Source organism: Saimiri boliviensis, chromosome 18 (assembly GCF_048565385.1).
Source record: "Saimiri boliviensis isolate mSaiBol1 chromosome 18, mSaiBol1.pri, whole genome shotgun sequence".
In the NCBI taxonomy this organism is placed as follows: Eukaryota; Metazoa; Chordata; class Mammalia; order Primates; family Cebidae; genus Saimiri; species Saimiri boliviensis.
The window spans coordinates 20456401-20528489 of NC_133466.1; the positions used below are offsets into that span (position 1 = coordinate 20456401).

General features: G+C 34.1%; 1 pseudogene; it reads left to right on the forward strand.

Moving 5' to 3' along the window:
* The first annotated feature begins 32728 nt into the window (after positions 1-32728).
* Positions 32729-34093, forward strand: LOC101028532 (tubulin alpha-1B chain pseudogene; annotated as a pseudogene).
* The last annotated feature ends 37996 nt before the right edge of the window (positions 34094-72089 follow it).

The window sequence follows — 72089 nt, forward strand, 5'->3', positions numbered from 1 at the left end:
CATATTAACCTTTCTGTGGACTCTGATTTCTTAATTTATAAATCTGGCTTATTTCTGATCTGGTAATTGTATGGAATTGCTGCCAGATTCATTCTGGGATGAGTAGACAAAAATAATACGATCTTGACTATTCCCCTTTAGCAAGATTTAAAGCCTTTGCTTAACCATAATCACTATCACATACATGAAATAATAATTTAGGAATGTAGACATATGGGATTGTTAATAAATTTGACCCTTTCTCTTGGCAAGGGCAATGATATTCTCCTGTACAAACAGTTAGATTGGCCAATGTGATTAGAAACCAGGCATAGTAAAAATATCCCTGAGTAATTCTTCTGAGGTACAGAATGTCCTCAGGGATTTGCTAATTGAATTGTTACAGGCATGATTGAGCAAGTTAACTGCTGTGGTTTCACATGTTCAGGGATTAACTGTATTCCATTATGTCAGCCAAAACTGATTGCCAGAAGAGGAGTATGTGTCAGAGTGTAAAACATTCAGTCTCTCTTGGGGTTGTTCCAATGTTGGTGTACTGATAATTGAAGTTTACAGGCAAGGCCACTATGTTCTTGTCTTATTAGATAAATTTTACAATGATTGGGCAGCAAGAATGCTGCCATTTGTTTATCTGATTATTTGATTAATTTTCCAAACAAAACCAATTTATCACGAACAATATGTAATAATTTTGGTCCATATTAATAAAGCAAACCCAGTACCTGAGGACGTAATATTAGAGAATAATCTTCTTGATGAAACATAGACCATTTTTGGTGAGAGTGTATAATATACAAGGAGTTTGAAAGTCACTAATTAAGTACCACTGGGTACTTGGATTTAAGCAAGCTGCTGTACAATCAGAGCAAATATTTCTGTAAGAGACAATAGCAATTAGCAAAACTACCATTCTTTAGATCACACAACTGTTTTTATAATACTACACTTTTCAAGTAATCTAGGATTGAGTTCTTGTATATGATACTGTCTTCCAGTAATAATACATTTTTAGTTGGTTTTATGTTACATTAAATTACATTTCTAAAATGAGTCAAGAGTGTTTGGATGTTAATATATATCTATATACTTGTGTACATATAATAGTTGAGGTTTTATGTGCCATTTAGTTAAGATTCTTTATTGCTTGTTGTTTATCGATAGTCTTTTTCCTTTTTGCTATTCATCAAATAGCAATGTACTTGGTCCCCCTCAATAATAATGTGTGCAACAAGATTAAGTCATTTTTAAAATCAACTTCAATTATTACATTTTTATAAGATAGAATAAGTGGGTAGAAACTTTATTTAGGAACAACTTTTATACACAAAAGTGAGTGGGTGTGAACGACTACTCTTCCAGTATAAAAACAGAATATGCTCCTAGCCTAGATGAAATATCTCAGTGTAAGACTTAAAACTATAAAACTACAAGACAAGAACACATAAAATATGTTCTAGGTATTAGCCTTAACAATGATTTTTTTTTAATATCACACCAAAAGGTAAGACTTAAAAACTTATTCACACCAAAGGAAACTATCATCAAAATGAAACTTCAGCCTATGGGTTGAGAAAAAATACTTGCAAATCGTATATATGCTAAGGGGTTAACATACGAAATATATAGCAACTCATACATTTCAATAGTAGAAAAGCAAATTATGCAATTAAAAAAATAGATAAAAGACTGCAATAAACATTTCTCCAAAGAAACATTAAAAGAATCCACCAGTATGTGAAAAGTTACTCAACATCATTAATCACTAGAGAAATGCAAATAAAATTAGGATGCAGGATGTGCACATGTACCCCAGAGCCCAAAGTACAATAAAACAACAAAAAAAAATATATATATGCAATGTGGCAGATATGCCCTAACATAAAATAAATATTGTGTCTACTCAGTTTTTATTTTCCTAGCAACAATATGATGTAGAATTTATATGTGTATTAACACGTAAGCCTAATTGTTTAGTTTCAGAAACCCGGCAAGCTGCTTATCTACTGGGAGATCTTAGAAAATTCTTAGTTATTATTTACTCTGTATTTTTTTCCTGGTTACGTTATCTTTACCTACCAATCTTTTTTTTTTCTTAATATTGTCCAGAGGACAATATTAATGAAAGAAGCAAAGCACCAAGGAACCAAAATTTTGTGTATGTTGAAATATAATGAAAACAGGAAAAAAAAGTTAATATGAATTAACAGACATGCTATGTGAAAATGTCAATAACAATCTACATTTTCATGTGAAAATAAAATTATGCAAAAACATAGATACAAACGCTAATTCATATGTTAGAAAGATTAAAGGAGATCCCGTGTGTAAAGTAATTACTTTTCTCTAAAAATTCTTGCTTGTTCAACCATTAAAATCATTTCATTGTTCTCAATAAAATTGTAGGTAGCATAATTACTGCCATTTGTTAAACTGAAAATGCCAAATGAGAACCTACCTTTCCCCACACATACACACCCTGGAAGGAACTTGTAGAAAGAATAAATGATTTGTTATCTAGTCACTTAAAATAGCAAGTTTTCATGTATTAAGATGTTTTGGAGAGGTTTCATGTTGAAGACTGACTGCTTATATACCTCAAATTTGGATTGATCACCTCTGGGAATGACCACACTGCATTCTAGAATAAATTTCTCCATTCTACATTTATGATATTTTTCATGTATGCAAGAAGCAAGACACATATGACACAGCCACATCTTCCAGCAAGAATCAGCAGAAAAATGATACGTACATGCTGATAGGTGCATTGTGCACCTAGAGTAAGCATAGCTGCCGTCATCTGGGAGCATGCTTGATTAGAAACCTCTTAGACATCTCTTAAATCTTTGAGGCTTAAATATTTTTAAAAAATTTAGTTTACTTGGAGAACTAACTTTCTTTTTAAACTCTTTTTCGGAGTAAACATGTTTACTACAGACTCTGAAAGGAAATAAAAATGGGATTTGAGAGCTCTTCAGTATACCAAGGTAGTCTGTGGTTGCCATAGAGAATGCCGGTAATTGTCAACCTTGTACAAAGCTCCTAGGTGAGAAAACATAGGCAGTACAATATTTGAAGATTGATCAGTACAAAGATATCTTTGTCATTTTACTCCTAGTCTAATGGCCTCTAGGAAAGCATAGATGAGTTATGAAGTTGATGAGTCAGTCAACACCTAAAATTCCATTGCTGAAATTATTCTTGTCATTTGGATAAGCATGCTCCGTCAGAAATATCTCTAACTATCTATGTGGCTTTTTTTCTCCCTGTTTCCTGATTATCAGTCTCTGTCTCTTTCTGTCCTTCGTCTTTATTTTTTCAGCATTTAATTAAATTACTTCCAATTTAAATCAGAAATATAAAAGTATCCGTTTCAGTGGAGCAAAGCACTGATGAAATAAACTTTTATTTATATGAAAGTATTTTACATGAAGGGTAATTTCTTAGTTTTAAAGTCTTGTTTATGAACATTAGTAAAAATAACACAGTTATTATTTTCTTAAGTAAAATAATAGCTTTTATAGGAACTTATTTTTAAAAAGAACATATCTATAAAACAAAACTTGCAGTACTTTCTTTCAAATAAACAGCTTCATCTGGACTATTTTTATTTCAGCAATTTATATTTTTCTGAATAGGATTTATGAAAATGAAATGCAAATACTTTCGGTATCTGCTCATAAATATGCATATTGAGTGCTTTTATTTATTTATTTACTGGTAGGGCTGTATAATCAGACTTAAAAACAGAAAAACAATGCTATATTTGATTGAACTGGATACAAGAAACACACAAAGGAATCATTGAAGTTTACTGTTTTTGTTTTTGAAACTACCTGACTTTAATTTCTACCCTTTCTCAAATACAACTGTGATGAGGTCCCTATTAGTAAGTTATTATATGACCAGGAAAGATGTACTGTTTGAAAAACAATTTATTGATACAAAAGTAATATTATATTTGTATGTGCTTTTTGAAAACATGTTTATTTTACTTTGAAACAAAGAATGCTGATGTTTGTTCGTTAGAATTACAACTTAGTGGCTGGGCGCAGTGGCTCACGCCTATAATCCTAGCACTTTGGGAGGCTGAGGCAGGTGGATCACGAAGTCAAGAGACCGAGACCATCCTGGTCAACGTGGTGAAACCCCGTTTCTACTAAAAATATAAAAATAAGCTGGTCATAGTGGCGTGTGCCTGTAGTCCCAGCTACTCGGGAGGCTGAGGAAGGAGAATTGCTTGAACCCAGGAGGCGGAGGTTGTGGTGAGCTGAGATCGTGCCACTGCATTCCAGCCTGGATAACAAGAGTGAAACTGTGTCTCAAAAAAAAAAAAAAAAAAAAAAAAAAAAAAAAGAATTGCAACTTAGTTATTTTCACCATTCACTTTATGCATCTTTCTTGTGAATCTCCATGTCAGCTAATACCACCACTGTGTGCTACACAATGATTAAAAACACAAGAAACACACACATAGACATGCACAAAAAAGCAAAGAAATGTAAAGAATGAATAAAAAAGTCTCAATTAGTTAATTTTTTGCTCTAATTGTATTTTGGTTAATTAAAACATTTTTGTTGGTCCTAGTTGGGCTTAATTCCTTTTATGAACCTAGAAAGCTTAATGCACATTTATTTATTTATTTATTTATTTATTTATTTATTTATTAGTTCATTATTTACTTATTCAGCTTATTCACACCATGATAAAAATGTGGAGAGAATAAAAATGACCCTTTAGCATGTCTAAAGAAAGTGAAATTTGTCTAAGAAACAAATAATTATCACATAATAAAGGTGGGAAGAGCCACTGGGAAGATATGAGCGTATTATCACTGCTATTCATTCTTAAAATATGTTTTCACAGTTGAAGTTCAAAAACGTGAACTTCATTATGTAAATGGTCAATGTCAGGGTTAATCAGATTTCTTCATGACAGAAAGGGAAAATGAAACATGACTGAATAATAATAATTAAAAAAACAGGTCCTGCTAGTCTTTGGAAAACATCTCAGGTAAACATATATGCCTGTGTGTATATGTGCGCCTGTGTGTTATGTATTTAATTTAACGTAATTTTATTCACATTTTACACATCAAAATCCACATGGATATGATTGAAAATGTGAATATGGAAACATCAACAATGAAATTCTAGGAAAGGGAAATTGCAACCGATATCCTATAGCCTTATGATGAGATGTCTGTTTTTGCTTTTAGAGGGGGAAAAAAAAAAGCTGCTCTTGAATCAAAAAAAAAATGCTAAGGAAGCCCTAGGCAACACCCTGGTACATGCTTTCTTTGTGAAAGAGTTATGTCATTATGCCTCATTCCAATGTCAGATCAGCCTCTTTCTAGCTGATCTTGGGGTGTAGTAATTTTTACAGATTCTTACAGTTTTTATCTGCCAAGCACTTATAAACATGGCTTTCTTCTCAAAAAACTTATAGAAACAGATTAATGATAATGTTCATTTGTTTGTTTTTTATTATTATACTTTAAGTTCTGGGGTACATGTGCAGAACATGCAGGTTTCTTACATAGTATATACATGGTATATCTGTGTATACCATGTATACACATGTATACCTTACATAGGTATACATGTGCCATGGTGGTTTACTACATCCATTACCCCATCATCTACATTAGATATTTCTCCTAATGCTACCCCTCCCCTATTCCCCCACCCTATCCCTCCTCTAGCCCTCCACACCCCAACAGACCCCAGTGTGTGATGTTCCCCTCCCTGTGTCTGTATGTTCTCATTGTTCAACACCCACTTATGAGTGAGAACATGCGGTGTTTGGTTTTCTGTTCTTGTGTCAGTTTGCTGAGAATGATGGTTTCCAGTTTTATGCATGTCCCTGCAAAGGACATGATCTCTAATGAGAATGTTTCAGATAAACATCTGTAAAAACTTATTAACGCCTAGTAATAGTGGGACTAACTTACCATCATGAGAACAGCACAGGACAAACCTGCCTCCGTGATTCAATTACCTCCCACTGGTTCTCTCTCATGACACATGGGTATTATTACAATTTAAGGTGATATTTGATTGGGGACACAGAGCCAAACCATATCAGACTTCCAAACCCAACAATGAAGTGGGTTAAGTTTCATCTGAAGTAGGGCACAAAACAAAACAGAGAGAGGTAAATTACCAACACCCTCAGATAACATTACTCTTAAGGGTGAAACACTGAAATATTTTCCCCTAAGTTTATGAACAAGAAAGTGGTGTCCACTCTTGCCACTTGTCTTCAACATTTTAATGAATATTTAACTCGGTGGTTAGGTAAGAAAATGAAATGAAGGACATCAAGATTACAAAGAAAGAAGAAAAGTTCTTTCCACATATGACATTATCTTCTTTACGGAAAATCTCAGGGGAGATATATATATATATATATATATATATATATATATATATATGGAAAAAATTAACTAAAGCTATTAACAAGCATGTCACTAACTAGATCAGTATACAAAAATAGCTTGTATAAAATACTAATGAAGAATCCAAAAGTAAATTTTAAACAGTATGTTTACAATATAATTAAAAAGAATAAATACTTAGGATAAACTTGTACACTGGAAATTCCAAAGCATCTTTGAAAGATATTAATGATCTGAATAAGTAAAGAGACATTCCATGTTCATGAGTTGGAAATGTAATATTGCTAAAATGGCAATACTTTCCAAATTGATTCACATATTCAATACAATTCCTATGAAAATCTTGGTTTGCTTATTTGAAGACACTGATATATGGATATCCAAAGACCCAGAAGAGCCAAAACAACCTTGAAAAACAAAGAACAAATTTGGAGGACTCGCATTTATTGATTTCAGAACTTACTATGAAGCTACAGTAGTCAAGAAAGAATGACACCTGAATAATGACAGATAAATGTCTGTCTTTTAAGAAATAAATTTCTTAAACCTGTGGCCAATTGATTTCAAAAAGTGTGTCAATATAGTTCAACGCAACAAAGGATCTCTCAGTAAATGTTGCTGGGACAGTCAGAGATAGGCATGCAACGAAAGCTCTTTGACCCCAATCTCAACCCACGTTACAAAAATGGACTACACAGGGATCAAAGACCTAAACGTAGTGCTGAAATAGAAAACTTTAGATGAAAGTATAAGCATATCCATCATAGAAGAAATACAACCAGCAATTAAGAGAAAAATATAGAGAAGAAAGCACTCTAAACCATCAAGTACACATTTTTCTCTAATTTCAGATTTTGAGGAAAACATTAAACTATATACAATCTTATAAAACATAGCAAAAAAAATAAAACCTACACAATTGAATTCGTAGGATTAATACACTAGCACCAGTGTTAAAGTAGCCTATTATAATATTGATACATAAGCAAAACCTATAGGTCTAACTTACAAGTGTATGTGAAAAAAAATAGCACACATCCAAATTAACTTTATCATTTTCTCCAACATTTTACATAGGAATTTCAATTAACAGCAAGATACCCCAACTCCAGGCTTCTGAGGAACCCTCAAAGAGTATCTTCCACTATAGCATATGCTTTTCAAGCCATGGTTCCTCCTCTGCCACTTCTTTGGGACTGATGAGTGACATTCTTATTCCAAGGCTGCTCCAGTCCTAAGCACCAGTTATTTATCTCTAAGTAATTGGTACTATCACTACTTGGACACAAAGCATGACACAGGTTTACATGGCTCAATTGTGTGGCTGGAAACAGGTGGCTTTGTTTCTCCTGAGATACTTGGCTTAGTTCTGATAGCTGCAATGTTGCTATTAGATGGCATGGGCCCTCACAGGGCTGATTTATGTGATGGTCTGTTGTACGGGGAAGAAAAATTGGGTTTTGCCTTTTGGTTGACATAGATAGAAGTGTCTCAAAAAGTGCTGGTAGTGACTCGTTTTGTTATACAAAATCATTAAATAGTAATTTTGACTTTTTAATCTATAATTCTTCACCTCTAGGGTGTACATAGGTAGACTGAAGACATGGTGTTCTGAATGTCTTCCCTCAACTAATGACTATGCAGGGATTTTTTTCATGGGACAGGATCTCATCTTAACTGCCCACTTTTTCACTGAAGTTTTATTTTTGTCAGATGTCTCTTAAAGCTCCATGTCTTAGTCCATTTTTGCCGCTATAAAAGAATATCTGAAACTTGATAATTTATATATTTAAAAAAAAAAAAACAGGGATTTATTTCTTACAGTTCTGGAGGCTGGGAAATTCAAAGTCTAGGGGCCTTCATCTATTTAGAGTCTTCTCACGGAGCCTTCCCATGGTGGAAGACAGAACAGCAAGAAGCCACATCTGCGTGTGTGTGAGAGAGATCAATCTTGCAGCCTCAATCCTTTAAAAATCAGTAAAAATGCAGTCATGTGGATGGAGCCCTTTTGACATAAACATCTTTTTTTACACCCAACATTCCAACACTGTTGCACTGGGGATTAAGTTTCCAACACACGCTTCTTGGTGGACACTTTCAAGCCATAGCTCTCCACCATAGCTCCCCAAAATAATGTCTTTCTCACGAGCAAAACACATTTATTCCATCTTGATATTTCCCCAAATTTTAATATTTTCCAGCATCAACTAAGAGGTCCAAAGTCCAAATAGTTATCTAAATCTGACATGGGAGAGATTCAAAACATGATTCATCGTGAGGCAAATTTTCGCCATCTGTGTCTGTAAAATTAAAACAAGTTATCTACTTTCAAAATACAATAGTAAAACATGTTTCCATTTCTAAAGGGGAAAATTAGCAAGAAGAAAGAGGTAATTAGTCCTTAACAAGCCCCACATCCAGTAGGGAAAATAGAATTAAATCATAAGTCTTCAGAATAATTTTCTTTGACTACATATCCTACATGCTGGAAAGACAAGAGAGAGTTTGGCCCCCAACGCTTCAAGCAGGCTCACCCTAATGGCTCGGCCTTGCCGCAGGTCTCTCTGAGTTGGAATCTCCCGCCTGCGGCTCTCTCTGGCTGTCATTGCATGCCTGTAGCCCTACAGTTCTGGGGTCTTGGTGATGGTCCCACTCCCACAGCCCCATTAGGAGCTGGAGGAGACTAGTGGAGACTATGTTGGTCAGGTTCCCCTGGCTCCACTAGGCGCTACTCTCTGTGGCAGCTCTGCTTTTGTGGCAAGTTTCTGCCTGGAGCACCAAGCTGTCTACAACATACATTAAAATTTAGACAGAGACGGCTGGTGAGTGCAGGGGTATTTACAACTAATTGACCACAACCAGTTACAGATGTTTTTTATTCCTTACTCACTCCTACTGGTTCACTTGAGTAGCCTTAACAAACAGAAAGCAAGAAATCTAGGTGAAGACTGTCAAAACCCCACAGCTCTGAAACTCTGTGTGGCTGCAGAATTAGCAACACGTGGATGCTGCCGAGGCTCACTGCTTGCACCCTCTGGAGGGGTTGCCCAAGCTGCACCTGGGCCCCAGTGAGCTGTAGCCATGGCAATTGAGGAGCCATTGTGCAAATATACAGGGAGCAGACACTTGAGGTGGTGCAGGGCAGCAAATGTTGAGGCCCCATGGGCATCTCCCTGGAAACCCTGCTGCCCTCAAGGTCATGCTTTGGGCCTGTGATGGGAGGAGCAGCCTCAAAGATTTCTGAAATGCATTTGAGGGTTTTCCCTCATCGTTTTCATGAATATTATCTGGATGTCTTCTATCTGTGGCATTCTCCTTGGCAAAGGATTGTTTGGCTATACATAAAGTTGGTTATCCAAAATAGGCCTTTTCATTCTTGACAAGGAGATGCTAAAAATTCCCAAATTTTTTTCTTTCAGCTATAAATTCCATCTTTAAAACTCTCATTTTACTTCAAGTGGACAAAAGAGGCCATGCAGCACATTGGATGCTTGGCTGTGAAGACATTTCTTCTACCAAATATCTTTGTTCATCACTCTTAAGTTCTGCCTTCCGTAACACCCTAGGTCAGGGACACAATCACAAGAAGTTCCTTGCAACTATATAATGATGACTGTTATTCCAGTTTCCAATACACTGTTCCTTGGTTCTATTTGAATCCCTTTTCGAATGTCCTTTCCTGCCTGTATTTCTACTAGCATTCTGATCATTACTACTTAATAGCTAAGAAATTCTAGAATTTTCTTAGAATTTTTCTTTTCTTCTGAGTCCTTACTAGAATCACCCTTAATATTTCATTTATTGCAGTCTAGGCTTTTTCTAGCCTGCTCCTTCAAATTCTTCTACACTCTAGTCATTAGAGGCCAGAAGTTCCAGTACCACTTCCATGTATTCAGGTATTTGTTATACCGACAACCTCATGGCTCAGTACCAATTTTCAGTCTCGGCCCATTTTGTGCTGGGACAGTATGCTTAAGACTGATTTATTTATTAACAAACAAACAAATAGTAAGGATGCAGCAGCTCACATCTGCAATCCCAACACTTTGGGAGGCAGAGGCCATAGGATGGCTTGAGCTCACAAGTTCAAGACTAGTCTGGGCAACATGGTTTAACTGTTTCTACAAAAAAGTACAAAAATTAGCAAGATGCATGTAGTCCTAACTACATGGGGGAGCTAAGGTGGGAGGATCACTTGAGTCCAAAACATATAGGCTTCAGTGGGCCTTGTTTCTGCCATTGCACTCTAGCCTGGAAGACAAAGTGAGACCCTGTCTCAAACAAAACAACAACACACACACACACAAACCCAAAAGAAGTAAAACCAGAAATTTACGTCTTACAGTTCTGGAGGTTGGGAGTAATAGGTCAAAAGGCCCACATTTGGTGAGGGCCTTCTTTGCTGCATCATCTCATGGTAGAAAGAAGGACAAGAGAGAATGAACGCATGGGAGAAAGGGATTAAACTCAAAGCCTTAAACACATTTAAAAGCAGTACTAATCCACTTACGAAGGTGGAGCTCTTATGACCTAGACATATTTCATCAGGCCAAATTCCCAGTAACGTTGCATTGGGGATTAAGTTGCCAACACTTGCTTCTTGGGGGACACATTTAAGCCATGGAACTCCATACACAGATAGGTTTCAACAAGCCACCTTAGCATCCACCTGGCAATTGAGGTTTAACCTGACAACTGTCTCTGACAACTGAGGTTTAACCCACATTTCTTTCTACAGCATCAAATTGAGTTCATTTAAACAGTAAAAGTATAGAATTGCTTGAAAAAAAAAATATATATATATATATAATTCTTCTATATGAATTATATATATACATTTATATATTTATATACAAATTATGTACACAAAAATTTATATATGCTTATATATAAATGTGTATGTATATAATCTAAGGTCATCAAATAAAAGGTATAGTCTATATTTCATTATCTGACATATTGTAAGTTTTATCATTTATTTTCTATCTTCTTCAAGTAAAATGTAAATTCTGTGGTTACAGCAATTTTCATGGAATTTTTGCTTGGCACACAGTATGCTGGTAGGCAAATTATGAAGATTAATTGTAGGGAAAGAATTGTGCCAAAAATGAAAAAAAATACTCAATAAATACTGGTTCTGATTATGCTTAAATGAGAGTGACAACAAAAACCAAACCATTTTGGTTAAATGAGATTTTTACATGATTTACTTTAAAAATGAGAAACTAGGTCACATGTTGCTGAAAAGTATAGAGAATACAGCTTCTTCTTGGTGCATTGTTTCTGTTAAACACCAGCTTATCAAAGCAACTCCTCTAGCTTCAGCTATCATGATATTGCAGCCAGCACAAAGGAAGAAACCGAAGAGTTTATTTACTCCTTTGAAAGAGATAAAGAAGTCAGAAGGAATACTTAATTTTGGAAAGATGATGATCAGTTCTGTTTAAGGCATTTTGAGTTCAGGGCACTAGTAGAATATTCAAGTTACATACTCATGAATTAATCAACAAATAAAATTTTAAACATCAGTTTTGTTGTGAAAAAATAGATTTCAGAGTTACTCATATTTAGCACTTAGTGTAGATAAAATTACCAAAGAATGTTATAATTGCTGCTAGTTTTAAGGCTATTATTGAAGAGGAAGGTATTTTATTTCACTTTATGCTATTCACAGTACACAGTGCCTTGTATTTGACATATTCTAAAGATATGCAGAAACACATATGTGCACATATGATGAATAAAAGTGTTTTTAAGCAAAGAAATATTGATTAATATCAAGTAACAGAGTGCAACTTAAACTCACTGCAATTTAAATAAGCCATAGAGCAAATAAAATATTCTAATGCCCAGATCACTCCCCTAGACCTATAAATCAGAATCTTTAGAAGTGGAATAGAGATATAATTAGAAAACCTCCATTACCACCACCAATACAAAATAAAATAAAGTGTTTGGTGATATTTTAAGCACCATAACCTTTTTATATATATATTAAAGAATATGGAGAGACTCAATGTTTGGCATAAAGCTAAAATTTACCTGGTTTGCAAAATGAATAAATTAGCACATTTCTTAAATAAAATTTTATCATGGATGGGCTTTATAATTGCTATAAATTTTTAAATAGATTCGTAAGAAAACACTAAAATACTGAATTATTGCCGGAAATTTACTTTCTCATAAGAAAGAAAAACTTGCTATATTAACATGATTTTCTAAAATTTAACTTTGCAAAATGACTATCCAATGACATGTATCGTGGTGTAGCTTGTTAACTAAGTTAATTCCTAGCTTTTAAAACAAAATCTAATAAATTACTATTTAAAAAGAAAAAAAATCATCACTGAACAGATGGAATCCTGTTAATGGACTATTTTTTATCTATTTATTTTAAATTACATACATATATATAATCCAGTCTATTCCTTGTTAACTCAAATGACATATTTTAATATTTTGTTCATATTTTTATTGTCATTTTTTAAAATTATACATTGAGAGAGAAGAAAAATAGAATTTTTTAAACATTGAAATATATAATTTGATTATATTCTACAAATAAATAACTTAGGTTTCTAAAATTGCATTATGTTTGGAAATTGGAATCATCTCTGTGGTTTCACATAAATTATCACAAACTGTTATGACACATTTTATGAGGCTTTTTTGCATTTTATTTTTCCTGTTCACTTGAGAATCAGATACATCTGGCAACTCATTTAAGTCAATGACATTTATTAATCACTTCCCATTATTTCAGTTATGATGTATGAAGGCTTTCACACTCGTGAGATTTCAAAAGTATCTAAAACTGATGATTCCCATTTCCTCATTTAAAACCTATTATGAAATGCTCTCCTGAGAAAACAGCCACCTGTGTCCGGTAAGCAGCTTATGGTCGTCAAGAATTCCTGATTGTAAACCTGAAATTTTCTTACCCTCCACTCCTATTTCTTCAAAAATATTGGCCTCATTATTTTATTAATATTGCTCTTAATGTAATTTATCAATTAAGTTGATTAATAAGAAAAAAATCTACCTTCTCTGTATGTTAGTTCAATTTTTTAATTGGTTGACATCCCGGAACCAAGTAAAATATAGTATATCACAAACAGAATGCAGATATCCAGACATCCATAAAGAAACAGGCAAATAATATTTGTCACCATGTCTTCAAGTTTGTGTATTTAATACACAATTAATTTAAATAAGATAAATTTATAACTATGGGGAATATATTAACTCAACTGATACTGTATCATAAAAGATTATTTGAGAGTTTACATTATTTTTAATATTTTTTAAGAAAAGTAAAATATAAATGACCAAAAATTCATTTAAACAATATTCCATTTTGCCCACCAAAACTGATGAATGTTTTCAAATACTGCTCTCTTTCTTTATATATATACATATATATGTATACATATTTATATATATACATATATATGTATATATATATACACACACACACACAATCTGAATGTAGATATATACATATATGTGTATATGTATTATATATACAATGAAGATATACACACATATATGTGATATTGAATATTGATGAATGAATTAGCACCTTTCTTAAATGTGATCCCATTATGGGTTGGGCTACAGAATGAGCAAAGCATTATGTATGTATTATATGCATATATACACATATTTTTGCATTTCTTTTTTCCTGCTTACTTGAGAATCAGATACATCTGGCAACTCATTTAAGTTAATGACATTAATTAATCAATACAATATACGTATAATACATATATAATGCTTTGCTTATTGTATAGCCCAACCATATATATACACACAACATGTGTGTGTGTGTGTGTATACATTCAACTATATATATACATATACATATATATATATATTCAGCTATATATATAATTAGAAGGGATTGATAATATAATTGATTGACTAAAGAAAATCTTTAACAAATAAGTAATTTATGTTAATCTATTCTTAAAGTTTTCATTATATAACATTCAAGTCCCTAGTTGATACATAACCGGTTGCAGCACTTTACAAGTTTCAAATATACAAAGTAAATGTTTAGCGATTTTTGTAGACATTTTACAATCATTAAGATGATCGTAAATATTTGTAACAACAAAGATGAGTAATGATTGTTCGAAAACTGAAATAGAACACAAATATTCATAAAATATGAGAAAATTATGAACACAAGAAACTAGAAATACATATAAAATGATATATAGTATTTTGCATCAAAATTAAGAATGATCAAGGCATTACTATTTCAAGATATTTACAGTTGACTAATATACTTCATGCACCCTAGGTTTATTTGATCAAATTAATTGGGGTAAAATAATATAAATTAAATATTCCTCTTGCACTGAGCAAATATATAATTATAACAAATTTGTTATCTTAAGTCTATATATAACTGTATATTCAGAGTATTTTAAATAGAGAAAAACAAGATTAGTATGTTTACTTTTTAGAAAGGTCAGAAAACTCTGACATCTAAAATTATTATTCAAGATAATTAGATGTGCTTAGCCATCTGGGCAAGGGATAGTTTGTAAATGAGATGGGAGTGCTTCATGTATACATTGACAGAGAACATGATATAATTCAGGAAGGCATCAGTTGCTATAATTAAATGATACAATATATGCTGGAATCTATTTACTTGTAACCTTCTTGACATGATGTAAGGACATTAAGCTCCTGAATTATTTCCATGTTTTCAAGGAATCAAATGGAGGGTCAGTTAATATGGGCAGCATTAATACTGTTTCTTTTGCTGGTGAAGTTTGAAATAAGTGGAAATGACGAGTGAGTAATACTTTCAATTATGCATTAAAGGTTCATCAGGATTTTGAATGGTAGACACCTGAAACCTGAGAATATAAGAAATAAGCCCCCCACCACCAACAACCCATAATCTGAGGAAATTTTCATAAACCTCCCTTGTTAAATGTGTAGCCAGTGTGGCTATACAGCCCTTGAAATGTGACTAGTCTAACTAGAGACACACTGTAAGTGTAAATTAAACACAAGAAAATGTAAAGTATCTCATTAATAATATTTTATATTGATAGCACATGGGAATACAATACTTTGAGTATTATGAATTAAATCAAATTTCTAAAATTAATTTCACTTAATTCTCTTTCAGTGTTTTCATGTGGTGACTAACAATTTTAAAATTACATATACAACTTTCACTACGCTTCTGTTGTACAGAAGTCTTCTAGACCCTCTAGACAGAATTTGCTGAAAGTAAGTAAATTGATATTCAAAATCACCTTAGTGCCTACGTCAGAGGAAGATGAGACATTGGTAGAAATTCCCTGAAGAATAGAATTGGTTGAATTTACAGAAGGTAGTCAATAAGCTTAAGTGAAGAGTGTTTTGAGATTTCCTTTTTCTCCCTTCATCAAGCTAATGGATACACTTTTTTTTTTTTTTTTTTTTTTAGAAAAAGTTTAGGAATGCTTTCATCAAGGGGAGTTACAAAGACAGTCAAGTCCATTATCAAAGGGAAGCATAATGAAGATGTTATTGGTGAAGGTAGAGGTTTTCCTCCCAGCCATGAGAATATACATGAGCCAATGGACAAAGAAACTAAAGCATAAATCCCCTTGCATAAAACAAAAATAGAGCCGGGCGCGGTGGCTCACGCCTGTAATCCCAGCACTTTGGGAGGCTGAGGCAGGTGGATCACGAGGTCAAGAGATCGAGACCATCCTGGTCAACATGGTGAAACCCCGTCTCTACTAAAAATACAAAAAAATAGCTGGGCGTGGTGGCGCGTGCCTGTAATCCCAGCTACTCAGGAGGCTGAGGCAGGAGAATTGCCTGAACCCAGGAGGCGGAGGTTGCGATGAGCCGAGATCGCGCCATTGCACTCCAGCCTGGGTAACAAGAGCGAAACTCCGTCTCAAAAAAAAAAAAAAAAAAAAAAAAAAAAAAAAAAAAAAGATTCTGGGTGGAGCACATCATACTTGGCACAGCCATAATTTGTGAGCATTCTGTGAGCCAGAGGATGGTTAAAGTTGTTTTAATGAAATAGTTTCCTAGAATCTATGTTGACTCTTTTTGAAATTGAATTATACTTAAATTAAGAACAGATTTTAGGCTTAAGGTCAAATCCATAAGGGGTTTAAAAGAAATTTATGAATATGTCATAGCAAGCCACCTCATAAAAACCCACAGGCCGGAAAAAAAAAAAAAAAAAAAAAGATCCTCTAAGTATCTTATGAATGTATCTTGCAGGTTCACTTTGTTAAACAATAAGTCTCAGAATCCTAACAGTCATTGTTGCAGGGAATCCATACTATCTTGAAGGTATGTGTGGGTTTTCATATTAGCACGTTTTGGAGAAGGGGAGGGGGGATTACATCTCTCCTCTCTTGATTTTTCCTAGGGTCCACTCTAGCACTGGCGAAGGGGCACCCTCAAAATGTGTTTACTCAAGTTATGCACCTGCTCATTTGAGGCACTTTTCACTTGCCAGTCAAGTGTTTCTAGAGAAAGGTCAGTTAAACACCACAATTTTGCCTCTCAGTGCATGCTTGAGCCCAAGTACTCAGCTCCTAAGGTCTTATTGGAAAGGTGCTGATCACTAGATTCCAGAATGTTCTACCTATTGGGAGACTGCCTTTCTCTGGCTCTGGCTGTTATCAATTATTATTTAGATAATCAGTTTAACAACTGCCTGATCATCACGTCAGTGTCGCCTGACATTTATGGTGGTGGAGGTGGGATAGGGGGAGCTCTCCTGTCTGCTCACATCTCTGCCTAGCTTCCTACTCTAACAACATCACCTCTCAACATTTCTCATCTAAACTAGTTATATTAGGAACACTTTTACACTGTTGGTGGGAATGTAAATTAATTCAACCATTGTGGAAGACAGTGTGGCAATTTCTCAATGACCTAAAAATAGAAATCCCATTTGACCCAGCAATCCCATTACTGTGTATATATCCAAAGGATTATAAATCATTCTACTATAAGGACACATGCACACAAATGTTCATTGCAGCACTGTTCACGATAGCAAAGACCTAGAACCAACTCAAATGCCCAACGATGATAGACTGGATAGGGAAAATGTGGTACATATACAGCATGGAATATTACGCAGCCATCAAAAACGATGAGTTCACGTCCTTTGTAGGGACATGGATGAACCTGGAAACCATCATTCTCAGCAAACTGACACAAGAGCAGAAAATCAAACACTGAATGTTCTCACTCATAGGCGGGTGTTGAACAATGAGAACACATGGACACAGGGAGGGGAGCACTACACACTGGGGTCCGTTGGGGGGAAATGGAGGAGGGACAGGGGGTGGGGAGGTGGGAAGAGATAGCATGGGGAGGAATGACAGATACAGGTGAGGGGACGGAAGGCAGCAAACCACACTGCCATGTGTGTACCTATGCAACAATCTTGCATGTTCTTCACATGTACCCCAAAACCTAAAATGCAATAAAAAAAGAAGTCAAAAAAAAAACCTAGTTATATTAATAACTGTATGTCAAAGTTCTCTTTGCAAGTAATATTGTCTTTGTTCCTTCTGTCCACGCCGAAACAATGTCTTATCCTATTTCTGACCTTTAGGTATATCAATTTATCATTCCTTCTATTTAATAAAAGCAAAACCCATACACAAGCCTTCAAGATATTATGGATTCTTTACAACAATGGCTGTTAGTATTCTAAGACTTATTGTTCAACAAAGTGAACCTGCAAGATACATCCATAAGATTCTTAGAGGATCTTTTGTTTGTTTTCCCCAATCTGCAGGTTTTTATGAGGTGGCTTTCTCTGATGTATGCATAAATATTCCTTTAAACCTCCTATGGATTTGATCTTAAGCCTAAGACCTGTTCTTAATTTAAATATAATTTTCCCATTGGAGAGACTTGGAATGAGAAAGTGTTTTATTTTTCTAATACAACAAATCCTGGCTCCATAATTTTTAACTTTTTTTAGATGATCTTTCTCCTCTCAAATTTTTTTGCAGTCAGTCAAACATTAGGTATTATTTTTAATAATCTTCCTGAAAATCCTTTTAGCTAGATCACCACATTTATTTTGTACATTTCTGTTTTCTATTTATAGCTACTACCTACAAAGTGTTTCCTTTCCTCCACATTCCGCTTTCTTTTTTTCACTTTCTGTTAGGCCATTACTGATAGTTTTCTCAGGCCTTTTAGGCTTCTTCTAATACTAACCCCAAAGGTCTTTCAGCTTCTACCTATTTTCTTTTCTACAAAACCAATGCCTCTTGTGCTGCGTTTCTCCCAGCTGCTCGGCACTCCGTTACCAAAGCAGCACTGGAGTAATAAGTAATAAGCCTCCTAAAAACTTAGCCTATTTAAACAATAGAAAATACATATGCATTTCAGTCCATGGATTTGAATTTAGGTAGTGCAAAGAAGATAATTTGTCTGTTCCCTGAAATGTGAGTTGGGCAGCAGAGGATCATTTACAAAACCGTTCACCCACACATTGGCAAATTGGCATTGATTGGCAGCAGGGAGTTAAATCAGTGAGTTTTCTATAAATTCTTCTTACCAAGTTGGTGAAAATTCTTTCTTTCTTTTTTTTTTTTTTTTTTTTTGAGACGGAGTTTCGCTCTTGTTACCCAGGCTGGAGTGCAATGGCGCGATCTCAGCTCACTGCAACCTCCGCCTCCTGGGTTCAGGCAATTCTCCTGCCTCAGCCTCCTGAGTAGCTGGGATTACAGGCATGTGCCACCATGCCCAGCTAATTTTTTTTTTTTTATTTTTAGTAGAGACGGGGTTTCACCATGTTGACCAGGATGGTCTCGATCTCTCGACCTTATGATCCACCCGCTTCAGCCTCCCAAAGTGCTGGGATTACAGGCTTGAGCCACCGCGCCCGGCCGAAAATTCTTTCTTTACCTAAATTGGTGAGATTGTTGTTTGTTTGCTTCCTTAGTTTTCTGATTGACTGCTGACTTTCAGCAAATATCTTTCCTGTACCAGTTATTTTAGGAAAGTGGCGTCTAGTGGCTGCGGGCCCGTAGCCCTAAGTATGTTTGGCATATAATTCTGGACATGAAAACAGCCCCATGAGCACAAGTAAGTGTAATTATGGCCCAAAGATTCAAAGTGGCACTGCAGTCTATAAACTTATCACATACTTTAAAATTATACTCTCAGTTCACAGTAGACTCTACCTCCTGGGCTCAAGCAATCCTCCTGCCTCAGCCTCCCGACTAGCTGGGACTATAGACACCTGCCACAATACTCAGCTAATATTTTATGTTTTGTAGAGATGGGGTCTCTCTATGTTGCTCAGGCTGCTCTCAAAATCCTGGACTCCAAGCAATCCTCCCACCTTGGCCTCCCAAAGTGCTAGGATTATAGGCATAAGCCACTGAACCTGGCCAAAAAGTATTTTTTATTTATTACTTCATTATTTATTTTTTTGTATTCTTTAGTCCCTCTAGTTATTTACATGAAATTGTCCACTGCTCATACATTTTTGTATAATCCTTCAAAATATGTTATTTTAATTCTTCTATTTAAGGTAATTGTTTTATTAACCTGATTAGTAATTGAATCATCTTGAATACAAAAATCTTAATTTTATGAAACGTGTTTTGTATTTTAGACAAGCCTTTGTTTTTTTCTAATTTAAACTAGCACCATTTTGCTACCTATTTGCTATCTATATTATTATAAATTGATTCATTGTTATTATAAATTGATTCATCAAGTATTTCTTTCTTAAATGAGAACAACTCACAATTGCATTTGTCCTCTATTAAGTGCATTCAGATGGAGATTAGACTATTTTGTATCCAACTACACCCCATCAATATTCTCAAAAGAGGCTAAATTTATTCTAACTTAAATCAGAGAGTCTGGCACAAACAATATTTCTAATTTTCAAATATTTTACTGCCAACACCAATTGTCTCAATATGTTAGCTTTCTAAACATACACTGTGAAATATAACAAATGTAAGGCTGTTAGGTAGCAGTAATATAAATTATTCTTTATCCACAGAAGTGTGTAGTTACCATTCAGGCTACATTGTTATAAGTTGTGACTACATAATTACATAGTATTACTATTCCCTGAACAGAGTGATAGGAAGTACATGTTGTACTTAAGTATCTTGTCTCACATAAATTAATGATCTTATATTTTCTATTTTATGTATTTTTTTGCATTTTACCTCTGGGAATAGATTTTAGATAAATATTTTCTACGTACTTTTTTACCTTATATGGGAACAGTATAGTGATTGTAAGCTCATTAGGTGGCTGATAATACTGCATTTGTATGAAAGACATCAATTTTAAAAATATATAAATGCTTTAAAAATATTATAATTGTTTCCTTATTTAATTTAGACTTTCCTTTCTTTGTAGATTTTTCATATGTGTTAAAACTTCTTTTCAGCTGGGCACAGTGGCTCATGCCCATAATCCTAGCACTTTGGGATATAGAAGTGGGCAGATCACTAGGTCAAGAGATCAAGACCATTCTGGCCAACATAATGAAACCCCATCTCCACTAAAAATACAAAAATTAGCTTGGCATTTTGGCATGCTCCTGCTACTTAGGAGGCTGAGACAAGAGAATGGCTTGAACTTGGGAAGCGGAGGTTGCAGTGAGCCGAGACTGTGCCACGGCACTCCAGCCTGGATAACAGAGTGAGACTCTGTCTTGAAAAACGAAAGCAAAACAACAAAAACAAAACAAAACTTGTTTTCTACATCCTTTGATTTTTTTTTTTTTTTTTTTTGCTCTATTAAGTATCAGGAATAGTTTTTAAGTGTACACACAGTTCAAACTAATTCCGAAGTTATCACTTTTCTCCTATTTTAAACCATGTTAATAAAGGGTTTATTTATTTATTTATTGAGGCAAATACTTCCCATCTGTTTCTCTAGTACCTGTAATTGGCACTTGCTCTCAAATCAGCCTGCTGGGTAAAAGGCTCAAACTTGAAGAGGCTTATTTAAAATGCTCCCAGGAAATTCAGTTATTATAAGTAATCTACAGAATTCAAAAGGAATGTGTGACCGAATATAAATTAGACAATATCAGATTGCTGCAACATAGAATATGTTTGAAGAGAACACCAGTGGTTGACTGAACTTTTTTTTCTGTCTCATTTTTCCTGCCTAACAATTAGTTATTTGTTTCCTTTATAATTTTCCTCTGGTACACATGACACTTCGTGAACAAGAGTGAAAACAAATCACAAATAGGATTATAGTAAAATAATGAAAATTGCCCCTATTCTGTTTTTACTTGTCTCTGTAGTCTTTAATCAGGTTGATTTCAGACTGACTTCTTAAGTGAACTATGGGATGCTGTTCAATGCAATGTGTGGCTGTGAATATAAACAGCAAATGATACAAATGAACTGTCTTTCTTAATCTTTCTGACATGCTCAACTAGGAGGGTTATGAGGGAAAATAGAACTAATGCAATAAACATAACGAAATAAAAAGAAGGGAAAAGAAAACAGGAACAACAATAAATTCAAAAGGAATCAGACGTGCTCACAAAGTGCTTCCTGGCCATTTCACTACTAGTCATTAAAATGTCTGGGGAGCAGCAAAATATTGGGTGTTGGGATTCCTGCTTTGTGGCATCAGTATGAAACTTAATGCTAGAGAAACCAAGCTCAAACAATTTTCTTTATCTTGCAGCATACTTTCTAGATTTTTAAGAAAATCAGAATCCGATGTAGCTTACCAGTTGTATTGCTAGTACTGGAAGAAAATTAAATTCATTTGTTCATTGTAATATCTCTTTACTAACATCCTCTCCAGCCTGAATAAAAGTATTTCAGCATAACTACCATAAAAATATAAATTAACGAAAAAAACTATGTATTTATCAGTTGTTCAGACCACAATATTGTGGCGATTATTATGCTAAATGGTAACTAAAATACTATCGTGTTGCTATTGTCAGAACAGCAATTATTAGATCCATTACGTCATCATCACCATCAGATACTTGATCGATACATTGAGGGTAATCAGTTTTATCAACATGAATCTTAAAGTCATAATTAGTTAATTATTTTCCTGTTAAGGAAATAGTCAATATCTCTTTTTTATTTCCAGAATCTTACAACAGATATTTTAAAATATTTTTATAATAATCTATATGATAAAGTAAAATATTTGTGCCAACCATCTGAAAAGTTTATTAAATTCTATATTGTTTAATAATTTATATGAAAAATTGGTGCTTTTCTCATAAATAAGTATCACTACATCTACTATTCACAATATTTCACATCATATTTAAAGCTGTGGATGAAAACCTGACTCAAGTGTGCCAGAAAGCTGTTGACACTCTTACCTTCCTGCTTTGGTTTAGTTTTTGTTAAAACTTGCTACTCATACAAATAACTCCACAAATCAATGCAAATGATATATTCAAGCAGCACTGCTATGTCATGTTCTCACCCTGTTTATGTTCTTATATTTTAGCTCATGTTAACTATAATATTGGGAGCTGTTTTGAAATAAAGGCTTATTTCTTCTGAAGTCTGTGATTTTAGTATAGGAATACAAAGAATCAAAGTGAGTTATAACATCTACAAAACCCTCAGGCAGTATAGCACATTTTGAAGTCATCATGTTCAATATAATAATAAATGCATCAAATGTTTCTTATAAAAATCATTCAGTAACTGACTTCTTTGGCATTGCCAGTGAAGTATTTACTTTGATGGTTAGAATATGTTAATACTCTATTTCTTACATGAAAATCTTCCTACTGCAAATTGAGAGGCTCAAAAATAACCCCCCTTTCTATGTTTCCCATAAAATGTTAAAATTTTAAAATATTTTCTCAGGACTCCATGTTTGGGTTCCCTTCCACGAACACTCCCTTCGTGGAAGCCATCTTTCTCTCTCCTGGATTTCCCCTCTGGAGTCGCCTTCCACACTTCCCCGTGGAAACCTGTCTTCCCCTCCTAAACTTCATCTCTCTCTATTCCCTTCCACTCAGTGTGGAAACTCCTTTCCTCTCCTGGATTAGAGTTAGCTGTTTCTTTCTCTGTCCTTCTCCTGTTTCTCTCTCTCTTTAAATAAATCCTTTTCTAAAAAAACAAACAAACAAAATTCTCACCTGGTTTTAATTTGGGGAAAAAAGTAAAAGTGGAAATCTTATAAGAAATCATATGAAAATGGAGATTATTAGTATTTGTGCAAGCTCAATTGAAATCTAGTTGCAAAGGTAAAACTGTAAGGCTGTCAATTAAAAAAATAAATAAAATTATTTAATTTTACGTAAGAAATGTGGAGAACCCGCTTTAGAAGTTTAGATAAAAAAAGAACGAGGAGAGTGTAGTAGCTAAGAGTAGGTAACAGTTTGAGTGAGATCTTTTTAGCCATACTGGGACTTGTTAGCAATCTGATCTTACTCCTACTTAATCTTTTCTCTGATTAGAGGCCTTTGAGAAAAAGTAGACATTTATACAGTTCATCTCTGAGCTCTACTGTGTGCTATACTGTAAAACACATTTTTCATTCCCTTCAAATGCTACTGCTTGGACAACATATCAAAATATAACTTAAATATTTGATTAGCACTGTATTGGTTTTCTATTGCTGCTATGAAAATTGTCACAAATTTAGTAGCTTAAAACAAACAATACATAAAATCAGAAAAGCAATCCCAGGCTGTAGTAAGCCATGATCACAGCCTACATGAGAGAGTGAGACCCTGTCTCTGAAAAAATTAAAAAAAAAACAAAATGCAAGGTCAGGTGTGATCTGCTGAGTACAAGCCAGTAAGCCTTTATGCTGATTTAGTAAGCAAAATTAAACATATAATTCAAGTGGTAGTAAGAATAGTGCTCACTTTTGCAAAGATATATACCAAAACAATACATAATTGGAAGCAATGTTATTATATATTTTTATTATTATATCATTCACATAAACTATAAATTGTGAGTAAAATAATTACATAGGTTAAGTAGAAAAATTAATCTACTAATCATTCTCTTACAGTTCTGGGGGTCTGAAATCCAACAGGAATCTCACAGTGCTAAAATGAAGGTGTGAGCAGGGTCATGTTCCCACTGGAGACTCAATGAAAAATCTGTTTTCTTTTCTTTTTTGGGGGGTGGCACAGCTCCTACCTCTGGACTTTAGGGTCCTTTTTAGGCAGCAACAGCATGCCTAAACCTCTGCTCTGTCTTTGCATCTCCTTCTCTGATTTCCTGTTTCTCACATAAAGACTTTTGTGATTACATTGGTCCTATCCAGAGAGTCCAGAATATTCCCCGCATCTCAGGATCTTTATATTAATCACTCCTATAAATTCCCTTTTGCTGGAGGTTAGGTATTAAACATCTTTGCAGAAGTGAGCACTATTCTTAATACCATGTGAATTATATGTTTAATTTCATTTGCTAAATCAGTGAAAGGCATCAGTGGCTTGTACTCAACAGATCACACCTGACCTTGTTTTTTAAAAAAAAAAAAAATTTTAGAGACAGGGTCTCACTCTCTCACACAGGCTGTGATCATGGTTTACTACAGCCTGGAATTCCTAGGCTCAAGGAATTCTCCCAGTTTAGCCTCCCACAGCCTGCCTTTCCCCCCACCCCCTACATTTAAAAAAATGTCTATTTTGTAAGCTTTGCCTTTCGTCTAAATTTCTGTTTTCAAGCTGAAAGGTTTGGCAGAGTTAAGCTATTAATACATTAAGATATTCTTCAGGGTTAAAAAATGTGACAGAGAAATTAATGATTATTAATCAAGTTTATTTTAATCTAAAAAATGCTAGCTATGTTTAACCATTACAGTTATTTCAGAATAATCCCTTAGTTCTCTTTTTTTCTTCTCTCTGTTTCTCTCTCTGTCTTCTTAGAAAATTAGCTTTTACCAAATTTTGTAGATACAGAGACAATACATATAATTAGAACCAATGTTATTAAATATTTTTATGATTATATCCTTCATATAAACTATAAATTGTGAATAAAATAATTGCATTGGTAAAGTAGAGAAATTCATCTAAATAAAAAAAAACCCAAAGATTCACAATTATATTATGTCATTATGCCTTCCTAATTGTCAGAAGATGAGAATTGCTTTTGATCAGACTCCATCACTTGCATTTTCTGGCCCTTCCATGATTGTCTTTCTTCCAAGGCCCCCTTCCAACATCTCAGTAACTAAGACAGAAAGGACTATGAACAATCCTGAATCCAACAGAGTAGATCTCTGCATTTCATGCATGTTGCATTTAAGTAATTATAATTTGTCTACAGCAATTCCCTAAAACTAAAAGAGCCACTTCAATATTGCACATCCTTTAAAGAGCAGTACAAGTCCTATTTCCTTGATAAATTTTTCACACAGCTTCTAAACTGTATCAGTCTCTTCTTTCTTGGGTCTCCTTCAGAAACACGAGTTGTTTTTTCCTAGTTACGTACTCTCTCATATTGTATTATTACTACTATGACTCTCTCTCTAAGCTCTGTGAGGCCTGAGCTCTTAAAATTTGCTTTTTAAAATGTGCCTTCGCATCAGTTCAGAAACTTAAGTATATAGAAAACCAAAAAATCTCATTATATATGGTAAGGAAATTAATCTCATTGATTTATAATTATACATAATGCTATTTTCTTTCCAAATATTTTTCAATGATGTTGAATAATATGCTATCAAAAGCAAGCTTTCTGGAAGCAATTTAATTACCTGTAGTTGATTAATGCTTATTTTTAATAAACATATTATTCATATTCTGAATATAGAATATTTTAACACAATCATAATCCTATCAATATATTTAAAGATAATTCTTTAGTTTCTACTAAAATTGCCATTTTATAGGTTGATATTAATTTTTTAAAACTATTTTTCCATTAAACATAAAATAACATCTCTTTAGAAGAAAGTAATGAGAACCATCTACCCATTAGCATATAAAAATGTCAATCGCTATTTCCAAAAAGTTTTAAGTAAACAACTATTTTATATGTAGGTTTGGGAAACTCTCTTGTGATTTAGGTAAATTCTCCATCAGGTTTCTTTTATTGCTTTCTTTAGATGAATGCCAGATATGTGCAGACCTAATGCTAATGTATTACATTATTATTCATTTAAGATATTCCAAGTATTGTAGGTTTTCTTTTTAGCAAAATCTGTAGTTGATGCATTACCATTTATCACAGGTAGTAACCTATGTAATGGCTCAGTTTGAATAAAATCAAGTTAATTGTTGATCCTTAGAGGTTACTCAGTATCTCTAATATATTTTAAAAGATGACTTCAATTCAAGAAAAATGTCAACATAATCATTTAAACAATTCTGCAGAATATCTAAAGAATGCTTATCAGGCTTGAATTTTTCCAATAATGCAGTCAAAGCACTGCTCAAATCTGGTAGGAGAAACTGCAGTTACATTTCTTTAATTGTTCTGTGAAATTAGTTGCCAAGATAAGACTTTTCCCTTGTCACTTTCCTTCATATTCTGAAAAGATTGTGGCCAGAATATGTTCAAGCCTAAATCCAGTAAAATGTATTAAAACTATAATGCAGGCATCCCCAAACTACGGTCCGTGGGCCGCATGCGGCCCCCTGAGGCCATTTATCCGGCCCCGCCACACTTCAGGAAGGGGTACCTCTTTCATTGGTGGTCAGTGAGAGGAGCACAGTATGTGGCGGCCCTTCAACGGTCTGAGGGACAGTGACCTGGCCCCCTGTGTAAAAAGTTTGGGGACGCCTGCTATAATGCTTCCATTTTTGTGAATGTTGATCATTTTTGTTATTTGTGATCATTTATATATATATAAATTAATCAAAATATCTTAAGGTGAAAAAACTATTTGTGTAAAAACAATTTCTGTAACAAGGTGCTTACGTTTTTCAGATTTAAGTTTAATAGTGACTGATTTCTGATTCCATTCCTAGGAAACCACATTATTTTAATTCATGGCTTATACAGCTTTTCACCATGTTTGCAAGTACTGCTCTGAAATCGCCATAACCTCTAACCTAGAGGGCGGCAATACCTACGAGGACTTCTCCTGCCTCCACGTTTGCCTCTCTACATTCTATTCTCAACAAAGCACCCAATGTGATTCACTTAAAACACACAAGTCACTTCATGCCACCTCCTGTTACTCTGAAGATCCAGTTTTCCATCTTGTCAGGATGGAAATGAATAGTCACTAGAATACCATAAAATGACTATATTATGTGTTCCCAAATGCCACCTCACAACGATACTGGATTCATATTATACTCTCACCCTTTCTCTTTCTGCTCTAAGCTACTTTAGTTGTCTCACCCTTTCTCCACCATAATAGGTATGTTGCTAACTCGTGGCCTTTGTGCACGTGATTCTGGTAATCTTCTTCCTTAGATAATGTTTCATACTCACTTTATCCTTCAGGTATTTCTGCTATATGTCATCTATTAGTGAAATCTACCCTGGCCACCATGTGACATGCCTCCACCTGCCAACCATACCTTAGCAACATCTCCTCAATTTATTGCTTTAATTTTCATCATAACATTTATTGCCACTTGACACATTATCTGTTTATTTCCAGTCAATCACCAGTAGAATATTTAATGAACATAGAATAAATATTTGTTAAATGAATTAATAAATTAATACATAAAAGACAGGAGTTGACCAGAGACAAATAATCTAAAGCCCTCAGACTATATTTAGCCAACCACGTGTTTTCTATAAGTAAATACAATTTTATTGAAAACAGTCCTCCAAGTTTGTTTACATAATGTTTATGCCAACTTTTGCACAATAGCAGAGTTGAATAGCTGTGACAGCATGGGAAGTTGGCAGACACAAAAATATTAAGTCTCTCTTTAAAGAAAAGGTTTTCTCACCTTTAACCTTCATTAAATCTTCATATAAATGATTTTTAATTCTCCTACTCTTCTGTTTCAAATGGGAAAGAGTAGCTGTTGTTAGATCATTCAATGTTTTTGGCAAGTAATTGAAATAAGATTTTGGTAATTTGTGGAAACCAAGGTTTACCTTAGATGAGGGAATGTAGTTTTGGAATCACAATTTTCACATGAAAATTGGTGACTGAGTAATGAGAAGTTTCATATTTCTGTAACCATTCTCTGAGAAATGTTCCCTAACTGTATTTAATAAAACTGATACAAAAATACCACAGGTTAGCCATTTAATGAAAGGCATTAAAGAGATCATTTGAAAAATAAAAGGAAAGAAATTTGGATGCAAGCAATGACATTTTACTAAGACATGTTGCTTTATCTTTCATCTTTCTGAACTTACATGGACAAGGACATGTGATGTCTAGTTCCATTGAGCAATTAAATATTTAATGAGAAAGAGCACTAATTGGTAGATAATGCTCTCATTGATTGTTTCCTAACCAGTTAGTAATTGCATATAAAAGTCATATATTAGGGACTTAATTAACAACACAAATTACTCTGCCAAAAATGGCATATCATTACCACGGAATTTATGTTGAAGCTGTCTTCATTTTCTCCAGTGTTTTGAAATCTTAGTAGAAGAAAGAACACTAAATTTAAGCTATTTTCTTTTTTTACTGACTCCATTTGATTGTTTAATTGTTTAAGCCATGTATTCTTTAAGATCTGTGCATATATGTAGAATATCATTAGGGAATATGATTACTGCCCCAGTTTCTGGAAAATGAACTAATATGATAAATGTAGTAAGATGAAGTTCTTGGATGGAAGCAATCACATTGTAAATAATTTTATGTTTGGTGTTAGGAAATCTATGCTATTATTAACAAAAAAAATACAATAAAATAATTTTTATTTTAAAATTGATTGTTTTGAATTTTGTGATAATTCAAACGACTACCTTTGAACTTTATTTGTCTTAGTGTATTATTATAAGTTGCCCTAACTTGTATCTCCTCTGTAGACTAAGAAATATAACTTTTCCACCCATTCCAGAAGACTTCCTTTGTGACCCGACTACTAACTTCTCTTTATCTCAGTAGTTTACCACTATCCCGATACTCATAAGTATTCTGAGACTTAGAAATCCTTGAATTTCTTTACGTTTTGTAAAGCAAATGTTTATCCTGAGATAGCAGAATATAATCGCCATTTTTGCTGTGTCTAAATCTCCAACCTTTCCTTTTCCATTTCTATTTTTTTTTAAGAAGCTGTAATGTTTGCTTGGAAAGTTTTCACAAATCTGGATCAGGCTGATTATAAACTCATGGTACAGTTTAATATGTATCAGAAAAAAATATGATTAAAGTCTTTAGATGATTTATTTTAACAGGAGGCTCAGTGTATCTGCCTTCTGGCTTTTATTTTTATTTCTCTCCCAGCCATTTAATGCCTGATAATTGTTCATTCCGTCTTCCATTTGGTGTTAAAAAGTGGTTGTAATATACTTCTATCATTTTATTTTAAGTTTTCAGATGGAATAATTTTGCAAAGGAATGGTACCTTTCAGCTACTATTTGGTTATCCAATGATATAGTTCATACAGGAAAGGTGGAGAAATCACCTCAATCCTTTCTATCACTTAATCAGTTTTTAGAAAATGATTTGGATCACCGTATTTTTAGCAGTTGACCAATTATTAGTTTTCACATTTATGTGAACTCATGGATTTATGATAAGTTTTAATTCATTGTGCCTCTTATCCATATTGAAGTTCAATTTGTTCTATCTCTGATGAGAAAAATTTCAGAAGGTTGGCTGTTGAATTCTTCAGGCATGATCATAGTGGTCATTGACAGCTTCTTTGCTATCTGTTTTGTCAAGATGTTCTATACTCAATCTAGTACATTTTCTTCCAGAGGCGTGAATACATTGATTTCTCCACAAATCACGTTCTCTCTTAAATTGGACAGTACTACAATCTGAATTTATTATATTTTCTAGTTCTTTTCTAAGGGATTTAGGATTAATAAAGACAAAGTTACACAGATAAAAATGCTTGTGAGGCTATCCTGATATTTCCATCTTCATTTCCAATTCAAAATTATAAGATTTTTGCATGGCATCTTCTATATTACCTGTTTGTTGCAATTGTTATGCCTTGATAATTCTGGCTCTCAAAGTACAAGAGAAGATAGAATGAGAATATCCTGTAATTACTCATTTGCTTGATTTCTTATTGTACATACAACTGTCTCAGAATAACAATACTAATACTACCATCTCCAATTACAATTACTAACAAGAGTTTTGTTATTTTGTTTTACATTTTCTCTATTCTCCAATTTTTTATTATTTCTGTATTGAAGATTTATATCTTCTCTCCTTGGTCCTGATCAGTCCAACTAGAAGACTATACATTTTATTAATCTTGTCAAAGTATACATTTTGGTTAAATTGATTTTATTTATCTATTATTTTCAGGGTCAACTATTCTAAGTGTAATGGGTAGATCAGTGTGACTCTCTCATGCATTCCTGTCAACCTTGCCGACTTTATTTTATTTTTATTTTCTAGGCTTTCAGCAATTCATCAATCAAAGGTCAGTCAAAATTGCTCCTCAATGTCTTCCCATCTATTTTTAGGTGATTTTAAAATGAAGCATATTCTTTATTTTAAAAGATTTCACTCATTTATGACTACCAGTTAATTGCTCAGTGAACTTAAGTACGGCTTGAATGTTTTTCAACAGATTGCTTTAAATAGGTAAGTTTATTAAAATAGGTAGGTTCATTAAAAAAAGATTTAATTACATTATTGAACTGAAAAGATGTAATTAAATAATACTTTAGGACAGTGCCTAGTACATGGGAAGAGCTCAAGTAATATTAGCCAATATAATTCTCTTCTTTTTAAAACTAAAAATGCCCATGCATGTGATGCTATTCGTGAAATATTTGTCATGTGTATTGTTGCATTTTTTTTTTGAAATAAATAACTCAGATGAGATCATGATAAAATTTTCATTAATGTGACTTCCAAGCATGTTATATACTACAGTCAGTGAAAATAGTAGGTATGTGATACATTTTGCTTAGAAAACATTTCTAAATTAACAGAGTAAAATAGAGAACCATCTAAAATTATTGTTAATAGGAATCTGCCAGATTCGGATCGTTGACCTCATCTCAGACTGAGTTCACAAGCTGGCCGACCAGTGCACAGGTCTTCAGGGCTTCTTAGTTTTCCACAGCTTTGATGAGCAAACTGGTTCTGGGTTCAGCTCCCTGCTGATGGGACGTCTTTCTGTTGATTATAACAAGAAGTCCAATCTGCAGTTCCTAATTTACCCAGGAACCCCCCACCCTCCAGGTTTCCAGGGTTGTAGTTGAGCTCCGTGACTCCATCCTCATCACCCACATCACCCTGGAGCACTAAGATTGTTACTTCATAGCAGACAGTGGGGTTCCCCACTGTAACCCCAAGGGTTCCACGTAGAAGCTGAGAATTAGTTACATTAGAAAGAAATAATACCATAGTGATTATTGTTTAAAATGATAATTTCATGTTTTATTCTGAAGCAGGAGTTTTGAAAGCGCTTCCCAAGTTAGATCTCAAAATATTTTTCTTTTAAAAGTGACATCAAAAAAGTCCGATGTAATAAAAAAATCAAATAAGTCCAATGTTTGACCTTTTAAAATTGAGACAATGATAAGAAAGAAAAGGTTATTGAAAAATACAGAGTTGAAATAATCATTTATTAGAAAAATAAAACCCTGATGCAAAAATAGGTATTAACAAACTATAATGTATGATAGAGTGTAATGTTTGGAAATAAAGTTAATAATAAATTTAATGAAAAGATATGGAAATTTACATATTTTCATTGCATTTATGAAAGAGAAACATCTTTTCATTGTCATCTTTGTGCTACATTTAAACAGTATTTTACATTATGTGTCCACTACTACTGATACCCATAAATTAATTAGTTTAAGATGACATTTCAAAGCTTAATATCCAGGTTTTGTCACCATTATGTAAAGGTTAAAATGATATGTTAATGGCTTCTTTGAGCAATTGAAAGTTTAGCAATAAGTAATAGTTAAAGCCTCATGACAGTTGAGACCAGATTTCCTTGTGATTCCCTTCAAAACTACCAGAATGCTATATTATTTCCAACTTCAGTTTTATTTTCCATATGCATTTCACAACTTCAACATTTTGTGTTAATAATAATATTTTATAGCTAGACTTATTCAACTTTACATTAGTTTTACCTTGAACATTTTTATGTGCAAATTCTAAAGGGGATGTTTAACCATAAATATTACTGAGTACATTACTTACCTTGACTCTTAGCTTTTTGGGGTTGGTCATCAGACCCGATATCTGCTCCTGTCACCTTAGCCTCCTAACTCTTAGCCACTATGTGCAAGTGTATCTTCGTTCACATTGGCCAGCCTGGTGTCCAGACTGGCAGTGCCAGCTGCTAACTCTACTGCCAGGAACATGACATCCAGCCCCAAGGCCAGATGCCGAGTGAAAAGACAATTTGAGATGGAGATGACTCCTTTAACACCTTCTTCAGTGAGACAGGCACTGGAAAGTATGTGCCCAGGGCAGTGTTTGTAACCCTGAAACCTACAGTTATTAACACAGTTTATACTGATACCTACTAGCCCCCTCTTCCACCCTGAGAAGCTCATCACAGGCAATGAAGATGCTGCCAATAGCTAATGCCTGGGGGCACTACATCATCTGCAAGGAGATCATTGACCTCATCTTGGACTGAGTTAGCAAGCTGGCTGACCAGTGCACAGGTTTTCAGGGCTTCTTAGTTTTCCACAACTTTGATGAACAAACTGGTTCTGGGTTCAACACCCTGCTGATGGGACATCTCCCTGTTAATTATAACAAGAAGTCCAAACTGCAGTTCCCCATTTACTTAGAAACCCCCACCCTCCAGCTTTCCATAGCTGTAGTTGAGCTGTATGACTCCATCCTCACCACCCACACCACTCTGGAGCACTAACATTGTGCTTTCATAGTAGACAATGAGGCCATCTATGATATCTGCCATAGAAAGCTCAATATTGAGTACCTAAACTACACTAATCTTAACTATCTTATTAGCCAGATTGTGTCTTCTATCACTGTTTCCCTCAGATTTGATGGAGCCCTGAATATTGATCTGACAGAATTCCAGTCCAATCTAGTGTCATGTACGTACATCCACTTCCTTCTGGCTACATGTGCCTCTGTCATCTCTGCTGACAAAGCCTTCCATGAACAGTTTTCTATAGTAGAGATCACCCATGCTTGTTTTGAGCCAGCTAGCCAGAGTAAGAAGTGATCCACGCCATGGTAAATACATAACTTGCTGCCTGTTGTACCCTGGTGACATGGTTCCCAAAGGCATCAGTGCTGCCATTGCCACCATCAAAACCAAATGCAGCATCCAGTTTGTGGATTGCTTTCCCACTGGCTTCAAGGTTGGCATTAGTTACGAACTTCCCACTGTAGTGCCCAGCGGAGACATGTCCAAAGCACAGAGAGCGCTGTGTGCACACTGAGGGACGTCACAGCCATTGCTGGCATGTGGGCTCTCCTGGACCAAAAGTTTTACCTGATGGATGTCAAGTTCGTTTGTTCACTACTCCGTGGGTGAAGAGACGGAAATAAGAGAGTTTTCTGAGGCCCACGAAGACGTGGTTGTCCTTAAGAAGAATTATAAAGTGGTTAGTGTGGATTCTGTTGAATGAGAGGGTGAGAAAGAAGGTGAGGAATACTAGTTATCCATTTCCTTCAACCCTGCAGCATGTCGTACCCCCAGAATTTTGCTTCAACATTAGCTGACCGGCATTCAGGCTTTTCGGTTACATTGTTTTCACTCAGTGGTAATCATGTCTTTTCCACGTGTACCTGTAAGATTTTTTCATCATGTCTCAAAGTAAAGTCTTTAGAGTAAAAAAATGAATGGACCAAATAAATATAAATATTATCCAATTACACAGGATAAGTTTTAATTTTCTGCAAAGATTAATGTAATTCCTGTAGGAAATAAGAATTCATACCACTATTCACTGGATTTGGATATACTGTTATTTTATGTTTTGACAAACATAAAATATGAGAAAGATCAAAATAGAAGATGAATGTATATTAATAAGGACAGTATTTTATGAGTACACAGGATCTGTTATATATCCCTATCCATTATGTAACTCAATCTATCATCTATATCCGGGGTCTACAAACAACATCCTGTAGGCCAACTCTGGCTTGCTGCCTGTTTTCATAAATAAAGCTGTGCTGAAACTCAGCCATGTTCTTTTGTTATCCCTGACTGCTTACCTATTACAGTGGCAAAGTTGAGTAACTGTGACAACCCACAAGCCATTTAAAATACAAAGAGCTAGCTGGGAGTGGTGGCTCACCCCTGTGATTTCAACACTTTGGGAGGCCAAGGCTGGCAGATCATTTGAGGCCAGAAGTTTGAGACCAGACTCACCAACACGGTGAAATCACATCTCTACTAAGAAAGTACAAAAATTGGCAGGGTGTGTAATTACAGCCAGGCAAGCACCTATAATTACAGGTACTCAGGAGTCTGAGACTAGAGAATCACTTAAGCCTTGTAGGCAGAGGCTGCAGTGAGCCAAGATGGCAGCAATGCACTCCAGCCTGGGAGAAAGACTGAGACCCTATCTCAAATAAATGAATGAATAATAAAATAAAATACATATGATCCTTTGCAGGAGAAAGTTTCCTTATGTCTAATCTGTAATGTCAATAATAATACATGTATCTAATAATCATCTATCTAATCCTTTAATATATATGTACACCTATATACACAAATGTGCATGCATATGTAAATATGTGTGTCTGAATGCATTTATACATATGTATATATTATTCAGAATATATTCATTTTTCCAAAAAGGGTTTCTGGTGGCACACACATTTGAAACAGTAATAAGATACAACACTACAAAATAGAAGCAAGACAACCACAAAAAAATAATAAAAATCAAAAAGAGCAATATTTTGAATCTTATAAATCATTCAATTTGGGCATTATTGTGTTCTGAGATTTCTGGAAGATATGACAATAAACAAAATATTGAGCTACATTGTTCTAATTAGAAAATGTGGTAAATTAAAGCAAATTCAAAAGAACACAGAAATAATTTCCTTCTTGTATTCTTCTGTGTATTTATGGATCACAGTCAAGTTGACCATAGAAATATAATCAATCTCTCTCTGCTTTTATGACAACTTGAGTTTTAATACAGAGTGCCTTGTAAAGCAGACTTCCTTAGGGCTTTATAAATCAACAAATATAAAATAACCTGAATTTCACTTTATGTGATAGGAATAAATCTATGATAATATAAGGAGACATTTAGTTGTGAACATTGACATTTTCACATTTTCAGTAATAAAGAAAAATATTTGTAGTGACCTATTTAAAAGGAATAAACAAATATATATTTTAAGTGTCTTTTTTTACTTTCTATTTTTATGCCTGAATTCTAAACTTAACACATATTTTCACACAACAAAACTGTCTGATATAAGTGGCTTATATAAATGAGTTTAGTAATATTTTGACTCCATTTAGCTAACAGAAATGTTGAGTCTTAGTTAAATTGTAAGCATGAAAATAATACAAAAACTGAAAACTGGTGATTGATAGTTCCCTAATCGTGTCCCTGTATGAAAGAAAATCAATGCACTTAAAATTTCTTTAGTTACAATATTCTATAATAATATATTAACATAATTTTGATCATCATGTTGACATCTCATGAATTGTAATTGACTTTGTGTGATGTGATTGTTGTATTTGATTTCTATTTTCTCAGTATTGCACTGATTAATCTTATCTGTTAAGTAGAATAACTAGGAGAAAAATGTGTTCCATTATTTCATATAGGGAAGCTGGTAAGCTTTATACACTTGTTATTCATTGTTAAAAATATATAGAGATAGTTAAAGTGGAAAGAATAGACTCTTTTTTCTTTTAGAAATTATGGTTATTATTATTAAATAATTATCTGGCTAAGGGTAGTAACATGGCAACAAGATTTTTGAATGTACTCCTAATACTTAAGGGGAATAATAGAAAAAAAATATTGCTTCACTTCTTAAAAATGTCAACAGATATTTTACTACCATTCTTAAAAACTCTTTAAAGCCAAGCACAGTGGCTCACACCTGTAATTCTCACACTTTGGGAGGCTCTGGTGGGTGAATCATTTGGCCAGGAGTTTGAGACCAGCCTGCCCAACATGGTGAAACCCCTTCTCTACTAAAAATACAATAAAATTAGCCATGCGTGGTAGTGTGTACCTGTAATCCCAGCTACGTGGGAGGCTGAGGCATGAGAATAGCTTGAACTCAGGAAGCACAAGTTGTATAAGCTGAAATGGCATCACTGCATTCATTTCAGTTTGGGCAACAGAGCAAGAATCTGTCAAAAAAAAAAAAAATTGACCAATTTGGCAGTAAATCTGTGTCTACCATTGTGACATATTTTGTGACAAGTTCACAGAGATCTGAATGTCAGTTTTCCTAAGTGTGAAAGAAGACTCAAGGTGAAATGTTTGCATATTGAATGGAGAAATTATTTTTCTTTTTTTTTTTCTTTCTTTCTTTCTTTCTTTTTTTTTTTTTTTGTTAGGGAGACAGAGTCTTGCTCTGTCACCCATGCTGGAGTGCAGCTCATTGCAACCTCCGCCTCCCAGGTTCAAGTGATTCTCTGGCCTCACCCTCCCAAGTAGCTGGGACTACAGGCGCACCCTGCCAGGCCTGACTAATTTACCAGAATTCCAGCTGAGGTAATCAGGATCCAGAGAAGCTATATTACTTCTCACTAAAGGAAATGTCTTTTTTGACACTGTTGTGGCTCAATGACTGTATTAATTACACTGAAATCTACATAGTAGAAGCTAAGCTTTTTTGCTCAATTTGCTTAAATAAATAACACTTTTACAACTGTGGCAAGATAGACATTAGAATTATTTTGTCAGTAATTCATGTCAAGTAGGAAGTATGAGCTAATTCTGTCCATTTAGAAAATAACTTGATTCTGTTTAACAGATATTGTAAGATACAATAACTAATGCTTATAGAATGTTTCACATTGAGTCAATCACTTGTTTCAGTAAGTGAAAAGCGAAACTATTTCTGTTATATTCCTGTTTTATCAAGGAAATGTAATCTTTCAGAGGCCATTAGGAACAGCACATTCTGATCCAGGCTCAAACTATGAAAAAATCTTTTAGAAACATTAAAAAGAAAAGGTTTCTTTTTTGGTTATGAATGTTTTCGCAAGTCTAAAATTGCATTCAATGCTAGGAAAAGATAATTTATAGCTAGTGTTTCACTTATAATATTGTCTATACTTTTTCCTGCCAAAATTCAGGTCATTCATAATAGCAAGTTATGCATTTTATGGGACATTAATCAGGCAATCAGCTGTTGCAGGATATTAAAAAGGGCCTTGCTGCAGAAGAAGAGTGAGTGGAAGATTTCTTAGGCAAACTCAATTATAGATACAACAGTTCATTTATTTCAGTTCAGATTTTTATCATACTCTTTTTTTGTGTATGTCATACTTCATGTTTGTGTGCATATGTAGTTAAATGCCAAATCTGATTCCCAAAATACGATTCAATTATATGTTTAAGTAACCACTTTCCTCTGAATTTAATTTGCAAATGATTTTCAGTGAAAAGTGAACAGTAGTTTCTTAGTGGTGTCCTTCTTCCTATGGTGAAGACTGACAGTACAGCCTATTGGATTTAAAATTCATTTTGATTCCCCAAGTTGGTCTCTTATTTAACTTTTGATTTATTAAAACTCTGTATATTCCTTAGCTTTTTATTGTTCTTTTAATAACTATACTCCTTTCTTTCATAGCAATATGATTTTTCTCATGTTTCATAGCTGTCCACAAAAGGCTATAAAGGACTATATAGTCCAATGTTATTACAGTTAGGATGGATATACTGCTAGCATTAGGCAATGACTGAGGAGATGTAAGTCACTATAGACTGGCCCTTAGTAAGAAAGATGTGTCGTATTTCGCTTTTTCTCCTTCTTTAAAGCTGGAATGTTGGCTTAGTGGCTAGGTGTCTTTTAACAGGTAATCCACACTCAGGAAAATACAGTACTACATGAGGGAAACCTGGGTGTTCAACACCACAAAATTTTGATGTTTGCCTTTAAAATAAAACTATTCACATTATTACAAGAGGAAAATACGACTCTAATTTTGCAAATCCCTGCTAAAGTGAGTTATAATTTGTTATACCCAAGAGAAATATTGATACAAGCATACTACAAAAACAAAAACAAAAAATAATCCACAGTCTAAATAACATCCCCACTAGTGGATCAAAGATTACGTAGGAAAAAGGACACTATTACTCAGACCTTTTTACGTTATGGTAAGACTGTTCCCTGGGATATTTTCAAAGACAAATCATGTGCAAATTAAGCATGAAAATTTGCTAGAACTGAATGAAAAAAACAACAACACCAGAAAAAATATTGTGTGATTTTGTTTGTTGCTTCTATAATCAATGTTCTACGATAGATGAACTAACACTGGTTACAAAAATGACTCAGTTCTAAGTGATGAATGGGAGACAAGGCTGCTCTCGGAACCTTTCCCCAACACCTTGTATTAAGATTTCTGGGTCAGGTGTGGGGACCAACAAATAGAAGTATTAAGTCATGTAAATATGCAAATCATTTTCTTCTCAGCCTACGACTTCTGATGATCTCAAGGTGGTATGATGTGACTAGAGTTTGGGCCAATGACATATAAGCAGAATATTTGCAGAATAAGGTACTTCAAAAAAATATGAGGAGCTTTCATATCATCCACCTTGTGTGCAGTAGCATGTGGGAATGGCAAAACTCAAAAATAGATGGAGGCTTGGTTTCTGACACCATCAAGCCCACCAGATTATACATATTTGTAAATTTATATAGTTATCTATATAATTTGTTATATAATATATAGTTATATATAACACATTACCACACATATATAACTAATACCTTTCCATAAAACTAGGTATACACACAAATATTTTTTATAATTGTATATGTAAATATATATTTTAATATATAAAACAGCCTCTATTTATACCCCATTTATACCTCATTTATACCTCATTTCCTTTAAAAAAAAAAGTAAAACCGATTTTAGATCTAATGTAAGACAATGTTTTTAAACTTAAAATGTTGTAGAACTAAGCATACAAGATTATCTTTGGGATGTTGGCGTAAGCAATGATTTCTTAGACATGATACCAAAAATGTATGTTTTAAGATAAAATAATTGATAAATTGGTCTTTATAAAAATTTAAGACTTCTGTTATCTGAAATACAGTGTTAGGAGAAAGGAGAGGGAAGCTACGTTTGGGAGGAAATATTTGCAAATTATACAAAGGATCTGTATACAGAATAAAAACCAAAAACTAAAAACTGCAAGCAATATAAAAACAAACAACCCATTTAAATAATGGATAAAAGGTCTGAACACATACTCTATCAAGTAAGACATACAGATGGCAAATAAGCACAAGAGATATTCAACATCATTTGTCAAAAGGTATTGCAAATAAAAAACTGGACAAATATCAAAAAGGCACATTTGAAATATCTAAACAAACAAATGAGAATGTGAAATGTTAATAAGAACACAAAGTCAAGAAACTATCACACACTTTTGCTGAATATCCAAAATGTTACAGTTATTTTGGAAAATAATTTGGCAGTCTTTTTAGAGCGGTGAGCATACATTTGCATATGACTCTGTAATCCCACTCCTAGATACTTCTCCAAGTGAAACAAACTACTAAGTTTACTCAGAGACGTATACGAGAACATTTATACCAGCTTTATTTTTAATATACCAAAACTGAAAGCAAAACAAATGTACCTGAACTGAGAATTTTTTAAAAAAATGGTATTTGCTTAAATAGAATACTACGAAATGACAAAAAGTACACAACATTGTAATGCATTTTAAATGAGTTATGCCAGATGAAATAAGTGATATCCAAATCCTTTATAGCATGTCATTTTATTTATATTGTCTCTGTAAAATTATTGGGGCCAGAAACAGTGACTGCTGGGTTAATGAAGAGGCTGGCTACAGCCATAAAGGACATTTGGGGAAATCTCTCCAATGATGGAATTGGTGTATATGTTGATTATTGTGGCAATTATCTGACTGTACTCATTTGCCAAAACTTATGAAACTGTCAACTAAAACTGGTGAAATTTATTGGATATGAATCATAACATAATAACACCAATGGAAAAATTCCTACATGATATTGTTACAATTTAACTAGTCATTTGTTAAAATTTTCCTTTCTGATGCACATACTTCTTGCTGTAACATATTTCAATCTAGACCATTTTCCTTCCTTAGTATTTCCTGTAGAGTAAATCTTCTAAATATTTCTTTTCATTTTTCTTCTTATTTTGTCTTGGAGATTAGGTCTCACTCTGTTACCCAGGCTGGAGTGCAGTGGTACAATCATGGCTCACTGCAGTCTCAACCTCCCTGGCTCAGGTGATCCTCAGTATCTCCAGCAGTTGGGACCACAGGTGTGCATCACCATGCCTGACTATTTTTAAAAATTAATTATAGAGATTCGGTCTCCCAATGCTGCCCAGTCTGGTCTCTAGCTCCTGACTTCAAGTGATCCTTCTGTCTTCACCTCCCAAAGTGCTGGGATTATAGGTATGAGCCACCTTGATTTTCAAAAATGTCTCAAATTCACTTTCTTTTTTTGAAGAAAGATTTAGCTCGTATAGAATCTTGGATTTATGTTTCCATTGTTTTTTTTGTTGTTGTTTATTTTACCATATTTAGAATGTCATTCAATTATTTTCTTGCATCTGTGACCTTATTATGAATGGGTCCAGGAAGAAACTAGATCTCTGAAAACCAGATTCATTTTAAATACAATCACTTGCTTCTGATAGAGTAAAATATGAGGCAAATTTTTTTTCACTTTCTTTCCTTCCAGTTAGTTTTGCATAAAACTAAGCATGGAATTCTCAGTACAGTTGCATAAATTACATATATGCAGATTGTTTTATTTAATTTTTTAGCTAAACACCATTTACATGCAACATCCATAGTTTCTACTCAGGATTCAGACATCCAAGACTTAGTATGACCCTACACTCACACTTTATATAAAGGATATAAAACTTTGTAGAAAGGGTATAAATTCTGATAAAAGGGAGCTATCTCCTAAAAGATAATATGTATGATCAATTTAGTATAATAAATATGTGTGTATATAACTTAATACATTCTGAAGTGTAACATTACCCTATTAAATTTGTGACATTTCAGCTATATAAAATGACGTAAAGGCGTATATCCTCATTCCTCATTATATTTCACATTAATTTTTTGTGTAATGTACTTGTATGGGAAGAGATAGATGGCAGTGTTGGTTCATTATTAAAAGAATTTATAATGATCTCATTTACCCATTATCCATCTAACCATAATATTTTTCTACAGTTTTACAGGTGTGTGAAGATATTTAAAAAATTAAATACAGCTGTAATACAAAAAAAATAAAAAACCTATGTAACTTTGATCTGCGTTTTCTCTCTGTAAAAAAACATTAACCAAGGAATGACAGAGATACAGAACAAAAAGCTTCATTTTTTTTCTTTTCTGTGTGGTTCAGAATAGATTACTCACAAAGTCAGTTAAAAATTATCAGAGTGTGCTGCTATGGGACCATCCATCCTCTTCATCTTTAGTTCATTGAGAACATTTGTTCCCAGTAAGCTGTCAAGAGCACTTTCCATAATACCTGCTTAGCCTTTGAAATCACTTTGATTATAATATATTCTTTAATTATGAAGCCAAATCAAATGCAATAAGAAATATCTATTTTCCCAAAATAGGTTTTCTATTGTTCTGGAGAAAAATGAAATTAAATTTTAAATGAACAATGAACAACTGAATATTCTATAGACAAGAAAGAAAAGTATTAATTTTAAACAGTACCAGGAATATGACTAAGAGGCATGCATAAAAAATTATTGCCATGATTAGATAACGTTATAATGAATGAGTCATATATTGCAGAAGAAGGAAACCAAAAAAGACAGTATATTTTGGGTTAGCTAGTTAATATTATTTACTAAACTTTTCTAAGGTTAACTTCAATGACCTATGAAGTTTACCTTGACATGATTGTTGGTAATTGTTCCATAGCTGAATAATGCATGTCACTGATAAATCCATTTTGTTCTGCTGTGTGAGTGTGTTAGACTTCAATGAGTGTGTTAGATTTCAAAACAGTAAGATTTTAAAGTTATACTTTATTTCCTTTTTATAAAGGGATGAAATACCAATTCAAGTTAATAGCTAAGAGTTATCAATTTAACATCATCAAATTGTCATTAAGGCTTTCAGCAATAAGAATGTAATATCATGGAGCCACAGTAAAGTGCTCCTCTCTTTACCTGCAAGATAATATTTCACACTTTTGTCCTGCACTATAAATAGCAACTGATATGGGAGCAAGCTGAGCTTCATTGTAAAATTTATGAAATAATCAAGATATCATTGTAATTATTCCTTTTGAATTAACCAAATTCAAAAAGATAACTCAAAAATATGGATATCAAATTTTTCTTTGTATTTTGATATGCACTTTTTTTTTATCTTGTGCTGCTGTTTAAATACAAAACAAGTGACAGCGAGCCTTCAGTTGATTTAACCTGTGCCAATTATTTCTCTTTTTAAACTTTTCAATGTGTCTTTTTATTGTGAAAAATCCCTCTTAAAGTAATTAGGTATAATTTCCAAATACCAGTTCTTGATTTAGAAAAATGATCACTCAGTGTAAACAAGTAAATTGCCTGAGGTCAAATAGCCAATCACTGAAAGAGACTTAGAATTAAGACTGCTGATCATCTCAATATTTCTGCTACCTCATGCACCCTTCAATTTGAAAAATCATTCTTTTACAGATTCAGAGGTTTTTCAAAACATTTAAAAATAATTCTCAAAGCCACAGATTGATGATCTAAAGGGACATATTCCAGAATATTCTAGGTATAAAGCAGCCATAATATTTAATGAGCATAAGAATAATATTAATAAATTATTTGCATCCATAAACATTTTGACATGTTATATTTAAAAATGCCCCATGACATGTTTATGATACAAAAAAAGCATCTAACATTTTACCTGCAAAGTTATAGAAGCTGGCCGAGCACAGTGGTTCAAGCCTGTAATCCCAGCACTTTGGGAGGCCAAGGCAGTGGATCACATGAATACAGGAGTTTGAGACCAGCCTGACCAACATGGTGAAACCCCATCTCTACTAAAAATACAAAAATTAGCCAGGCGTGATGGTGGGCACCTGTAATTCCAGCTACTTGGGAGGCTGAGGCAGGAGAATCGCTTGAACCCGGGAGCATTAGTTACTGCAGTGAGCTTACTGTGACCTCCTGGTCAAGCGATTCTCCTGTCTCAGCCTCCTGAGTAAATGGGACTACAGCTGTGCACCACCATGCCCAGCTAATTTTTGTATTTTTTAGTAGAGACAGGGTTTCACTATGTTGACCAGGATGGTCTTGAACTCTTGACCTCATGATCAGCCCGCTTCAGCCTCCCAAAGTGCTGGGATTATAGGCATGAACCACCTTGCCTGGGCAGCCACTGTGCCCAGCTGCCATTCTTATATAAACCTGCCCACAATTGAATAGAATCAGTTCAGACAGAAAAGAATGCTCAATTAATGAAGGAGTTGCAGCCTTGCAGTTACAAGTTAATAGACTTGTAAAAGACCATGTTAGCAATCAACAGCCCACCTCCTACCAAGTAAAGAGGTTCTTTGTATGTATTAATTGTATACTTCTTCACCTTATTATTTTTTTTTTTACTAGGCCTTTGGTCCAACAGCCGTGGTAACTATAGAATTGTAAAAGTAGTAACCTAAATTATGTTTCTATAAATTGTATCAACAATGTTTATTCAACCATGTTGTAGTTTGGAAGGCAAACAAAATAATGTATAGATGGCATATCCAGTATACAGAAATAATAAAATCAACAATAACTATCAGGGAACATTGGTACAATGTATGAGTGTAGCTCTGCCGCATGCATCACATGTGTAGGTTGGTGTAAACATCGTCACAATCAAGCCATAGAGCTATTCCCATCACACCTGTCCCGCCAGTGCTATTCATTTACAGTCCCGTTCACCATTTTCTCATAGGCCCCAACTCTTCCTTTCAGCAACCAGAAATTTGTTTTGCTTTTCTATAATTTGGTCACTTTTTTATTGTTACATAAGAAGTTTTGCATACTATGTGATCTTTTAAGAGTAGCTGTTTTCAGTCAGCATGAGGGCCTCGAGATTCATTCATGCTGTTGATTGCATCAGTAGTCCGCTCCTATTTGTTGCTAAATCATATTATATTATATGGATGTACCAAGTTTATTTAACCACTCATCCATAAGGGAGCACATTGGTTGTTTCTGGTTTGGGGCTATTATAAATAAAGCTTCTATAAATATTTGTGCAGAGATATTTGCATAGACATATATTTTCAGCTCCCTGGCTAGGAGTGCAATTGCTGGATCATATGATAAGCATATGTTTAGTTTTTTATGACATTTCCAAACCACTTTTTAAGCTACTTCTAAATGTGGGTGCTCCATATTACATTTCTACCAGCAATATATGAAAGATTCAGTTTCTTTGTATCCTCACCATTTGGTATTGTCACTTCAATTTTTTTTTTTTTTTTTTTTTTTTAGTTTTTTTGCTGTTCTAATAGGTGTGTACTAACATCACTTTGTAGTCTTATTTACATTTCCCTAATGGCTAGTGACGTTGGATATCTTTTGATGTGCTTATTTATCATAAAAATGTGGTTTTCAGTGAATTGTCTCTATGTATCTTCTGAGATTTTTATACCGTTGCATTTTGAGAGTTCTTTAAGTATTCCAGATATAAGTCCTTTTTCAGATATGTGCTTTGAAAATGCTTTCTCCCTGTTGTGGGTGGCAAGTCTCCTAAGTGCTGAAGCAGGAGACTGGAGCCTTGGCCAGTTCCTGTTTAATAAATAGAGTACAGAAAGAAGAATATAGTTAGGAATAAGTAGCATGAGTGATTAGATAGTAATCTTATTGATCATTAAGGCTTAATTAAAGCCTTCTTGTACTTAATGCATGGTCAGGGACTGATGGGCACACTATGGAATGTGGCCCTGAGGCAAGAGCATGAATACCGATTCAAGACATTCCAGAAGACTTCTGCTCACTCATTGCCTAACCAGGAAGTTAATCAAGAAAATACTTTAGTGCCACAAACAACAAAGCATACAGAGTTTACAGTAAAGGAAAAATTGCCTAATAAACAGCAGCAGAAACAATATGTAGCAACAAATCCTAGGGGAAAAGAAGCAAATCTGCCTCCCATAGAAGCACAAATATTTCATCAATGTTCAGCTTTCAACAAAAGCTACAAGACATGCAAAGGGAAAAAAAAACAACAACAACAACAAAAAAAAACATGAAAGTAATGCTCACATGCAGGAAACAAGCTAAAGAAAAATATTTAATAGAAACTTTTCCCTTGGGTTTGGACAAAAATATTGAATGAAATCAAAAAGAAAAAGATTTAAAATATTGTTTCCAAAGATACCCAGACACTGGAATTACTAGCAAATGCTTTTAAGTCAGCTATTATAACGATGTTAAAAGAATAAAGAAAAACCATGCTCCAAAAATTTAAAAAAAATAGAAACAATATCTCACTAAATAGAAAGTACTTACACATAAAAATTATATATGTGGGCCGGGCGCGGTGGCTCAAGCCTGTAATCCCAGCACTTTGGGAGGCCAAGGCGGGTGGATCATGAGGTCAAGAGATCGAGACCATCCTGGTCAACATGGTGAAACCCCGTCTCTACTAAAAATAAAAAAAAAAATCAGCTGGGCATGGTGGTGCGTGCCTGTAATCCCAGCTACTCAGGAGGCTGAGGCAGGAGAATTGCCTGAACCCAGGAGGCGGAGGTTGTGGTGAGCCGAGATTGCGCCATTGCACTCCAGCCTGGGTAACAAGAGCGAAACTCCGTCTCAAAAAAAAAAAAAAAAAAAATTATAAATGCACACAAAATTGATGGAAACATGCAATCACTAAAATTTAAAAATTCACTATACTGACGTAACAAAATAGTACACATGGCAAAAGAAATAATCAGTGAGCTCACAGATGGGTCACTGAAAAATAAAAAAAAATGAATAAAAATAAACAGAGATGTTTAGACCTATGAGACACCATTAAGCACGCCAACATAAGCATAAAGAAAGGAGAGAGAATTATTGACAAGTGAAGGAGGAAGCCCCTTATAATACCATCAGCCCTCATGATAACTCACTTACTCTCATGATGAAAACAGCATGCGGGAAACTGCCCTGGTGATTCAATTATCTCCACCTGATTCCACCCTGGACACGTGGGGATTATTACAATTCAAGGTGAGATTTGGGTGGACACACGCACAGAGCCAAACCATATTGTTCTGCACCTGGCCCTTCCGAAATCTTATGTCCTCACATTTCAAAACACAGTCGTTTGCTTCTAACAGTCCCACAAACTATTACCAATGTTAACCCAAAATTTCAAGTTCAGAGTTTCTTTTAAGACAAGGCAAGTCCCTTCTGCCTGTGAGCCTATAAACTCAAAAGCAAGTTAGTTACTTCCTAGACACAATGGCAGCACAGAGATTGGGTAAATACACCCATTCCAAATGGGAGAAATGAGTCAAAATAAAGGGGCTACTAATGCCTGATGAAAGGTAAGCAGAGCAAGTTCATTTTTATTGTTTTAAGAAGAGTAAAAAGGATGTTTTCTATTAGAAAGCAACATAACCAGATATTTATTTAAAAATATGCTCCAGTTGCAAAGTCGAGTACTGACATATATATGTGGCTCTGATACAGTTTTGCAGGGGTCAAACTGAGTGATGATGGAATCATTAACTAAAGTCATTAAAAATTCAAAACTTTATGACTAAAATTTATATTAATATACTTTACTAAATATAGTTATATTAATTATGTCTTTATATTAACTATGATTTGAACATATTGTTGTAAAATAGACAAGTAAAAATATGTGTAAAATTGGTAATATGATCAGATCAGTATAGTTAATGTTAATAATGCAAGGATATCAGTCATTTTACCTTTAATACACAACTATCATGGCAACATCTTAATTTTCACAGCAATTTTAAGCTAAAGAAGCCAGTTGTAGGGTATAAAGAAGAAATGTTCAAGATCTACCTTTCCATGGAGTAATTAAACATATTTTCTCAGTTAAAAATTAAAGAATAAAGAGATATGCATAACAATAGAATAAATATTCAAGATTCAGCAATTATTTACAAAATATTTTTGTTTTGTTTTCATTTTAAATGCCTGTCCTAGATACAGTGTTTAATCCTAAATGAATAACTAATATTAAACATTGTCTGAAGCATTACATTTTTAATAAGATTTGTTCTGATAAATCACATGGAGTCTGAAGGAATTCACCCAACCACTTAAATGCTCATTGTTATTAAAAGAACTGAGAATTTATGTCAGGGTGTTTTTTAGATTTACTAGTTCCCAGAGCAGAACAAATTATTTTCTATAGGCTAAAAATGAAAACTATTTGTCTTCTTCCTTGTATCCAAACTATATTTCACAGCTCATGAGACTCAAATGGGAGGTAGTTTTCAATAAAATTAATGCTTGATTTTTTTTTACAGTTAAAAAGCAAAAATGTTCATAGGGGGTGGGAGGCACTGTCAGAGAGAGACGTTACAAAATAATCTGTCATATAAGTAAAGGCATTAGATTAATGGTTTTGAATTTTATAAAAGGCAGATATTATGTTGAGCAGAGTAAAAATGCTCGTGCTGCATTTTGAAATGACAGTAGAATGAAGTCTATCTACAGAATGGTTATTCATAATACAGTAAAAAGATTTTTGGAGAAATAGTAATAATCAGATATTTTTATGCACATTTTTAACCATCTCTCATTTCCTGAATGCAAAAATGTATGTTTATAATAAAATAAACATAAAATGCCAATTTCATATGCATATTTTTTGTATTCAATTGTGCTGTCTAGTTATTACTATTAATGTCATTTAACAGATGAAAAAGCTGATGTACTGAGTGACTTTAAACATAACCTATAACCTCACAAAGTTTCAATTTCTCCATTCGGATAGAATATATATGTGTTAAAAATTTTTAACTATTTTGTAGGGTGCTAATTGGTGTAAATTTCCAAAGTATGTAGGATTTGATATATACACTACTAAGTGAAGGTTTTAAGTGAGTTTACATTTTGTAATTGTTAAAAGTATTGACACAGGTAGCAGTCAAATCGCATAGTAATCCATTTTTAAACAATGTACTATGATTTTTCTTTAAAAAATTGTGATATTTATTTACATATTATATGTTTTCAATGTCCTTGACATTTTATTTTTTATATAGAGTTATGTCCATATTATATTATGTTTAAATAGCTATATAAAGTCATATAATGATAAGATTAAGACATCTTTATCCTGAACTATCTAACTGTTATTTACAGACAGACAAAGTTTGTCTGTCTGTTATTTACAGACAGACAAACATTGAAGGTTACAGAAGAATATAGAAGCTGTGAACTGCACTGAAGCCTTCATAAGCCCAGGATTATAACGACCAACGGAGACTCCACAAAACCATTTACTCACAAGAGAAAAAATGGCATGGCTTGGATTAGAACTGGAAAGACTAATGCATTTTTGTCTGTAAGGATTAGAAGAAAAATGGTTCTTTCGGCTCTGCAAGTGAGCACAACAAGCAATCCAGAAGCATTATTTGTGTGAAGCTGTTTGTAGAATTTGTTCCATTTGTCACTGGAACTAGTGTTTGAAGCTCAGCAAAATTTGAGTTATGGTTAAGCCCCAGGGTCAGTAGCCACATGTGCAGAGCAATGCCCTAGGTTTAAAAGTGATTCACATCCTGAAAAACACTCAGCAGTATTATCGATCCCAAATTATCAATCATTAACTTGTGATGTCTTAAAAAGAGGATAGAAGACTACCTGACAAGAAAAAAATGGCAATAAAAAGGAAATTATATATAACGTGTGTTTATGTTTTACACGTATAATATATAATGTGAATTTACCCCCATAATAACATCTTTAGTTAATAAATATCCATATATTGAATATAACGTATTGAACATGTTTAGTTAATAGTTAAATATTCATCTCTGAGGGCTTTTTAAATTTATTTATATTTATTTGTTCATCTTGAAGTTGAGACTTGACTGCATGCAAAGGCTGTTCCATTTCAGGTAAATACTGTCTCAGCAGCTGTTTGATTTACCTTAAAAAGGAATTCAAAATGACACACCCTCCAGCCCCTAGACTCTCTGAGGTCTTTGAATTGCAAAAATAACTAGAAAAGGAGAATTTGCATAGTATAGTGATATGGTTTGGCTGTGTCCCCACCCAAACCTCATCTTGAATTGTAGTTCCTATTATATCCACTTGTCATGGGAGGAACCAGGTGGAAATAATTAAATCATGGGAGCAGTTTTTCCCTTCCTGTTCTCATGATAGTGAGTTAGTTCTCATGAGATCCGATGGTTTTATAAGGAGCTTCTCCCTTTACTGGGTACTCATTCTCTCTCCTGCCACCATGTGAAGGAAGACATATTTGCTTCCCTATGCACCATGATTATAAGTTTCTTGAGGCTTCCCTAACCATGTGGAAGTGTGAGTCAATTACACATCTTTCCTTTATTAATTGTAATCTCTAGTATTTCTATATTAGCACCAAGAGAATGGCCTAATACAGTAAATTGGTACCAAGAGTAGGGCGCTGCTATGAAGATACCCAAAAATATGGAAGTAAATCTGGAACTGGATAATAGGCAGAGGTTGGAACACTTTGGAGGCCTCAGGAAAAGACAGTAAAATGTGGGGAAATATGGAAATTCCCAGAGACTTGGAGGGCTCAGAAGACAGAGAGATATGGGAAATTCTGGAATTTCCTAGAGACTTGCTGAATGGCTTTGATCAAAATGCTGATAGTGATATGGACGATGAAATCCAGACTGAGGTGGTCTCAGATGGAGATGAGAAACTTGTTGGGAACCGGAGTAAAATTCACTCTTGCTATGCAAATGAACTGGCAGAATTTTGCCCAGACCCCAGAAATCTGTGGAACTTTGAACTTAAAGAGAGATGATTTAGGGTATCTGCTGGAAGAAGTTACGAAGCAGCGAAGTGTTCAAGAGAAAGCAGAGCATAAGAGTTTAAAAAATTTGTAGCCTGACAATTTTACAGAAAAGAAAAACCCAATTTTCTGGGGAGAAATTCAGGCCTGGTGCAGAAATCTGCATAAGTAACTAGGAGCCGAATATTAATCACCAAGGCAATGGGGAAATATTTCCAGGGCATGTATTGGACCTTCATGGCCACCCCTCTATCACAAGCCCAGAGGCCTAGGAGAGAATAATCTTTTGGGGGGTCAGGCCCAGGGCCCCCTTCTCTATGCAGCCTCAGTATATGGTGTCCTGCATCCCCCCTGCTTCAGCTCCCACCAAGGCTAAAAGGGGCCAAAGTACAGCTCAGGCTGTTGCTTCGGAGACTGCAAGCTCCAATCTCTGCCTATTTCCACGTTATTAAGCCTGTGGGTGTGCAGAAGACAAGAACTGAGATTTAGGAACCTCAGCTTAGATTTCAAAAGATACATGGAAATTCCTGGATGTTCAGGCAAAAGTTTGGTACAGGGGCAGGGTCCTTGTGGCGAACGTCTGCTAGGGCAGTATGGGAGGGAAATGTCAGGTTGGAAACCCCACACAGTTTTCCCAGTGAGGCACTGCTTAGTGAAGCTGTGAGAAGAGGACCACCATCTTTTAGACCCCAGAATGGTAGATCCACTGACAGTTCTCACCACACACCTCAAAAAGCCACTGACACTCAATGCCAGCTATGAAAGCATCTTGGAAGGGAGCTTGACCCTGCAAAGCCGCAGGAGCAGAACAGCTCAAGGCTGTGTGAGCCTACCTCTTGCATCAGCATGCACTGGATGTGAAACATGGTGTCAAAGAAAATTATTTTGACCTTTAAGGTTTAATGATTGCCCTATTGGATTTGGGAACTTTATGGAGTCTGTAACTCCTTAGTTTTGGTCAACTTCTTCCACTTAGAATGAGTGTATTTACCCAATGCCTGTACCCCTATTGTATCTAGGAGGTAACTAACTTGCTTTTTATTTTGCAAGCTCATGGTTAGAAGGGATTTGCTCTGTCTCAGATGAAATTTTGGATTTGAACCTTTGAGTCAATGTTGGATTGAGTTAGGATTTTGGAAGAGTGTTGGAAGGTTATAATTGTGTTTTGAAATGTGATGACATGAAATTTGGGAGGTGCTAGGGTCGAATTATATTGTTTGTGTCCAGACCCAAATTTTATCTTGAACTACACTTCCCATTATACCCACATTTTGTAGGAGGGGCCAGATGGAAATAATTGAATAATAGGGGCAGTTTCCTCCATCCTGTTCTCATGATAGTAAGTTCTCGTGAGATGTGATGGTTTTATAAGGGGTTCTCCCTTCACTGGGTACTCATTCTTCTCTCTCCTACCACCATGTGAAGAAGGATGTTTTTGCTTCCCATTCTTTCATGAAAATTTCCTGAGGTCTCCTCAGCCATGCTGTACTCTGAGTCAATTAAATCTTTCTTTTATAAATTACCTAGTCTCTGCTATGTATTTATTGGCAGTGTGAGAATTAACTAATACATACAGAAAATAGGCATTTAAAATTTGCACATGATATCTTCTGGTCCTTATGTTTACTAGGCGACAGCTTATAGACACAAAGAATTTTTCAATGATAACATTTCAAAATTATTTTATAAATAGCTAGATTATTCTTTTGTCACCTTTGCAGTGTCTAAGTGTTAAGCAACCTGATAAGCAAGATGGTAATAGTAGCTTAAAAAATCGCAAGTGAGGCTGGGCACAGTGGCTAATGCCTGTAATCCCAGCCCTTTTGAAGGCTGAGGCAGGTGGATCACCTGAGTTCAGGAATTTGAGACCAGCTTGGCCAACATGGTGAAACCCTGTCTCTACTAAAAATACAAAAATTAGCTGGGAGTTGTTGTGGACACCTGCAATCCCAACTACTCAGGAGGCTGAGGCAGGAAAATTGCTTGAACCCAGGAGGTAGACGTTTCAGTGAGTGGAGATCACACCATTGCACTCCAGCCTGGGTGACAAGAGTGACTCTGTTGCAAAAAAAAAAAAAAAAGAGAGAGAGAGAGAGAGAAAAGAAAGAATCACGTAAGGTTTGGTTTCTTATAGAAACTAAAGATAATATCTTAACACATGCCCTTGAGTTGTTTTTCAGAAACCTGGGCCACCAACAAACAGATCTGTTGGCAGGTAGACCTCAGTAATAAGGGGGAACTGAAGACAGCTCTGATCACTGCTCTTTTTTCTAAAGTTCTTCCTGAAATAAGTCACATACACAAGCCAGAACTAACCCCTTTTCTGTTGACCCCAAATTTTTAAACAAAGCTTCTCTCCTTAACCAATTGCAAATCAGAAAATCTTTGAATTGGCCTAAGACCTGTAAGCTTCTTCTTCAATATATCACCCATTTTTTTAGGCCAACTCAATGTATAACCTCCATATATTAATTTAACATGTAGCTTCACGCCTGAAAATTTATTCTGGCTTTAAAACCCTTGTTTGTAAGCCAACCAGGAGCATGGGTCTTAAACATGAGCTGCCTGATTCTCTTTGCTTGGTGCCCTGCAATAAATGCTTGATTGTTTTGCTGCAATTTGGATGTCCGTATTTTGCTTTGCTGTACCAAGAAGGCCAACATGTTTGGTTCATTCACGAAATGAATGAATTTTGTGAATACATTCTGCTAACACACAGTGAGCTTAAAACTGAATGCTGAGATTCTCTGATGAGATCATAGCTCTTCCTTGTTTTTTTTTATTTCAGCTTGGTTGAAACTATATGCAGAGAACCCTGCCCAGAATCCTTACTCAAGGAAACTGTGAGATAAAAAACATTCATTGTTTTAAGCTACTGTTTGTAATAGGTCCTTACACAGCAATAAAAAATAAAAAACCTAATTCTCTTGCTTTCATGTAACTTACAATGTATTGAGATACATTATGAATATCTGAGAAAAAAAGTAAATAATACAATTTCAGAAAATAAGTGATTTGAAGTACATTAATATAGGTGAAGTGTAAGAGAAAGTGAATAGTATTTCAACAGTAGAAGTGTGGATAGCAGAACACTATTACACCCACCCAATAATCCCATAGACAATTCTGCTGGATGAACATAAACATTGAACCTTGTGGGCTTTAGGCTTGAAACTTACATTTGTTTTATCTGAATTCCTTCCCTAGGAAAGGATCCCCCAGGTCTTTCAAAGAGTATCAAAAAACCTGAAACTCACCAGATTATTGCATTCAGACGTGAGATGCCAGGCTCCTCATTCATCATGATTGCTTTCCTATCCTTCCCCAGTTCCTGTTTTTCCACACAGTTACATTTCTTCCCTGCCATATAAACCCCTATTTTTATTCAGTCAGGAAGATGGGTTTGAGATTGATCTCTCATCTTCTCAGCTGCAGCACCTGATTAAAGCCTTCTTTTTTTGGCACTGATCCTCTCAGTCCTTGGCTTTCTGTGCAGGGAACAGCAGGATCTACACTGAACTCCTGGTATTTTGGTAACAATAGCAAGAAGGTTCAAGTTGCTGAAATGGGAGGAAAATCAACACATTATAGGAAGAGTCAAGAAGGTACATGGGGGAGCAGAATTTGACACATTATAAGAAGAGCTAAGAGGTTACATGGCAGAGCCAAGAGGGTATATAGCTAGAGGGATTTTAGGGGAGTCTGGTAGGGGAGAGTCTAGACAGGAAGGAAAGGATCAGATGATGAAAGGTTGTGGCCGTCATTCATTACTACATTTTGAAACTCTCAACTGCTAAAATAATCTCTTTTTTATAATTTTAAAAGCATTGACCATTTTTGAGAGATAATTTCTGTCGCTTGCTGAGGGATTTCAAACTCTGCTGATATATTTATTTTTCTAACTAATCTTCAGATAATTTTGATGATGTGTTTTATTTGTATACAGTGGACTCTTTAATTGTTGTACCCAACTTGACATTTAATTGTACACAAAGCTCCAATTTTCTGTATATGCTTTGGGAATCAATGTCAACAAGCGGTGTTTTGTTTTCTGAGTGATATTTGGAATTAATAAACAATGATACTATATTTCTGATATTATATGTATTTGTATTACACTTGGGTTATCAGAGATTTATTCTTATTCTACTTTTCGGTTATTTTGTACTTAACAACTCTATGCAGCCAATCCCTAATTGAATCAGTTGCTATCATTTCATTATAGTAAAATAATCATCAGTAACAGAGTGTGCTGGAGCTACTGGCATGCATTGGCTTACAAGAGACCACCATGGTCATTATTTCCCTACTCCTTTATCAGTGGTTCCACATTGGGAGTTTCAAATTGCCAACAGTGGAAATAGTTGTATCACAAAATCAGCAAACATTACAATGATAGGTTTTGTTTCCTCAGAAAGACAAATAAATTTTACTAGCAAACCAGTGATGAGATACAACAGTATGTCAATTAATAAAATTTCAACATGAGGACTTTCTTCAAGTCTTAAGGGCTTGGCCTGACTCTCTGTGATTCATAAAAGAAATTTGGAAAATAAAAACAAAACTTTGTTTCCATTGCAATTTGTTCCTGTGTAGTTATTTACATGTATACCTTTAGTAATTACAACTATTGCAATAAAATTTAATTTATATGTATAAGAAGTTAATTAAAGAATAGTTTATTCTGGATGCTGAAATTAATATAGATTAATCACATTCAATTACATTCACTAATTGGAATTTCTCTTCATACCAACATCCTCTGATTCCTCAAATCAATTCTAATTTTGGGACACAGTATAGCTTTCTGTTGGTAGGTAATTTTGGTACCAAAATAAAAAGTTGGCATTGCCATAACATTTTCTCATCCTATTAACTGGAAAGAAATATATGCCCAACACCATATCTAAGCAAAATGGAAAGATGGAGAACAATTACTTCTTTCCCCACAGAATTTAATTTTGCCAGAGGAGAAAATTAAAAAGCAAAACAAACAAACAAAAAAACATTTTACATACCATGTTAATAAAAATAGTATTATATTTTTATCTTAGTGAAAAATAATATGTAATTAAATAAAAAGTAATGTAACAATTATTTCTATATCTTAAAACCCTTTATGGAGAGTTAGAATGAAGAACAAAAATCTTACAGCTATGATATATATAATATGAATTTGTCTAAATCCTAATTTTATAAGAATTTATTTTCTTCTTCAAATAATCGTGAGTTGCACTCATTTATATCTTTTCACTCCAAACATCCAACTTTTTCTAGAAGTTTCTGGCATGCTAGTTATTTGTATCAATTTCTTCCTAGGAAAACAATAAAAAGGATCTGATTTAACTTTCATTCTGCAGCTAAGTCAGTCATCTGGGGTTTTATTTTCTTTCCTGGCCATAACAACTTCTATTCTTTCTGATGGGAATGAAACTCTTCAATGCCTTTGGAATGAGCAGTGCAAGCAACTGGATGCCATTTAATGTACAAGACCAATACATAAACCATTTTACACAGCTTCCATAGCTTTTTCTCAGATTCTTAAAATACGCATGGTTATTTACCCTACAAAAGAAGATCAATCATTTCCTCAGATTTCTGATGACCATAAAAATTATCATACCACTGATTATTTCATATGCTCCAAACAGATAAGAATTACCTACTAGTTTAAAGTACATGAATGTTTTTCACAGTGTTTAACAAATCAAATAAATTATGCTGTACAATACTTTTTGTTTTTCCTTAAACATTTAATCCTTTTACATCCCAGATGAAGATTATTCTGAGGGCAATTCAAGATACAAATTTTCCTTTTAGTTTTATCCTAAGGGAAAAAAAGAAGCAAATCAAAATGGTAGTTGTTTCTTAGAACTATTTTAATGGGATGCTTTGTATTTTGTTTTTTAGAAAATTTAAATATATTCTTACTATTTGTTGACACATATTCAACACTAAAAGTGTAAACTAAAACTAGAACACCTGAAAAGATAAGACATATTATTAATGAGTTTGAAAGCAGTATATATTTTTCCAAGCACACCTGTGGCTTGATATTTAATATTAATTTCCAATAACAGTGAGTAACTTCAGTCTTAATTATTAAGATAGTTAATAATACAATTCAACATTAATGAGAGGGTATAAATGAAAATGAAAGAGTGCTACCACAAAAAAAATAAAGACATACATGTCATATTAAGTCACTAGAAGACAATGTGGTTTTTAAATTATTTTATTTTATTTTTATTATTTTAGAGACAGGGTCTCACTATGTTGCCCAGGGTGGTCTCTAACTCCTGACCTCAAGCAGTCTTCCTGCCTGGTTCTCCCAAAGTGCTGGGATTACAGACAGGGGCCACCGTGACCAGCCAACAATGCAGTTTTAATATCATACCTTGGTTCCTAGCTCATTTAGAATTTTATTTCTAACCCCTCTTTCAGTCAAAATTATTCTCTTATGCTTTTTAAATTATGATTTTTATATAATTTAGATTATTTAAGAATATTTAATCATGAATGCTGTATTATAGAGGATTACATATATTTTAGGTATAGTGAATAATTTCTACAATATGCATATCATCAGTACAATGTTATGAAATCTTCTTTAAGTTTATATGAGCAAATAATAGGATTTCATATACTTAGAGGCAGAAAAATAATTGTCATATGCTTAGTATAGTTACTGAATGAATATTTATTCAAGTTTGTATGTAATATAAATGCCTCTGTTTAGACTTTCTATTACATCTATTGGTCAATTATTCCATTCTTTTTAAGTGCTACGTATCTTATACAAGTTTACTATGGGACATAAAATTATTGAGGAATGAATTAGGAAATGAAACAGATAAAACAATCTGAATGAGTGAGAACACATTTCATGATACTCATTCATGACATTCATTCAATGACAATATATTAAAATACCAATTCTCTTCAAATAAAACTTTTCTATAGTTATCCTCCAATCAAATTCCCAGTATATTTAATTTTGGGATTAAATCCTTTAAAAATTTAATCTGGAGAAATAAGTACGCAAATAGAAGGTAAAGAATTTGATCTTTTCTTTCCAATATGCAAACCTATGATGAGTTTAGTGAACTGAATTTTTGTCATGTTACTTGTCCATATTTCTTATTATGAATTAATATTTAATGGTTTCTACCTAATATTTATGGATTTTTTTCATAAAACTTTTCAATGCTGGTTTATCTTTTTAACTATTTTTATTTATCTTGTTATATTATTAATTTCCCTCACTACTTCTAATGATATTTTTCCCTTGTTTCTCTTAGATTTTTCTGGGTAAAAATTATTTGCAAACAATTTTAATTTACTTTTCTTATTTGGAGTATTTTTCCTCATTTTTCATATATTCATATTACTCTACCTCTTTCTCCCTGAACTATATTACATAACAATTTTGATAGGTAGTAACTTTGTCTTTTTTTTTAATTTTAAGGGAAAGTTTATAATTGTCAATCTACAAAATATATTATTGTTAATTTCAAATAGTCTTAAGAAATTTGTTCTTTCCAGTTAAATAAAATATTTTTGTTTCTTTTAAATCAACGTAAAACTTTATTAAATCCATATATCAATGTGACAAGAAATTTCTCCTTCTTTAATTTGGTGAGATACAGTAATATATTTTCTATGGAATAAGTGTAACTTATTCTCATAATAAAAACTACCTGGCTTTATTAAGTGTCCTATTTTTTTAAAAAAATGAGATGTATATGCTTGATAATATTTAATTAAAAATTTTGGCTTCTACTTTTCCTAGTGTAAGGAATGGCACAAACTGCAATTACTTTTGTACCAACCTAATACAATGGGTCTGTTATTGTGTTTTCTGATACCCTATTTTGATATCACTAGTCTGATTATTTTTTCCTTCAAAATACTTGTAAGAGATACTGGCTTTTATATAATTAATAGTTTATGTCAGTCTCCCATCCTTTTTGGCATCAGAGACCAGTTTCATGGAAGACAATTCTTCCACTGGTGTTGGGGGGACAGTTTTGAGATGATTCAAACATATTACATTTATCGTGCATCTTATTATCATTACATTGTAATATATAATGAAATAATTATGCAACTCACCATAATGTAAAATCAGTGGGAACCCTGACCCTTTGTTCCTGCAATGAGATGGTCCCATTTGGGGCTGATGTGAGACAGTGGCAAATCATCAGAAATTGGATTCTCATAAGAAGTGCACAACCTAGATACTTTGCGTGGGCAGTTCAGAATAGGGTTCACACTCGTATGAGAATCTAATGCCACCATCGATGTGACAGGAGGCAGTAGGCGGAGCTCAACTGGCAATGTCAGGAGGTGATGGGGAGCGACTGCGAACACAGATGAAGCTTCAGAGCTAGCCTGCCACTCACCTCCTGATGCCCAGTTCTTAACAGACCGCCGACCAGTATTGGTACATGGCTCCGGGGTTGGGGGCCTCTGATTTAAGTAACATAAAATATATCTCATATATGTATTTTTTTTCTTTTTGAGATAGAGTCTCACTTTGTTGCTTAGGATGGAGTTCAGTGGTGCAATCTCTACTCACTGCAACCTCCTCCTCCCAGGTTCAAGCAATTCTCTTGCCTCAGCCTCCCGAGTACCTGGGATTACAGGTGCTCACCACCAAGCCCAACTAATTTTTGTATTTTTAGTAGAGAAGGGGTTTCACCATGTTGTCCATGCTGGTCTTGACCTCCTGACCTCAGGTGATTTGCTCACCTAGGCCTCCCAAAGTGCTGAGATTACAAGCGTGAGCCACCGCACCCAGCCATAACTCATATGTTTTACAAAATATTTGTGTAAAACATTTTGGACTGGTGACATTTTAGAGAAAAATAGAGAAAATCATTTTAGAGAAGTCAGAGAAAGAAGATGTTTTAGAGAAAATTTACTTTCTGAAGTGATGTTATGTTTATTGGTTAAATAAGAATCATTCCTATTTTCTCTTTAAATCTTTCTTTTTCAGAGTTGTCTTCCATTTATTCTGCATTTTAAAATCGATAATAGGAAAACGCCGCAAAACAATTATCTTTATATTTTCTATCCACTACTCTATAAATTTGTGTCAAATTTCTCAGGAGCAGAAGGTGAGGTGAGAATTCTGTGCAAATGATTTATGAAAGAACTGCTCTCAAGAATAATTTTCAAGGGAGTAAAGCAGGACAGAGAAGAGGAAAGAAGCTAAGCAAAGGTGTATCCTGGAAGGTTTGCTCACATCCCTCTCATGGAGAGCTTCACAAGTATTTGTGAAGTCGTGATTAAAGCATTCAGTTACAGCAGATACTCTAGCAGATTCCACTAACCTGCTGCATTGTTTAAAGTCCTGTGTCACCTCTATTATATATGAGAATGACTGACGGAATGAGGATGATAAACTGAGTTGAGAAGGAGAATCTGACCTGCCAAGTGTCAAGAGTAGTTGAATGAAACAACAAACCAAATGAAAGTAACAGCTGAGCCTTTAATCACTGTGATAATATAAACAAGAAGAGAAATGATCAGATCCCTGAATGTTTACTTTATCTTGCAAAATGATTCAGGGTCAGATATGTCAGCATAAATAGGGGAGTTGTCTCACTGCCAAGGAAACCTTCAAAATGAGAGGTTTTTGTTTTATGGACCTTGGAATCTGAGAGGGAGAGAGTAGAAGAGTTTGGTGTGGAAAAGTACTGAGTACTGAGTAGAAGTGAAGACACGTATTTTCAAACCCCTTTCCACCATTTTATAAAAAGATCTTAGTAGAGGCACCTGGGGAAGTTGTTGGCCATAGACCCCAAATAAGGAAGCCTCTGATGGATGTAAGAATGGAGATGCCTGGGCCAGGAATGCAGATATGCAAAGAGCGTGGCCTACCAAAGTGGCCTGAGTCCTGGACTGAAATTCCCTTTAGAGATGACTAGACACTGCTGTGCATCAAGTGTGGGATGGGAAGGTAGCTTTGCCCAGGAGACTAGTGAGATAATGTGAGATAAAGCATTTTAACTACCTATCATCAGGCCTGAAAAAAAATCACACGTAAGATTTTGGCCTGTAGACAGACTCTTCAATGAGAATGTATTTGTCAAAAATGCTGATTCTTAGGCCCCCAAAATTCAATAACTCTGTGTGTATACATACACACACACACACACACACACACACACACACACACATTATTTAAAACGAATGACCATATTCATTTTAGACTATATTATGAAGCTACTGTTGCTGAATACAAGGTAAGATTATCCAATAATGTAACATCAAATATACAGACACACAAACATTGGCTAATAATAACTTTTACACGTGAAGTTGTATGTAATTGTTTTATTATAATCATAATGAGATAACTCTAAATAGTTTGTAAAATGAGTTGTAATAATTTCCTTCAACATCTGTGTTTCATGTTGCAGAAAATATTCTTTTTAGTGGTAGCCAAATGATTATTACAGCTTTGAATATATACAGAAAAAAATGTGTCAGATGTGGTCTGAATTACTGAATCAGCATATCAGTTTTAAAATTTTATCCTTGTCTAGAATCCTTTCTTTAAAAACCTCCTAGCACACACTTATAAAGTACATAAACACGTGGATTGGGATGAAGCCTATTGTAATTGGTGCTACTATGAATTTTGATGTACAAATATTTGTTTGAATACTTTAATTATTTTGTGAGTATATTTAGTAGTACAATTAACAAGTCACATGACAGTTCTATATGTAATATTTAAAGAAACTGCCGAACTGTTTTCCATAGATACTGAACAACTTTACATTCTTATCAGGAAAATGTCAGGATTCCAATTTCTCACATTCCTGCCAACACTAGTTATTTTTTTCTGATAATAATAATAATTATTATTGCTAGCCCATTGTGTAGCGGTATCTCATGAATATTTTGATTTGCATTTGTATTTCTCTCTGACTGATAATGTTGATCACCTTTGCATGTGCTATCTTGATTATTTGTACATCTCTGGAAAAACATCGGTTCTAGTCCTTAGACCATATTTTCATTGGGTTGCTTGCATTTTTGTTGTTGAGTTACAAGAGTTCTTTATATACTAGATACTGGACCCTTAACAGCTATGAGTCTAATACGATTTACAGATATCTTCTTCCATTGTGTATGTTGTATTTTCACCTTCTTGATAGTGTTTTTTGAAACATAAAAGTTTAAAGTTTAATAAAATCCAATTCATTTTTTTTTTTTTTACCTCTCATTGCCTATGCTTTTAGTGTTATTTCTAACACAGAACTCCCCTTTTTGTATGAACACTCATGTCCTCAGTCCGCATGCCCATCACCAGAGTGGTGTTCATAAACGCGACCGATGACTGGTCATAACATGTAAACTGGCCAGGCACAGTGTCTCACACCTATAATCCCAGCACTTTGGGAGGCTGAGGTGAGTGGATCGAGATCATCCTGGCTGACATGGTGAAATCCCATCTCTACTAAAAATATAGAAATTAGCTGGGCATGGTGGCAAAGAGCTGTAGTCCCAGCTACTCAGGAGGCTGAGGCGGGAGAATCACTTGAACCCAGGAGGCGAAGGTTGTGGTGAGCCAAGATCGCACCACTGCACTCCAGCGTGGTGACAGAGTGATACTCCCTCCCAAATTAAAAATAGACACACACACACACACACACACACACACACACATATATACACACACAGAGACATATAAATGTTAGTCTGAGTCAACATGTGTGTTTCATGGGATTTTGACTTGAGTTTGAGTAAATAATATTCTTAATAGCAGTGCCAAATGGTATGAAATATAAAATTATGATCTCGTTGGTAGATGCATTTCCCACCCCATGGAGACTATCTGAAGTTAAAGTCAAACTAATATGAGAGAAAAATCAGAGACAGACGCCTGAGATAGAGTTCTGATTATTCAAGCCCTGAGTTACAGTGCTCCTGATGCCCACTTCTGTCCCTCAGCTTCATTTTAGTAAAATTGTTTGATACTAAGTGAAATGTCTTAGAAAATTATCATTCCTTTATTTTTAAGCTGAGTCAATTTGTGATTTCTTCCCATTCATGCAAATGAGTCTAATACATAGCTAATTTGAGATATATAGAGCATTAAAGTGGAAAATGATGCTTAATCAAGCAAATTACTACTGCATTGATTTTATTTATCCTGTAAGTTAAGTAATTAGACTCACTTCCTTGTCTCCTCACCAAGCACCACTCCCTCATCACTTTTAATTTTATTTGTTCAATATCATGCTTCTTTTCCCTTTAAATACATCTTCTGCTTCTGAATTTCTCCAAACTTATATCTTAACCCTCAAGGATCACACATCCTAAGTACCCACATGTTTCATATTCTTTCCCTTAATTAGTTACTTAAACATTGCCTGTATTTTCACTTGTATAATTATGCCCATTGTTTTAGTAATTTTTAGATATGATTTTAATAAATAACCTACTAAGACTAGCTCAAGAAAGCAGAAATTTAAATATCACAGACTTAAAAATGTTATTGATCTTTATGTTCAGGAAATGTAAAGCCGCACAACATGGGGAATGGATAATCACAAGCAAACATTACCCGACCTCTTTTGCACAGATTCATCATCTCCAGTCTTTATTTTTCTTTCTATGTCTTTTCTACTGTAAGGTTTCTGTCCTCATAATAGTAAAGCTTGCTCCCTTGCAGACTCTCCAACAGCCAAAATCTGTTATCTAAAACAGCACACAATAATACCCCAAAATGTAAAGATGAAAAATAACACATCTTTATTATCTCAGAGTTTCTGTAGGTTATGAGTCCAGTTGTGACTTCACTGTGCCTTCTGTTTCAAGTCTGCAATCAAAACATGGGCCAGGGCTGGGTTTGCATCCGAAGGTGCAATTAGGGAAGAAGGAACCCCTAAGTTCACACTTGTCTGTTGGCAGGAGTTATTTACTCAGGTGGTGTTGGACTGAGGACATCAGAGTTTTATTTTCTCATAATATTTTTGGCTGCTGAACATAGGTCAACTTTATTTCTGTTACATGAGCAGCTTGTTTTAACATGGCAGTTTGCTTCAACAAAATAGCAAAAGAGTGTGTCAGTCTTGTGTATGCATACACACACTTACAGGGGTGAATACACACACACACACACACACATATATATATATATATATACACACACACATATACAGGGTGATATATACATATGGCTGCCTGTGTGTATGTGTATATGTGTACACACTATACACACACACACACACACACATACACACACACATGCACAGGGCTGACACAGTGTTATGTGTCAGAGTAAGTATGTATATACTGTTTTGCATATTGTGTATATATATATGTGTATGTATACAAAACAATATAACTACACATATAAATACTGTATTTATATAAACCACATATGTGTATAGCTTAAACATGGAAGTGAAACGCCATCATCCTTGTCATATACTATTTATTAGAAGTAACCCAATAGGTGCAGCCTGCCTTGAAAGGGAGTGGTAAATATGCAAGGTCATGAATCCCAGGAGGTGGGAATCACAGAAGGCTATCTTTAAGACTACCTCTACAGTATTATTATTGTTGTACATTTATGTTAACTTTTGTTCATTTACTTATTCATTAAATCAAAAGATATTTAGAGTTACTGCTATATATCAGATAGCATGTTGGGATTTAGAAAATCAAGAATGAGTTATTTTCACATGATGCTTGCCTTCATGCAGTTTACATTCTTGTTTAGAAATGAAACTCCAAAGAAACAAATTTTAAAAAACAATTAAAATAAGACCTGTAAAAAAAAAAAACTAAAGAGACTGATCTGGATAGTGGAGCAGTGAAAGTTTCTATAGGAAAATTCAATATAATTAGAGACCAGAATTTCTTTTGAAGAATCAGGAGAGACAAATCAAAGGGAAGGAGATGGAAAAGTGTTTTCTTGGAAGTTAAACAGTTTGTCTGATACAATGGAAGAAGGGCCTAAACTAAACTTCAAGGTCATGAAGAAGGATCTGTGTTGCTGAAACTCAATAAACCACTCAGGAAATGAACCAAGTTAGAGTAGGTCACTGGGCTTATTTGCCTCTAAATGCTCTAGTAAGAAGTGTAGATCTTACTGTAGGTAACTTTGAACAGCATTAAACAGGACAGTCACAAATACCATTTTTAAACAATATTAATCTTTTATGGCATAGCTTTTATAACAGAGCATGATTTATGAACATTTCCCTTGAATGTGATCTGTACATTATCATGTCCAGAGTTCTTAAAGGTAATTTTAAACACTTTCATTCCTTCAACCACTTCCAGCAACTCTACACTGCATTATATTATATAAATTATGTTTATGGGGCAATTAACAGTATGAAAGTAGGAAAAACATGAATGTACTTACATGTGCGTATGTTCATCTGTTTTACATGAGGTTCAACTTCTGAAGTGAATGTGTAGTTTAGCTTATGGATATTTCTGTTTCATTACTGAAATACTTCAAAATTCTGCTCTTTTGAAATATGTCTTGCCATCATTTTATGGACTAAATGGAATGAGTTGATCTTAATATCCATGTTTTAAGTGCTCTCATCACAAGTTAGCAATGAGATTGAGATAATAGACTTTAGAAATGTGGGCTTTGCAATAAATTATTTTTTCTGCTGTCATGCTCCCACCAAAAAAAAAAAAAAAAAAAAAAGAATAATGTGTTACTAACAGAGCCAAGTGCAGAACATATCAAACTGCAATACTGTTGCTGAATTTAATCTTAAATCATGAAGTATGGTATGGGGTGTGGTCTGTTTTCATGTTGAAATAATGTTTTATTTTTGTGATTTTTAACTGAGAGCTTTCTGTGTGATACTTTGGCCATTCTGGCTATTGTTGGGCCAGTAGGAGTATCTGCAGAAAACAAAATATATCCTTGATTAGATTTTTATATATTATTTTTAGGCAGGATATAGCTGGGTCTTTTACCTATTAGGCCACTCTGTGTATTTTAATTGGTGAATTTAATAGTTTTATATTCACAGTAATTATTGATTGCTAGGGACTTACCACTGTCATTTTATCATCTGTTCCCTGGTTGTCTTTTTTGATCTTTAATTCCTTTTTTCCACTCCTGCTGTCTTCTTTTGTGATTTGATTATTTATGTTACAGGCACGCTTGGATTCCCTTCTCTTCATCTTTTGTGTATCTATTATAGGTTTTTTCTTGGTGATCATAACAGTCCATTTTAAGCTGTAACAACTAAACTTTATTAAAGTCACCCCCTATTTTATGTTTTTGATGACACATTCAATTATCTTTTGTATCTTGTACACATTTTGCCTTGTACATCTCAGGAAGTTATTATAGCTGTAGTTATTTGTAACAGTTTTGCCTTTTAACCTTTATATTAGAGATATGTGACTTATGTACCCATATTACAGTACTGGAGTATTATGATTTTGACAATATGTTTACCTGTGCAGGTAAGTTTGTTCTTTCCTATAATTACATCTTCTAATTAGCATTTATTAATGTATTATTATTATTGTGACAAGAGCTCTCTGTTGCCTATGCTGGAGTGCAGTGGCAGAATCTCAGCTTATTGCAACCTCAGTCTCTCAGGCTCAAGTGATCCCCCGACCTCAGTCTCCTGGATAGCTGGGACTATGAACTCACACCACCTGGTCTGGCTGACAGTGCTTTCAGTAGAGCTGGGGTTTCACTATGTTGCTCTGGCTCATATCAAATCCTTGGGCTCACACAGTCTCCTTGCCTTGGCCTCCCAAAAATTACCATGCAGCAAAGCAGTTGCTCTGTTTTCATTAAGATTAATACAAATAAGAATTAAATGCAAAATCTCCCATTTTGTTATACATCTTCTTTAAGGAAATCACATGTTCTATGATACAGAAATTGTTTTTACCATTTAAGCTAGAGAGCTATGGTGCTGAAAGAAAGAGAAGTGTGCTAAATCCCAACACTTATGTACTTTAAGCAGAAATTTCCTTTAAACACAACATTTATTTTACCTTCTCATAACCACACATAAACAGAATATTCGTGTTGTAGCTTGGATAACTACGTATTGCTGGAAGTAAAGCACAAAAACATTTATGGCTCAAGGCTTAACTGACAAGACAAAGAAACAAACCAAAATTTAAACTCAGTAAAGAATTTTTCCTTGCCAAAACTTAAGGAAAGAAATTCCTATAGCTGGGCATCAGTAATCTTATAGATTCATTATAGAATGGCTCTTCTGCTTTTCAGGTTCATTTATATGACTCTGTAATATTAGCAGTGCATTTGTTTCTATTTTTTTTTTTTTTTGGTGGAAAAAGCTTCTGTTCACAGTGCTTTTAAATAATAGAATTATAAATATATAGTAAAAATAAGTTGATAATTTTATTAGGCCATTTTCACATTGCCATAAATAACTGCCTGAGGCTGGGTAATCTATAAAGGAAAGTTAAGCATGGCTGGGTGGCTTCAGGAAAGTTAAAATTATGGTGGAAGGCAAAGAGAAAGCAAGGCACCTTCTTCACAGGGCAGCAAGAAGAGAAGTGCCTAGTGAAGGTGGGAGGAACCCCTTTTATGCCATCAGATCTTGTGAGAACTCACTCACTAGCCTGAAAACAGTATGGGGGGACCAACCCCATGAGTCAATTACCTCCCTCTGGTCTCTCTCTCTTGACACATGGGAATTATGGGGATTACAATTCAAGTTGAGGTTTGGATAGGTACAAAAAACATAACCATATAACTAATGTTTTCATATTTTCAAAGATGTCAAACATCAATATTGTTAGTTTTCTTTATTAGAGATTTTTCTTAGCTACTTGCCTTTTTTCTCATTTCAATTTCAGTGTGATACCAGTATGAAAATAACAGTGGGATACCAGTGTAAAACTAGGCACATAACCCAATGGAACAGAATAGAGAATCCAGAAATAAACTTTTTTATCATTATAAGGATTTAATATTTAAAAAGTTTGAGAAATGGAGCATTTCACATGCCATTAAAGGCTTTTATCAACACCTCTCAATGGCTTTTCCTTTCTCTCATTATATCATCCCTTTGCCTTTTTTATTAGTATTGTTAAACAGTAAATAATACTATTTACACTCATAACTGTAATAAATTTATATAGCATTATGTATATATGGGTGTTATATTTATATCTATTTATTAATTTAATTTTTTATTTATATACTCATACTACTCCAGTCTTTAGGCATCTCCCTTTTGGTTATCTATTCTCTTGTGTTAATGGACAATTAGGTTGTTTCTCATTTTCAATATTATGTAATATTCTGAAATTATTGTTAATTATATTACCTGTACATATCTAAAGTCAGCTATGAATTAACGATTATGTATATACCAGTTCATTTGACATTCTAAACGTGTTTTTATTGCAGCACTGTTCATGGGATCTAATAAGCGAGGTACCAAAGTCTATCTCCTTTAATGTTTGATGATATCAGGTCATAGATTCGTCTCTAGTCATAGATTTGTTTACTAACATGCTAGTTTCATAAGAAGTTTATTATTCTAAATGTTGTCTTTTATAGAAAACATTGTTAATTATTTTTATTTCATTTCATTTAACTTTTTTCCATTATTATTTCTATTTTATTTTATGCTATTTTTCACTCTTTTCCTGTTTCTCAGAAGATAAATATTATTAGCCTAGCCAAAAGTTTTCCTAATTATTTTTTGTTTCTCTTAGCATGTATTTTACAAAGTCATTTTTGTCAGTCTTCTACAAGACCTTCATTGTCCTGGTGTATTTTTTTATATTTCTTATTTATAACATACATTTGCAATTATTAAAACTGTATTATGGGTGTATAGACTTCTATTTATTTTCCTCTTTTCTCTTTATTTCTTGGTCCATTCTCCCAATTCTCCACTATTTTTTTTTTCTTTATTTTCCTAAAATGATCATGTAAGGTCACAATAGTTTTAATACTCCACATTAATCTTTTGACACAATGATATATTTAAAAATATATGGCTTTCCATACAACATTATTACAAAGCATTGTATGAGACCCTCTCTCCACAGTTCACTTACAGAATGATTTCAGAAACAGCCAATTTAATTTCATCATAGAGGATAATTGCTTATTTTTCTGATAAGTAATGTCTTTAAGTTTTTCTCTGTAATGAGGATGACAATAAGAAAGGGATATATTATTTTCTATTCTTTCCAACATTGCATTGTTTAATGAGTGAAGGATGTGCATGGCAACAACATTTCTCAACATAATGTCAGTGGTATTTAATTTAATGATAGATTTTCGACAATTCTGCCAACATATTGCCTGAGAGCATGAGTTTTCTTGTTGTTGAGAATTCCACCATCTTATTATGATTACTATTTGGTTACAAAATTGTGCAAATCTGTTTTTGAGTATATGGGTTAAATGTCATTTTAGAATCATTTACCACTAGCAAATACAAATATATTTGCTCTCAACAGAGATAATATATATGAGTATGTACTAGACATACTCACATATATATGAATAAATATGTCACTATTTTCAGAGAGACAAATTGATTTAGATTTGCAGTTCCATTGACCTGTTTATGGAGTAAAAAATATATATATATATATATATATATATATATATATATATATTATAGCCAACTATAAGAAGGACCTGAACAGAATTTTTACTTTAGACACTCCAGAAAAGAAATATCATTGGCAGGGAAATTATACAAAAGTAATAACATCAGGTGAGTTTGTTACGTTTGCAAAAGTACCACCTGAAAACTATTGATTAGTAAATCCTGAGGAAGTTTGGCAGTGACCATCATATTGGGATCTTCAGCATATCCAAGTTCACTGTTTTAATTCTGTTGGTATTGAATGTCCATATTGTAAAGAGAAATGATTGTATCCTGTTATACATTTATTTTTCTCTCCTTTCTTTCTTTCTCATGCATTAACTTATTTCTTCCTGCCTAATTTGTTGTCTAGAAAACATTTAATTTCTGAGAATAAGCCCTGAAAACACATGGGTATGACTTCATATCTAGTTAGGACTTTATACCTGGAGAAGAAAATTGCCTTTGGCTGAAGAATCATTACATATAATTGTCTAAAATGGAGGTTTTTAAAAAGAATGTGAAAATCATTTATTTTTGGTTCTTCCTCCACCTTAGAATTAGAATGATTCAGATCTCTGAGTGTAAAATCATTTTAAAGTGGGCTGTTTTCTGTAATTCATTTATTCATCATGATTTCCTAATTTTATTATTTTTTGAAAATAAAGAGCAATATATTATATGCTGAATTTCATTAAAGGATATTGTCACCTCCTAATGCTTAATTATGTTAATAAAATATGAAATTCAGAATTTACATAAATGAAGAAAATTTTATGTTTTTTATCCAAATTGAGTTCCTCTTACATAGAAACAATAATGGATTTAAACTATAATTTGTTTTACGGGGATATTTATAAGTACTGGAGCTTTTAAAAATACTGTGTAAATCTCTCCTTCAATGAAAACAGGAAACACAAATGTCTATCAACTTCTATAGGGATTTCTAAAAAATCATCTTCTATCTTGTAACTGTTTGATTATCAAGTTAGGCAGATATGTATTTGAGTGTATGAGTTAAGTATCATTTTAGAATAATTTGCCAACATAAAAATACATTTTCTATCAAAGGAGATAATGTATATTAAAATATCTAATAATATATGTAGTAGAGATACTTATGCATTCATTTATATGTATATATATATACATATATATGTATGTGTGTGTGTGTACACACACACACACACACACACATATAAATAGAAGTCACTATTTTCAGGGAGGCAAATTGGTTGAAACATGGAGTTTTATTTACATGTTTGTGGGTAGAAGTGAAGACAGAATTTTGACTCTGTGAAAATCCAAATTGGCTACTTTATTGCTTACACTTCTACTAAAATAGAAATTCAAACAGTTTTTATTGACTCCTTGAGTATACATCCAATGTAGAACTAAGTGGTTAAAAACTCAGTGTTGCTTACTTAAAAATACCATTTTGTACTGACAGAGAGAAGAAGACAGCACACTTAGGACTTGGAAGAAGTTGGTTTCTGGGTCAGCACACTTAGAAAGTTCCTGGGATCATAGTGGGAAGTTGGCAAAGGAATGGAAAATTTCTGCTTTTAACTTAATGTGATGCCTAAGAGAATAATGGCAAATGACACTCTCTCAAGAAATAATCATTTTATTTATTTGAAATATAATTGTTTCTCTAGTTTTAAGACATTTTCAAATTACATTTCAGTAGGTGTTTGGCACTGAGATTCTCTAAATTCCGGTGTCTAATAATGGGGCAGCATCCCTCTGAGAGAGTAAAATAAGTAGAGACATTTTTTGTGTGAGTTTCAATCTTGCCTTAATACCCCAAGTCTTTCTCTGTGTTTCTCATAGGAAGTCCACAGAAAGTTGAGTCATTCTCCAAGCAACTGTGTTCTACAGGACAACTTAGAAATCAAATTAGAAAGATTGTACCATGCCACAACCATATACCATCCGGTGCTGCCCTTTCTGGACAGTATACACCCACACAAAATGCTGGAGATTGTCACAGTGGCAGTTTAGTTCTTCAAACTGGGAGTAATGCATGTAGATCGCATTTGCAATTGCTTGTTCAAATTAGCCACATGACCGTTTCCTACACCAGGAGGGCAGTATGTACAGATTTTTGTGTACCTAGAGAAAAAGGACAAAGGAATATAGATAAACTTTGGTGTGCCTACTACACTGGACATCCTGAGTGATCAGGTGCTCAGCTGAAAATAAAGGCGTAATGCCCAGATATGGTTAGATGAATATAAGATTAAGATGATAAAAGCTTCTGGTCTTTTATTTTTGCCTCATAGTATAACCACAGAAAATGTATGCTGCAAAAACTGAAGAATTGATATTCTTTTTCCATGAATGAAAAATACCAGCTTCTGAGTGATTGTGTAAATTCATCGTGTTCACAGAGTAATAAATTTTCTGAATGAATTTGTACCCACTTCAGAGTGGCTCCAGTGTCAGTAATTTTTCCATTATGTAACTTTGTTGCCCAAGAGGAATGAGAAATGTAACCTATCGTTCAATACACTACTGAGAAAACTGAAGACAAAAATCACTAACTGATATGTCCTGGGACTTATGATTAGATAGTACAGGAATCAGAAAGGAGAATCCAGGTTATCTGAGCCCTGTTCTAAGGATAAAATGAAAGGGACTAAATAATGTGGTTAAAAAATAATGTGGCTAAATAATGGCACAGGACACTAGAGGAATATCAGTGCTTTGAATATAGGATGGGATCATTAGGAGGCATTGGTAATTCTTAAGGCCATAACTGTAGAGACTTGCAAAGTTTAAAAGGGCAAATAAGAGAGGTAGACCTATTCCTTTATGAGAAGGTGTGAGCTTAGGAAGTG